Source organism: Glycine max, chromosome 11, assembly GCF_000004515.6.
Source record: "Glycine max cultivar Williams 82 chromosome 11, Glycine_max_v4.0, whole genome shotgun sequence".
NCBI lineage: Eukaryota > Viridiplantae > Streptophyta > Magnoliopsida > Fabales > Fabaceae > Glycine > Glycine max.
The window spans coordinates 33610706-33682794 of record NC_038247.2 but is presented as its reverse complement, the minus strand read 5'-3'; the positions used below and the strand labels follow the sequence as shown (position 1 = coordinate 33682794).

The window sequence follows — 72089 nt, the reverse complement described above, 5'->3', positions numbered from 1 at the left end:
GATGTAACATGGATTCACCACTGTTCAAAATATATACTATTCTGCATGTGGTGTGCTAAGTGTAAGAAGGGTGTGATATACTATCATTCATTCTACCTTGTTTCAAAATCAATGTAAGGGTGTAATCCTAACTGTACCTTGTTTCAAGAAGGGTGTGATATCAATGGTCTGGTTATCAGCAAAAAATGCTGTCTCTGAGTATCTCATAAAGCATCCTGCATCAAATGCTCTGCCATCTGTGTTGGGTAAACAAATATGTATGTTGTTGTATCCAACTGTGAGGCAATCCAAACAAGCACTCTCTGTGGCAGTTTCAGCACATTGTGCAATGGCATAGATTGCACCACCACCAGCCAATTGTGTCTTGGTAGCTGCAAAGAAACCAGTAATTTTTGGTGTTGCAATTTGCAGTTCCATTAGCACTTGCTGTGCAGTTGTATTAAAAGATGTGGTGGCTCCTACTGCTGTCTGATTTCCACAAATCATACTGTTGCCAGCCAGTGTGGTCTGGTCAAAGAAGCCATTGCTCTCATACCTATACAACACACATTTGAATGAATCAAATAAACTTGTGATGAAAACATAAGGAAAAACTAAACCACATTCTCAAACATCTATAAAAACATCTTATTGGTTATTTTTGGTCCAAGGTCAGAAATCACAGATTTTCCCCAATCCATGCAATGTCGGGCATGCCTGGTCCAAGGGAAATTTACACATGGAAGAAATAAAAAATAAATCGTTCTTTCATATGTAAGCTTAACTGACTTAGTATGTGCAAACATAAACAAGTGATAAATTATTAGGTGATTTGAGATCTTTACGATAATTTTTATATGACAAGTGTTATTAATTTTTTTTCGTAAATTAAAAAATTTGAATATATATGCCATATAGAGATTAGTCAAGACTATATAATCTAAAACTACTTAATAATTTTTTTTTTGCGAAGGATAAAACGTAATTGATCAAGATATAGAGCTTGTATAAACCCCAGACTCTTTCCAAAATGGAACCGATATTAGAGATTTTTGCAAGAGTTGATTAGCAATGTACCTTACATGAGTTGTTCAGATTTTAAACTACATCTTAAGAATGCATCTATCTAGGGAATCGCATAATCAAATTTTCTGTCAAATAGAAGAAGTCGTATACACTCTGTATGACTTGTAAAGTTAATTGTGGTATACATTATTACATTGTACTAGTTCAATACGTGTACATCACTCTGTATTGCTCAACTCACTAATAATATCTTAGTTAATACAGTGTACTTGTATTATATGTTGTTTTATTTCCAGAATTTAGTTTCAGAATGGATCACCCTTTTCATTAAATAAGATAAAAAGAAATCTCGCTAAGGTCAACTTAAAGATCGTGGCATCTAGATAATAGTATTAAAAGCCTAACGATTCAGAGAAGAACTGCTAATTTGCTGGGACAAGTTTTTATATATATCTAGAAACAAATTAACCGTGTAATTATATACAACAATAAATATGCCAAAGCATGTCTTTCATTAACTCCAGCCGATAGCTATATTTTTTTTAAGTGATTGATTATATAAATGATTTATTATTTCAAAAGGAATTATTAGAGTTAGTAAGGTGTACTTTAACTTTTGAGGTATCAATTAATTAATGAATTGTTGTATAAATTTTCGTATGAACGTTATTCTTAATGTGTTTATCTTCATTTTTTAAACTGTATATATCAACTTGTAACGAAATTTCTTATTAATAATTTTGTAGATTCACACTTCGTGGTGGAAAAAGAAAAACGAGAAAATAAAGAGGAAAGTCTATGATATTTTCTTTTTACTTGTTTAGATAATTAGATGACTTAAAAGTAAAAAAAATACATGAAAAAGTCAATTAATATATACAAAAAAGAAAAGCAATTTATACAACTAGTTTGCATAATTTTTTTGTATAATAAAGAGAGAAATAGGAAAGTTAGGGGAAAATATAAGATAAAATAAATAAAGTAATAAATAGAAATAATATTATATAAATAATATAACTCAAATAATATTAACCTTTTCTTTCTTCTTTTCAAATTAGCTAGACAAGGTAATGGCTTAAAGGAAAAATAGTATTGTCCTCATCATTACTTTATTCCCCTCACTCAAAACACACCTGTAAAATTATAAAAAAAGAATGTTTTATTTTACTTATGAAATTGTTGGAAACTGATCGATAATACTGAAATTTGAAAATATATTTAATTATACACCAGCATATTTACGTATATGTATATATAATCTATATAGATTATATTTACTTATAAGTTACGTTATTTTTTAATAGTGTTACAGAAAGTGTTTAGATTAAGACCCTATACATCCCATGCCGTATGTTTTTATTATATACTACAGTACAGTAGAATAATTAATACTTTCTCAATTTGCATACTCATCTAGAAACAAGAAAGGAATTTATCAATTAATAAACAACTGAGCCGATCATGGCGGCGTAAAATAAAATAAAATAAAAATAACTTGAAAGAGACAATGGGCAATGCAATTAAGTATATAACATTGATGCAACACCGTGGCCACCTCAAGAAAGTCCAACCATTGTGGCTCCGTTTGGACTCGACAACCACTTAATTATTCTTCTCTCTATCTCATTTCCAAAAATATCTACAGAATTTGGCATTTTCTTTGCAACTTAATTTGCATTATATAATAGTAGTACTATTTATACATATAAAACAATTTTATATACAATAACATTTTCATATATGTAACACGGTTTATAATGTCAGATAAATTAATTATTAGGTATAAGAAATAATAGATATAGATAATTTGAACAAATAGTAATAGTTGGTGAAGGTGTACCTAAGGAAGCAGCCATCATAGATGACCCGGGCACCGTTGGCTCCGGCTGAGCAATTGCGGATTTGGGCGGTGGCAACCACGAAGCAGGCGGCGCAGTCGGCGGTGGAGAGGTAGTTCCTACACTGAAACATGGCATAGACAGGGTCTGCTCCTCTAGCTTCTTGAGCCGTGGCAAAGTGCTTGCTTTGGTTGCTAACCTGTGCTCTAAGGTCATCCAAAGTTGCGTTTAGGTTTTGGTTGAAGTTGGACAAGTCGGTTGCGTTGTATTGGCTACACCCCTTGTTGATTAAATGGGTTTGAGGGTCTCCTAGTGCACCCAAAAGGCTCCACCATGACCACAACAACATCAAGAAAGTTATGACTAAGAGGAGATTGTGTTGCACTTGCACCACCATGTTGTCAAGGGAGGAAAATGAAGACAATAAGAAAATATTGGTGGTCTTAATTACCTATATGTATATGTATTATGTGGATTATAATGAGAAATGGTGTTTGAATTTTGATATGTAGGCCTCTAAGAAAAAGGGTCTATAAGTGTATATCAAAAAATGAAAAAAGAAAAATGGGTCTCCACGTGTTGATGGTGTCCGTGGGGGACCAAGAAAGCGTAGGCATCGTTGTCAACAATTCGTCTTTTGGTACACAGATTAAAGAGAAATGATCATGATGCGAATTAATAATAGTTGTGTGAAAGGCCATTTACAAGTGTTGCGTCTTCGAATTTCCAATTATACATTCCTGATGGCTGGAACTAATTATGTTTTAATAAAACAGTAAATTACACGAATTATATATTTCTTTTTTTAGTTGAAAGTTTAGGTTAGTTAGATATAAAAACTCATCAACATCAGAATAAATCTTACAGAAATCCTTACAAAAAAATACTTATAGATTATTTATTTATCAATAATATCTTTATATCGACAGTTGAAATTCAACACATATTCGATATAAGTTTTTCTTTCCTAACTGTATCAATCTTGATTAATTGATTACGAATATATATAGAGAGAGAGATTGAAGTCATAATATAAAAATAATAAAGTAGAATAATTATGTAGCCTGCCGTATACATAGTATGATTATCTCTGTGCTTTTAACTTGTAAGGTGTTTATCAGTCATCGAAGGTTGACGCAAGGAAGTGTATTTATGGAGAAGTCAATGTGGACCCCATCATATATATTCATCTTTAAACGTAAATCTTTGTTGAGAAATTGAAATCTCGAGTACGTTAATAAGATTAAAATGTAATGAACTTGGTAATGGAAGGGCTGAGTCAGCAAAAGAGAGTGAGAAATTAGTTACAAATGGTCCAAGAATTGCGGGTGTGAGAAATGACAACAGAGTGCGCTTGACCCAACAACAGGCTAAAAAATCTTAGTGTGAAAAGTTGGTTATTAAAAGAAAAGAATAATCATTATGAGAGGATTGTGAGTAAATTGTGATTTTCTCTCTCTTCCTCATAATATTTCCTCAGTTCCATCTTTATTTATTTGTCTTTTTGTTATTGTTCATATTGAAATTGTACTAGTCCTTTCAACTACAATGTTGAAAGTGAAATTTGCATTTGCCATAACAATAACACAATAAAATTTTAATTCTTTTTTTCTTTGTTGCATTACATACCTTACATTTGGTGCTTTCATCTTCATGGCAGAGAATACACGCCTGAAAGACCTGCAAACTGAGGTCAAGAAAAATGCCGACATTATTGAGAAAAAAATATGTTGATCTCCAAGAAAAGATGGATCATATGCAATTGGCAAATGAGTCCAAGTTCAATCACATCACAGATGTATTGAGATGTGTGTATCGAGTTGTGAGCTATGAACTGTGCAATCACATAATTGTAAGACCCTTTAAGGGAGATGAGTTTTTGCACGACGAGTATTGTGATAGGATCCACTGAGGGGATCCGACGAGTTTAATCACAAGCGCAACGAGATAAAACTATTTTGAGAACAATTGAGGAGTCGTGTGTTTTGTACAGTTAATAGATAGAGTCTGTGTGCTAAAATGTTTTTTGGGTTGGACCTGAATCAAGAGGAAGAGGCCCTGACGATCCTTCGAAGTGTAGGCCTTGGGGGTATGGTTGGAGCATTCTCGCAAAATAACGTGACCCTTACTGGTCTCCCTATGATTTTACCTAGTGAGAGTGACCTGACTTACTAGTATATGGTTTGTCTTGTCATGTACTCCTAGGCGTCCGATGAGGTTTTTCACTGACATAGTACCACATTGCATATAAGATTGAGTCTTAGTCTATTTGTTGCATAACGTTTGTGTATTGATTGATTTAGTGATATTGTGTTTTGATCATTGAGTACGTGAATGTTGTGAAAATGAATGAGACGTGTGGTGTTGTGATGTGATATTGCGTGACAAAATGGTGAAATAACGTGAGCTATCCTTAATTCTGATTTTTTATTCCTTTTATTATTAGTACATATATGTGAGGGGTAGATGGCGTCATATAAGGGGTTGTGTTATTGGTGTGACGAAAAATTTTCTTTCTCTCACAAATGTCCTAACAAGCACCTCATGATGTTGCAACTTACCTATGATAGTGATATTGCCGAAGACACTAAACCACCTGACATAGACATTGCTCCTACTGAAATGCCACATGGGGCACAACACCTATCTCTTAATGCTATGAAGGAATTCTAGGGTGTTGGCACTCTCCGGTTTACTGGTCATATTGGAAACATTTCAGTGCAAAGTTCCTACAACCCAGAATTGCAAAGTTCCTCAAGTTACCAATTGAACACGAGCCTCATTTTAGTGTCTAGGTTGGAAATGGCCAGATCATGGAAACTGAAGGATGGGTTAGGCAGTTGACAATGGATATTCAGGGACAAAAATTGTCGATTCCTATATATTTGCTACCTGTTTCGAGAGCTTACCTTATTTTGGGATCACCTTGGTTAGCCACTCTCGGTCCCCATATTGTTGATTATGTAGCCTTGACACTCAAATTTTTCCACCATAGGAAATTTCTTACATTACAAGGAGAGGGTTCTAGTACTCCTACTCAAGCTCGCCTTCACCGACTCCAACGATTACATGCTACTAGTGCCATTTTTTCCAATTTTGTTGTTCACCTGATGCAACATGATGGTCCTGATGACAATCTCATCGAGTTTCCAGTGGATATTGCTCCTGAGATAGCGACCTTGCTACATACTTATAGTGTGGTTTTTCAATCGCCTACGAGTTTACCTCTGCTAGGGATCAAAACCATGTCATTCCCCTCCACCCCAATGCAAAGCCTATTAAAGTCAAGCCATATCGATACCCACATAGTCAAAATGAGCACATTGAAAAAATGGTACATGAGATGTTATACCAAGGCATCATTCAGCCTAGTACTAGCCCTTTTTCATCACCTATTATCTTAAGTTAAGAAGAAGGATGGTAAGTTGAGGTTGTGTACTGATTATTGAGCTTTAAATGCTATCACTATCAAGGATAGCTTTCCTATGCCCATAGTTGATGAATTATTGGATGAACTTTTTGGTGCTAAATATTTTCCTAAGTTGGATCTTCAATCGGGCTATCATCAAATTTTGGTCCAGCAAAATGATCGATATAAGCCTGTTTTTAGGACTCATCATGGCCATTATGAGTGTCTTGTTATGCCATTTGGACTCACAAATGCACTAGCTACTTTTCAATGTTTAATGAACACTATTTTTCAAAAGGAGTTAAGAAATTTTTGCTTGTTTTTTTCGATGATATACTAGTTTAAAGCCCTTCGTAGTCTACTTATTTGTGTCATTTAGAGTCTGTCTTCCATACACTACAACAACATGTCTTATTTGCTCACCTTTCTAAGTGTTCATTTGGATTGCTTGAGGTGAAATACCTTGGTCATAAAGTCTCCAGAGCTGGAGTAACAATGGATGTTGGGAAGGTGCAAGTGGTGTTAGATTGGCCAAAGCCTGCCAATGTCAAATAGTTAAAGGGTTTCCTTGGGTTGACTGGTTACTACCAATGATTTATTAAATCTTATGCTACATTAGCGGGGCCACTAATGCCATTGAGCAGGCCTTCATCAAACTAAAACATGCCATTACATCAGCCCCTGTATTGGCACGACCTGACTTTACTCAACCTTTTGTGTTAGAAACATATGCATTTGGAATTGAAGTAGAGGTTGTGTTGAGTCATAATGGCCACCCAATTGCATACTTCTCTAAGAAATTGCTCCCTAGAATGCAAAAACAATTTGCTTACATCAAGGAATTATTCGTTGTAACAGCAGCATTGGCTAAATTCGGGCATTATTTGTTGGGCTAGAAATTTGTCATCAAAACAAGTCAGAAAAGTTTGAAAAGTCTTTTGGATCAATCACTACAAACTCCTGAACAACAAGCATGTTTCCATAAATTCAATGGTTATGATTTTTGAATTGAATACAAGCCAGGTAAGGATAATGTCGCGGCTGATGCTCTTTCCCGAGTGTTTGTAGAAGCAAGCTTCATGATGATGAATCAAGTTGATTCAAGTAGTTTTGATGATAACAAAGATGATGACAAAAAAGCCCAAGAGAATGATTTCAAGAACAAGATTCAAGAATCAAGAGAAGTTTGATTTCAAGATTCAAGAGAAGATGAATTCAAGGTTCAAGAAAAGAAATCAAGAATACTTCACAAGGGAAGTATTGAAAAGATTTTTCAAAAAACAAACATAGCACAGTTTTGTTTTTCAAAAGAGTTTTCTCAAAATTTTCTAAGTTACCAGAGTTTTTACTCTCTGGTAATCGATTACCAGTTTCCTGTAATTGATTACTAGTGGCAAAGTTTGATTTCAAAAGCTTTTAACTGAATTTGCAACGTTTCAATTGATTTCAAAATGGTGTAATCAATTACAAGATATTGGTAATCGATTACCAGTGTATCTGAACATTGAAATTCAAAATCAATTGTGAAGAGTCACATCCTTTCACAAAAAGCTTTGTGTAATCGATTACATGGTTTTGGTAATCGATTACCAGTGACAAGTTTTGAATAAAAATCAAAAGATGTAACTCTTCCAATGGTTTTTCAAGTTTTTCTCAAGGTCATAACTCTTCCAATGGTTTTCTTGACCAAACATGAAGAGTATATAAAAGCAAGACCTTGATTTGCATTTTTCATATCTGATTACAACTTTGACAACCTTTACAAACAAATTTTCCACATATTCTTTTACAACCTTTGAATCTCTTTGAACATCTTCTTGAACTTCTTCTTCTTCTTCCTTTGCAAAAAGCTTTCTAAACTTTTCTGGTTTTCCAAACCTTGAAAACAGAAGTGTGCTATATTTTTTCTGGTTTTCCAAACCTTGAAAATAGAAGTGTGTTATATCTTTTATTCTCTTCTCCCTTTGCCAAAAAGAATTCGCCAAGGACTAACCGCCTTAATTTTTTTTGTGTCTCTCTTCTCCCTTTTCCAAAAGAACAAATGACTAACCGCCTGAATTCTTTTGTGTCTCCCTTCTCCCTTTTCAAAGAATACAAAACGACACAGTCTGAGAATTCTTTTGATTCTTCCCTTTCCCTTAAACAAAAGATTTCAAAAGACTAACCGCCAGAGATATCTTTTGTTTCCCCTTCACAAAGTTTCAAAGGACTAACCGCCTGAGAACTTTGTCTTAACACATTGGAGGGTACATCCTTTGTGGTACAAGTAGAGGGTACATCTACTTGGGTTGTTATAACTGAGAACAAGAGAGGGTACATCTCTTGTGGATCAGTTCAAGTGGTGGGTACATCCACTTGGTTGTTTCAAAGAGAATAAGGGAGGGTACATCCCTTGTGGATCTTTGCTTGTAAAGGATTTTACAAGGTTAAAATGAAATCTCAAGGACCGCAGGTCGCTTGGGGACTGGATGTAGGCACGGGTTGTTGCCGAACCAGTATAAAACTCTTGTGTTTGTCTTCTTCTTCCCTACACTCTTTATTTTCCATTGTGTACTTTAATTATCGCTTTTACTTTTGGTTAAGTTTCTTTTTATGTTCTTTACTTTCTTAACTTTGTAGTAAAAGCCTAATTGAATTCAGTAATATTAAGAAGGATAGATTTTAATTAGTAAAGGTTCAGTAATAATTAATTCAACCCCACCTTCTTAATTATTCCGAGGCTACTTGATCCAACAAGTGGTATCAGAGCAGGTATCTTGTAGAAAGTTTAACCACTTCAAGATTCATGGCCTCTTCAAATTCTCTATTTCCTGAAGGAAATTTCATCCATAGACCACCTATCTTCAATGGTGAGGGTTACCACTATTGGAAAATCCGTATGCAGATTTTCATTGAAGCCATAGATTTAAACATTTGGAAAGCAATAGAAATAGGACCTTACATACCCACTGTAGTAGATGCAAGTACTAGCACCACAACACAAAAACCTAGAGACAAGTGGACAGAAGAAGATAGAAGGAGAATCCAGTATGATCTTAAAGCCAAAAATATTATTACTTCAGCCCTAGGAATAGATGAATATTTTAGAGTGTCAAACTGCACAAATGCCAAGGAGATGTGGGATACTCTCCAACTTACACATGAAGGAACCACTGATGTGAAAAGATCTAGAGTCAATACCCTTACACATGAATATGAATTGTTTAGGATGAACCCTAATGAAAACATCCATAGCATGCAGAAAAGATTCACACATATAGTTAATCATCCTGCCTCTTTAGGAAAAATCTTCCCTAATGAAGATCTAATTAATAAAGTTTTAAGATGCCTAAGTAGGGAATGGCAGCCCAAGGTAACTGCTATTTCTGAAAGTAAAGATCTCTCATCTATGTCTCTTGCTACTTTGTTTGGAAAACTGCAGGAACATGAAATGAAACTCCAACGTCTTAATCAAAATGACGAAACCGACAAAAAGAAAAGAAGCATAGCACTTAAAGCCTCTTCATCAATGCTAGAAGAAAATGAAGAAGATGAATCGGGAGATGAAGAAGACTTCTCACTTTTTGTGAAGAAGTTTCAAAAATTTGTTAAGAAGAGAAGAATCGAGAGGCGTCAAAACTTCAACAGTGGAAGAAAATCTCAAGAAGACTTTCAAATTCTTAGATGCTACAAATGCAATCAACTTGATCACATCAAAGCAAATTGTCCTTCAAATGAGGAATGGCCTGAGAAAAGTGATAAGAAAATGTATGAAGAAAGAAAGACCAAGAAGGCCTACATTGCATAGGATGACAATGACTCATCCGATGGTTTAGAAAAGGAGATCAACCTTCTGACCAAGGACTATGAGAGTGATTAGAACATCTCTCAAGAAAATTAAGCAAAAAGTAAAAGTATGACTTCCATCTTTGAAGATCTAGATACCTTTAATCATGAAAAAGGTAACATCAAAACCATTCTCTTTTAAAATTTATTTTGGTTGAAATTTTCCTTTCAATTAATTTGATTATGATGACTAACAAATTTTTTATTTGTTTGTCTTGATTGATTGAAATTGTGAGTATGTGTTTATATGTTATTGATTGAGTTATTTTTCTTTCTCAAAGCATGAAGTCTCCTTTTAAATATTTTGATTATGTCTATGATTATTATTCTTCAATACTTGTGTTGATTATTTTTAATATAATTAAATGTCTACATGATTTTTTTTATGATTATGCATGATTTTGAATTTGATATGTGAATTACTTGATACTTGATTAAAGTTCTTTCATAGAGTATTTTCAAAATTTAATGTTATATATTCTATTAATATATATATATATATATATATATATATATATATATATTGATATCCATTCAAATCCTTTTTCCCTTAAAAGTCATTCAGCATTTAGTTTTGGCTAAAATGCTCTCTGGTAATCGATTACAACAATAGTGTAATCGATTACAAGTAGTTAAGAAGGATGTAATCAATTACCAAATACGGTAATCGATTACAACGCGTCCCTGCTCCTATATATTCAGATTTCAAAATCTGAAAACTGCAACCCATTCTCTCGCGAAACCCTCATTCCCAATTCTTCTTTCTGCCATATCTCACTCAACTCTTGTCCAAATCACTCCCCACAAAGCCCAAACTTCATCTTTTTCATTCACTTTCATTTGAACCGATTGAAATTTCAAATAACTCCCTCAAATGGTGGAACCATCAAAGAAGCGCAAGGGATCCTCAAGCCGAAGCCAACGACATTCTGAGACTCAGGAAACACAGATTCCCTCCTTCATTTCCTCTTCCTCATTGTTCTCAACGGAAGAACAACGGATACGGTACACAAATTTGTTCTTTTCTTGTTCCATTATCGATCCAAAATTCATTGACATGGATTTCTTTTCCAATGAGAGTTTTGAATGCATTCAGGCATTTGACAACTCCAATCTCATTCCTTTCATGTCTTTAAAATTACATGTTTACACTGAATTAGTTAAAGCCTTCTATTCTAACCTAGAAATTCAAGAAGGCACTTTGATTTCTGAAGTTTATGGGATAAAAATGGTCATTGACCAATCCCTATTCTATGACTTGACCCAATTATCTAGTGAAGGTGTACCAATTGAAGGTACACTGAATGATGATGGGAAATTTGATTTCTCTGTGCATGATGCCCGCTGGTTGGTTTGCACCAACCAAGCGGATATGACCGGAAGGCTTCTTGTCGGTTCATTGGCTTTTGAAATTCGCATCCTTCATTATCTCATTGTGCGTATCTTGATTCCAAGATCTTCAAACCTTGCACAGGTTTCTGAAGAAGATCTTATTGTCATGTGGGCTTTTCATAAAGGCCGACAAATTGATTGGGCACACTTAGTCCGATATCGCATGCATAAGGCATTGCGATTAAATGCTTCATTGCCATATCCACACCTAGTCACTCTCTTCCTTCAACACTTTAACATCCCTCTTGATTCTGGACCTTATGTGCCAATCAAGAGATCCTTCTTAATCGGTGTCGTTGTGATTGCATCCTTTGGTTACCGTAAAGAGCATGATGGCTCTTGGGTGAAAAAGGGTGCTCAACCCATTGATGAAGAAGGACATGTACCAGTTGGAGAAGATTCCTCTCTTCTTCAAAGGATTTTTGACAAGTTCGATAGTCTTCAAACCTTTGTTGGTGAAAGGTTTGATGCTCTGGAGTTACAAGTGGACATGCGATTCGATGAGATGGATACAAGAATCACCAAGGTTGAAGGAGATGTCTCTCATATCCGCACATGCTTTGATCTACCACCACCACCACCATCGTCTTAGATTTGTTTTATTATTAATATTTGTAGTACTTTGATTTCTAGTCGTGTATTTGGCTATATTATTATGACATTTGAACATTTAGTATTTCTTTTATTTGCATAGTATGACTGAACAATTATGAATTATGTTATATGACTATGTGGTTTTCATATTTGGTCTATTCATGTTTCTTGCTTCATGATTATTTTAAATTTTTCAATGAATGTCTTATGAGTGATTAATCATTTATGTATGTTTTTATGTCTTACGCACTTTGGCTTTTTGTTGATGCCAATGGGTGAGAGAAAATAGGGATTAAATCAAGAATTCACATAATTAAATAACTTAATTTCAAGAGAAGGTTAAACTAAAAAACAAAGGGGGAGAATATGAAGAATCAAGTGAGTGATCGACTAGGAAAAAGAATGTGTATGTGTTTCTTGATTTCAGGGTTGTCATCATCAAAAAGGGGGAGATTGTAGAAGCAAGCTTCATGATGATGAATCAAGTTGATTCAAGTAATTTTGATGATAACAAAGATGATGACAAAAAAGCCCAAGAGAATGATTTCAAGAACAAGATTCAAGAATCAAGAGAAGTTTGATTTCAAGATTCAAGAGAAGATGAATTCAAGGTTCAAGAAAAGAAATCAAGAAGACTTCACAAGGGAAGTATTGAAAATATTTTTCAAAAAACAAACATAGCACAGTTTTGTTTTTCAAAAGAGTTTTCTCAAAATCTTCTAAGTTACCTGAGTTTTTACTCTCTGGTAATCGATTACCAGTTTCCTGTAATCGATTACCAATGGCAAAGTTTGATTTCAAAAGCTTTTAACTGAATTTGCAATGTTCCAATTGATTTCAAAATGGTGTAATCAATTACAAGATATTGGTAATCGATTATCAGTGTATCTGAACGTTGAAATTCAAAATCAATTGTGAAGAGCCACATCCTTTCACAAAAAACTTTGTGTAATCGTTTACATGGTTTTGGTAATCGATTACCAATGACAAGTTTTGAATAAAAATCAAAAGATGTAACTCTTCCAATGGTTTTTCAGGTTTTTCTCAAGGTCATAACTCTTCCAATGGTTTTCTTGACCAAACATGAAGAGTCTATAAAAGCAAGACCTTGATTTGCATTTTTAATATCTGATTACAACTTTGACAACCTTTACAAACAACTTTTCCACATATTCTTTTACAACCTTGGAATCTCTTTGAACATCTTCTTGAACTTCTTCTTTTTCTTCCTTTGCAAAAAGCTTCTAAAGTTTTCTGGTTTTCCAAACCTTGAAAACAAAAGTGTGCTATATCTTTTATTCTCTTCTCCCTTTGTCAAATAGAATTCGCCAAGGACTAACCGCCTGAATTCTTTTTGTGTCTCTCTTCTCCCTTTTCCAAAAGAATAAAAGACTAACTTCCTGAATTCTTTTGTGTCTCCCTTCTCCCTTTTCAAAGAATTCAAAATGACACAGTCTGAGAATTCTTTTGATTCTTCCCTTTCCCTTAAACAAAAGATTTCAAAGGACTAACCGCCAGAGATATCTATTGTTTCCCCTTCACAAAGTTTCAAAGGACTAGCCGCCTGAGAACTTTGTCTTAACACATTGGAGGGTACATCCTTTGTGGTACAAGTAGAGGGTACATCTACTTGGGTTGTTGTAACTGAGAACAAGAGAGGGTACATCTCTTGTGGATCAGTTCAAGTGGATGGTAAATCCACTTGGTTGTTACCAAGAGAACAAGGGAGGGTACATCCCTTGTGGATCTTTGCTTGTAAAGGATTTTACAAGGTTGAAAAGAAATCTCAAGGACCGCAGGTCTCTTGGGGACTAGATGTAGGCACGGGTTGTTGCCGAACCAGTATAAAACTCTTGTGTTTGTCTTCTTCTTCCCTACACTCTTTATTTTCCACTATGCACTTTAATTATCGCTTTTACTTTTGGTTAAGTATCTTTTTTTGTTCTTTACTTTCTTAACTTTGTAGTAAAAGCCTAATTGAATTCAGTAATATTAAGAAGGATAGATTTTAGTTAGTAAAGGTTCAATAATAATTAATTCAACTCTCATTCTTAATTATTCCGAGGCCACTTGATCCAATAGTGTTCTTTATGGCTTGGTCAGAACCACCATTTCAATTGATTGATAAATTGAATAGAGAAGTGCTTCATGATGAACAGACACAAGTCATCATGAACGATTGCCAAAATGCTCAACCACTGAACTATCCATATAATGTCAAAGATGGGTTATTATATTGGAAGGGGAGATTCGTGTTACCTTCCAAAAGCCCTCTTATCCAAAACATGTTAAGCAAGCTGCATAGCTCTCGTATTGGGGGGTTTGCTGGAACAATGGCTAGAATTTCGGCCCAATTTTATTGGCCTAAACTCAAACAAGATGTAAAGGAGTTTATCTGAACTTGCACCGTTTGTCAACAAGCCAAGTCTGAGCATGTCTTACCTGCTGGTTATTTGCAACCATTACCCATTCCTAACCATGCATGGGAGGATATCACCATGGATTTTATGACTAGATTGCCTAACTCTAGTGGATTTACTGTTATTATGGTCGTGATTGATAGATTGAAAAAGTATAGTCTTTTTGTTGCAATGAAGTTTGATTACACCAACAATATTGTGGCTAAAGCTTTTATGTGCCATATAGTTAAGTTACACGGTGTTCCCAAGTCCATCGTCTCAGATAGAGATAAGGTGTTCACTAGTAATTTTTGGCAACACCTATTCAAAATACAAGAGACTACCTTAAATGGATGGACAATCGGAGGCCGGAGGCTCTTAATAAGTGCTTGGAAATGTATTTGTGGTGTTTTACTTTTAATAATACAAAGGCCTGGGCTAAGTTGTTGGTATGGGCAGAACTCTGGTACAATACCTTTTCCATAGTAGTTTAGGAATAACACCTTTTCAGGCTTTGTATGGAAGGGAACCTCCAGCTTTACTTAGATACAATGGCAGCTCTCAAGATCCACCAGCAGTGTGAGATGTGTTACATAACAGACAAATGCTATTGAACAGGTTGAAAGGGAATTTGATCAATGCACAAACCGCTATGAAAATTCAGGCGGATAAGAAGAGGCTTGATAGAAATTTCCAAGTGGGAGATGAAGTGCTAGTAAAACTCCAACCATATAGACAACATTCTGCAGCCCTAAGGAAGAACCAGAAACTATCCATACGTTATTTTGATCCATTCACGGTGCTTGAGAAAATTGGCAAAGTAGCTTATAAATTGCAATTGCCTGACACCACAAAGATTCACCCTGTTTTCCATGCTTCTCAACTCAAACAATTCCAAAGAGCTTCCACAGAGCCTTATGTGTCACTACCACTTAGCACATTTGAATTGGGACCCTTATTAGGCCCTATGGACATTCTCGAAACTTGGATCATTGTTAAAGGATCCACTTTAATTCCTCAAGTACTAATTCAATGGCAAGGTTGTAGCACGATAGAGGCAACTTGGGAGGATGTTACAAAAATTCAAGCCAGTTACCCCATAATTCAACCTTGAGGACAAGGTTCCTTTTAAAGGGGGAGGCAATGTAATGAACCTGTCAGGTAATGGAAAGGCTAAGTCAGCAAAAGAGAGAGAAAAGGAGAAGTTAGTTACAAATGGTCCAAGAAATGTGGGTGGGAGGAAAGACAGCAGAGTGCGCTTGGCCAATAGGCTAAGGGATAAAAGGGAAGGATAATCATTGTGAGAGGGATTATGAGTAAATTGTAATTTTCTCTCTCTTCCTCTAAATATTCCCTATGTTTCATCCATATTTGTCTTTCTGTTATTGTTCATATTGGAATTGTACTAGTCATCTCAACTACACTGGTTGAGAGTGGAATTTTAATTTGCCACAGCAATAACGCAATACAATTTTAATTTCTTTTTCCTTTGCCACATTACATACCTTACATAAAACTAGTAAAATTTAAAATGGAAAGTTTGGAACTCAAGATAAAGAAATTGATTATAGTGCCAGATCAAATTGAAACTGAAGAATTTTTTTAATTTTTTATAGTTGAAACTGAAGAATATGTACACAAAAAAGTCCCGAGGATTTAATTATCTCATATAGAATACTACTATAAGCTTGTTCGATACTTCATATTAAGGAGGGATGGAGAAGACAGCCGAAAATGTGTGTTTTTATATTGTTATTGGCTTGGTCAATATTAATTGGGTCTTCTGCAGGATAAAAGTTAATAATTAATAAATATATGATTTTTGTAATGCCAATTAAATTAAATTGTGTGGTGATTATTTTTGTGATAAGTTTTTATTAAAGTGGTGCATTGAATTGGGCCCGGAAGTAATGACCTCACTCAATGGACTACCAGCTCTGAAATATAATATACACTTATCTCTCATAAATACATCCCAAATTTCTTCTCTGAATTTTTGTAGGATGGAGCTGGTCTTCAGTTCAAGTCTGTGACACTACAAGAAAAATAACCTATACCTACGGACAAAAACTGTCACTATAAATAAAGAATTCGTAGGTAAATATATGATAGAATTTGTCTTACAGACGTTTCTTCCGTCAACTTTGAGAGGGCGTATAATGACGGCTAATTGTCTGTCACTATAGGTTTTACCTACTATGTATAGTGTGTAGGTAAAAGTTATTAACTTCTACTTACATCTCCTAACTGTAGGTAAAAGTCTTTAATATGTATCTATCATCTTCAACTACAGGTAAATATGTTTAACATAAACACCTCTAATAAGAAAACAATTCTAGGGTGCCAATTTGAGAGCTTAACTAGAAAGGCTATGACCTGTTTGGTAACTAGGAATGCACCTTGGCATTGCAATCTGCCCTCCTCAACCTTGCCTTGCTATAACATGAGTGTCCAAGTACTATTTTTCCTTAAATTATTACTAGCTGGAAGCTCACCAATCATCTTATACGGACACACTTTGCATAAAATCAATATTAGAGCATCTCAAGTCAGAAGCATATCTTTTATTACATTAGAAAACGCAACTGTACAAGAGAAATAGAGAAAATCCTAGCTAATGAACGCCATAATAAACTCTACTACCAATCACACTCTTCACATAGTTATCATTAAAGGTATTTACATGGCCCTGCATGCAAGACTTACTGTCACAAGCACATAAACACATTACTCCATTAATGCATCACACGGTACTCTATTTGAAAATGGATCTTTTACTCTGTGCCTGCAAGGACTGCTGACCCTTCCACCTGATAGTTCATCGCATCAAATAGATGAAATATATCATAACATATAAGTCTCAAAGTTCATAAATGAAGAGAGCCACACAGACAAAATAAGCAAACTAACCATGAATGCAAAAACAAATATTGAAATAAATAATACTGCTATTATGTGTAGTGGAGCTTTCCAATTTTTGCACCTAACACTCGATTTTGTTGTTAACCAAGGCCAAAAAGACCACCTAAACGAGACTTGTCAACCACTTGAGAGCCTAACCGAACTTGCTTAGATTATAATTTTGCTCTTAGAGAGGAACCTTACCAACTTGATCCTAACAAATGCTACATATCCATCAGTTGTGATTCCCCAATAGAGAGGAACCTTACAAGCTTGATCCTAACAAAAACAAAACAAGCAGAAGGTTGTGAGTAAAAATGACTAAAGATCATGTGGTGGATCGTCATAACAAATTTGATGGGATAGATAACTTACAGAAGCCACAAAGAGGGTAGAAGTGGACTTGTCAAAAACTGTTTGGTAATATATCGCCTACCATCATTGAATACAAACCAACAATAGCAGGGGAAGATATAATTTACTTTACTTGTTTGGTGAACAATATATAAAATTTGGTCAAGTGAGACAACAATATAAAAACTAAGTACCAACTAATACAATATCTATGCCTTTTTATATAGCTTTGCATTAAAAAAGTAATAGAAAATAATATGTATATATATTGGGAGTATATTTTATTATTATTATTAAATCATAAATTATGATAAATATTAATTTTTTAATTTTAATAATAAATATTTTTAATAGGAAATAATAAATATTTTAAAAGCTATATAAAAAGGGATTTTTAATTAATTGACAACTTAAAAAGAAGTTGTCAATTAATTAAAGAAATTCAAATACTTCAAGGATTGCAGACAATGTGGAATTTTGACACACACACACACACACACACACCCACACACCCACACACCCACACACCCACACCCCCACCCCCACCCCCACACACACGTATGATTATGAATTATCTATTCTACACCCATCCAAACATAGGAAAGACGACACTACTTCCCCCACTGCCTACTATAAGTTAACTATTTCAGAGTTTCTAATAATTTATAAATGTGGTACTAAATTTTGTAGGAAGAGATTCTATTCTGGATCGAATCTCAATTAAGTTGTTTTAACTATATTTTATTTTTCTTTTCTTTTCGTTTAAAATTTCCACCGAAAAAATACTTTTTCTTTCTACAAAATATAATTTAGTTTGGAATAACAAAGGAGCACATGATGTACTTGAGTATTCTTTACCTACCAAATGAATGATTTATATGCCCAACTCACAATTCCATATAACTAGATATCTCAATTATCATTGATAAGAAAAAGATATGTTCATTGATTCAATTACTAGGCATTTGATTAGAGGTTGAGTATACTTATGAAACCTAGTTTTGGAATTTAAATCTAGGAGTGAATAATTTTATATCATAGTAATGATTTTCAAAAAAAAAAATCTCAAGGATTGAGACTTCATCCTTACAGAATTCAATGGTTGCAAAGTCATTTGAGCATAGATTTCAATTATTGGGCATTTGATTAGAGGTTGAGTATGCTTATGAAACCTAGTTTTGGAATTTAAATCTAGGAGTGAATAATTTTATATCATAGTAATGATTTTCAAAAAAAAAAATCCCAAGGATTGAGACTTTATCCTTACAGAATTCAATGGTTGCAAAGTCATTTGAGCATAGATTTCATCTGTCTCCTTGTATGCCTATCATAACATACAAGAAAAAGGTAAAAAAAAAAATTGGAGTTATAATGGATTTGAAGATGCAATAAGCTCTTGAGGACAAATGCAACAAGTGGTCAAGTCAAGTCAACCAGCACCCAACACTCACATGAAGTGTGACATTTTGAACTTGACATTGGAATCTTTGATGTTGTTGTTCTTCTAGTAGAATTTGTCACCTGTTCATATTCAAATAAAAGGGAACAATATGCTTCAGCAAACCAAAACAAACAAAGTCATCACCTCAGAATCTTGGCTAAATATTGAAAAGAAACTAATGAGTTAGAGATTAAAAGAAGCAATGTTAGAAAAGTTATTACTTTGAAAAGAGAACAAGAGATTACATGCTCACTATGTCCCTGAGAGAAGTAAAATACAAGGCTCCCAACCTGGGTAATGACACAAGAGGCCCTGCACAAGCATGCCATAATTCTGAATTCAAAGTCTTTCTGACCCCTGAAAAATTTTTAGTAGCATCACACAAGCATATCATTAAAATGCAACCAAAAGGGTAAAAAATGATTGTCCAAAACAAAAAAAGAAAAGGAAAACAAAACAATAGACCAGAATGCTACTGCATTTTTTGAGTTTGAGTACTACACTTGTGCTTTTTTTAATCTTCTTTTCTACCTTGAAAAGAAACCAACCTTTCAGTGAAACCACTCATCACACTGACGTTGTCACTGTTCCCTTCTTCCTTTCTTGCTTTCTTTTCCGTTTCTCAAGCACAAGCACCAATGCCAAAAACCAAAACCTCCTTGTCCCTTCTCTCTCTTTCTCTTTGCTTCAAAGAGCAAGAAGTCGTGTGCATGCTACCAAGTCCTACCCTTTCCAGCTTTAAGCTATTTATATCATTTAAATAATTAAGACCAAAACAAAGAAACTAGAAGTATACTTGTATTAAATGAAAAAAATGAAATTAAATAAAAAATGCAAAAGTTGAAGAGATAAGAAACCAAATATAAGGGATGACTAAGTACCATCAAAGTATTTTGAAAGAATATTAAGGAATACCAATAAATGAATATGAAAAAAATGAATATAATAACATGATCAAATTTGGAGGTAGTTATATAAGGAATACCAATAAATGAATATGAAAAAAATGAAATTAAATAACAAATGTAAAAGTTGAAGAGATAAGAAACCAGATATAAGGGATGACTAAGTACCATCACAGTATTTTGAAAGAATATTAAGGAGAAGAGCACCCTGTCCAGCCTATAGGATACAAAGAATCAAGGATAAAATTAGGTAAATGACCAGTCAGAGTAGAAACGTGTCAATTTAACATTAATAAATTATAAGGACACATCCAAATATTAACACATGCCTTGGACTCTGTGATTTCTCCATAGCTTGCATGTTCTTTCGCAAGAGTCACTAGTGAAGCGCTTATACGTGCTCTCAGCCCTGGTAACACAGCCTTGATATGTTATGCAAGAATCTGTCAAGATATACAAGCAAATAAACATATGACATGCCTAACAAGTCGGTCAACCAATTTGCAAGCAAGCTATGATGACCTGGTAGGATGACATCATTACCTCTTGACTACGATTCACAACACCAACATAACCAAGTCGGAGGGGAATAACTTTTCCTAGCAATAGATTCCATGCATCAGTACCTCTATCCATGATATCCAACTACAATGCAACCAACACAACACACCCCACACTTTTTAGTAAACAGAAACACCACAGCAAACTTCACAAAAACGTTTACACATTAAAAACAGTACAACACTATAAGCCTATACCTTCGTGATGACACCAATTTTTTTGTTCCCTGCAACACAAAAGAAAGAAAAATTAGAAAATCCAATCACCACCACCAATCAGATAGACACAAAATGATAATCACTTCAAACACATTGGAACATACATCCTTTGTGGTACAAGTAGAGCGTACATCTACTTGGGTTGTAATACTGAGAACAAGAAAGGGTACATCCTTTGTGGCTCTTTGCTTGTAAAGGATTTTACAAGGTTAAAGGAAATTCAAAAACCGGTGGTTGCTTGGGGACTGGATGTAGGCAGGGTTGTTGCTGAACCAGTATAAAAACTTGTGTTTGTTTCCTTCTTCCCTACATTCTTTAATTTCCGCTATGCACTTTTTCTTTACGCTTTACTTTTGTCTAAGTTATTGTTTCGATTCCTTACTTTCTCATAACTTAGTAGTAAAGCCAAATTGAATCTAGTAACATTAAGAAGGATAAGTTTTTTAATTAGTCAAGACTCATTCATAATTAATTCAACCTCACCTTCTTAATTATTCTGAGGCCACTTGATCCAACAGGAGGTCGATGGCAAAGTGGCTCCCTACACAGCTGAAGATGTCCTGGAGCCGGTTCACCAACAAGATCACCGACGAGCCGAGAGGAGCGACGCCGCTCGCCACCGCCATCGAAGCTAGAGCTAGGGTTTCTTCTGAGATTCGAACAGAGAGTGACGATTTAAACTAACTGCGTTTGTGAAAGAAAGGGAAGTGTGGTTTATTATAAATTTAGGAAAACACAAAAGAAAATGTTTATTATAAATTTTTTCCTTAAATGGATTATGTTAAAGAACATACATAAATGAAGTGTGGTTCTATTAGTCTTTCTTCAGTATATTAATAATTATTTTAATATGTTAAAATAATTATTTTAATATGAAAAATAATGAAAATATTGTATGTTATTGAGTTTCTGATTAACTTTCTTAAAATAATTATTTTAATATATATATATTTTTTTATTGTATTTTACTTACACTATTATTTGTAGGTAGAAACTTTTTAAATTTTATCTATATCAATGGACTGTAGGTACAAGTTTAATAGGATTTTACCAACACTAAATAATCATAGATATAATTTTTTGAAATTTTACTAACACTAAGCATTTTTAAATAGAAATTATTTTGAATTTTACCTACACCAAATAATAGTAAGTACAAATTTTTGAATTTTACTTATGACCAACAATTATAGGCATAAGTATTTTTTGACTTTTACCTACACTAATTTATGTGTGTAGGCAAAAGCGTCCGTAGGCACATTGGGAAGTATCTTTGTGCTGAGTCTTGGAGGAGGAACAATCCTAGTTGCAAATTGCACAGTTGCTTCGGGTTGGGAAACATTTAGGGTGAGCTATAGCTTTATATCTTATGAATTCTATTATCTATTCATTAATTAATTACAATTTACAACTGAATTGCGTTAGAAAGTGATTGCAACTTGCATGTTATTTTTTTTGTTATCGTAATGTTAATTACCTGTTATTATATTGTGTATAGTTGTGGAGGATAAACGAGGATAGTTTTAGATTGAGGGTGTTTAACAAACAGTTTGTTGGGTTAGATGGGATTAACGTTGTTGCTGTTTCCAATATTTGCACTTATTCTGAGACATTTCATATAGTTAAGGAAGGTGACAATTCAAGTCGAATTCGAATCAAAGCTTCTAATGGATACTTCTTGCAGGTGAGCCTCTGCGTTTTTACCTATTCTAATATTCTTTCAACAAAAAAATGGAGACATTAAAATACTTCTACTGCCACACACGTTTTTATCTATTTTAATATATATTTTAGGCTTATCTGTGTACAGAGACAATAACAAAGTTAATTTGAATTAAGTAGTTGGGAAAACTATTCAAATCCTCTACTATTAGGCTGAACCTTAGTGAGTTTAGATATTTAATAAGGTTTGATGACATTATCATAATCTTGAAAAAATTAAATAGATAAAAGCAAAAAATTGGCAATGCACTTCAAGAAAATCAAACCCATACTTGCTAATTAATTCTGCAAGTCTTAGTTTGGAGTTTGGACCATCCATGTGAACCGGGAAAATAATGATGAAATTGACATACGACAACATTTTTTATGGCAACCCTACTGCCTATATTATTTTGATGGCAACAAGTTTGGAGTTTGGTACCACACATAATCTAATTTATTTATTAAGATTACTTTACTATATTTTGAAAATATTTCTTGTATTGACAAGTAAAGTTTCATGCAGATTTTATTAGATAATTCGAGCTTGTTCTCTACTCCAGGAGCCAGCATGAAACTTGATCATCTATTAGTAAAAAAAAAATGTTTTAAAAAATGTCAAATAGTAAATATATCAATATATTATATACCGTGACTTATTTATTAATGAAAAATAATTTAATTCTTTAAAAATGGACTTCAATTATATATACTCATAAATAGACTTGGTTTAGAAGCAAATCATTTAACATTATAATAAAAACTAACAAGCCTTGAAATAGAAAAGATGTATGCAGGAGACGGGAGTTAGGGCATGTAGATATAGGCATTTGATATGATATATATATTGGAAAGGGATATAAGAGAGAAATAAAAGTGTTAAAAAACTCTCTTTTCTAAGAATCAAGAGTCTTCATTTTTTTTTTAATAAGCGAAATAATAAATTTTAAGAGTACAGGAGGTACTCTAATTAATATTCTTATACACAATATACACAAGTGTCAGCTAATTAATCAGATTTTGGCCTGCACTTATAAAGAGTGGCCGATTCATGATTGTGAATTGGTGATGTTACCATCATAACTTGGGGAGCTTTTGTGGGTCCCTAACCGTTTGTGACTTGGAATTCCCCTTGCAACCTTGCAGCTATTGTCATCACAAAAATGGTTGGGTCATCATCTTCCCATTCACTCACCTCTAAAACATCAGCAGTCACCAGCTCCTGGGTCTTAGCCTGCAACTCCATTCCACAATTTGCATCATTTACCCTTATACTACAATCCACATATGTGGCAGAATAATAATAATAATATAATAATAAAAATGCTTAATTTACACCACAATCACAATGTTTTCTCAAAAGCTATATTAACACTTTTTTTTTCACCGGTATGTTTAATTAAACTAACTTATAATTCAGTAGCTAAAAGCTTATAAATCAACTTAAGTTTATAAGTTATTATAAGCTAGGAGTTGAGAACTTAAAAAATTATAAATTAACCGATTGAAGGTTAATTGAACTAGTTTGTAAACTGGTCAAAATAATTTATATAAGCTACGTACTAGAGTGACTTATCAGCCACATTTTTGTATCATATTGATGTCTTTTATTAATTAAAATCCATATGATTCTCAATAATTAAATTGGGAATTAGACCTATCAAATAAGAAATTGAAACCACATGTTTAATTAAATTCACGTAATAAGAGAGAATATATTGAAAAGAGAGAGCAAGAGAGTATTTTGATATACCATCATTTCTCATGCAGGAACAAAATTTTAAAGGTGCAGGAAGTTTTACTCCCGTGCATGACACTCTTCTCCTCCAGAGTCAAGACTAATAACAATCTTGGATTCCAGATTACTTTAAAAAAATATATTATATATAATAAATTAATTTCTTTAATTTTTTCTTTTAAAAACAAAGTGAAACTTTTCCGGTATGAAACTGTTTTGGGGTTTCGTTTCTCTGCAGCGGTGCAGCCCCTGAAGCAACCATAAAACCTTTTATGTAATCAATTGGAAAATATTAATTTTATATTCACAGCTCCTTATCACCATTAGATATAAATCTTACGGTTAATATTCCTGCTGTAGAGGCAGTATGCCAGCAGGGGATCCATGCACTCAATGGACTATTCGATTTTTTTTTCTTTTTTGCTTCGTACTATTCGAGTATATTATTTGGACAATGACCACTTGAAATTATACTGATATTATGACTGAAAATACATGAATATGAAGATTATTATTCTTCTGATGAAAACTGGTGAAGTTCATCCCCAAGATTTATGAATGATCTTCTTAATTTGCCCTTCCAATTATGTTGTGATTATTTTTAATTCAATAATCACGTTTTAGTACTTAGTACTCTTTTTATTTCATTTATATGCATGTTGTTTTTTGTACTCAGTATTCTTTGTTTTTTTTTTCATTTATTTGCATGTCTTTTTTGTGGAAAAGAAGATGCATAGACTTACTTGACACCTTCAGAGAGAAAAAAAAAGTATAAATATAATAGATGATATGATTTGAGAAGGAAAAAAAAATATTTGACTAAATATATATAATTTACGGGTGTAAAAAATCGAAACTCTTTTTTTATTGTCCGGGAGGGGGGATATTCTTTCAAGAGACATTTCTTGGGATTTGGTATTCTTTTTAACTATTACCAATCTGCAACAGCCGCAAAATGGCACAAATTAAGGTGTGAAAGATTGCTAGCACACGCCATTAATAACTTTGGAACACAATTATCAATTTCACAACTTTAAAAGATGAAACGAAATCTTTAAACACATCTATCAGCAGTCTTGAAACTTGACCCAAATCTTCACTTCATATTCCAAAGTCCTAAAGTCAATAGTAGAAATTCATAACTAGCTGTCAATGATGCTAAGTTTCATATAGAGAAAAATCATCCCAAGAAGCCCATTCACATTAAAATAATCTTTCAGTAATGGATAGGCACTAGCACTTACTCCACAGTAACTAAATGATTCTTAGTTCTGCCTATTCATTCTATATGATCCTTCAAATTTGAATCATTTTTAACCATCAACTGGTTACAATCCTATAAATCACAAAGATCAAATGATAATAATCAAACCTTGTCTCACTAACAAGAGTTGGGATACACTGTCAAAATTCGCCATTGTGCTTTATTAAAAACCAAATTTCAGAAGTTCAACCAAAAAAATTTCCTTCACCAAAATCTTTCATTCTTTATACTAGACATACACAAGACCACAAACAAAGAAAATTCCTTTCTACTGTCCCTTTTTATAGACATACATCCAACGTATATTGATAAATCCTCTAACTACAAGTTAAAACAAAGTTTGTAGTGCAGGGTTGTGTAATTTTCATCAATGCTTTATACAAAAGTATTTTGTTTCTTAGCCACCTATTTGATCTCCCATTCTTCATGTACATTATAGGAATTAGATTTTCTTTTGTTAATCCGCACTTAGCTGTTATAGTGTCATTCATCCCTTCCCTTTCCAACCAAATGATGTTATTTAGAGCATCTCCTTTCTTTAGAGATGAAGCAACTAATTGGCTCAATTCTCTACGTTTTGTAGGAGCTGGTATGTTGCCCTGGATGCAGCAGTGACTGGAATCTGGATCCAACTTTACTAGAAAATTATCAGAATTTCAGAATCACAAGTAACAAGCTATGTTGGCAGCTGTTTTGCAGAACCTAGGTAGTGGATATCTCATGAAGCAACAAATGATGAATTTTCAATAGCCTTTCCACTATCTTCAACAATCAGGAAACAACAATTCTCCTTTTAACTTCAGCAGCAGAAGGCAATTAAACAATCGGTGTCTTCTAATATGCTGCAGCCACAAGCCTATGTAATGACAGAGAACCTGTCTCAGCACCTCCTTCAGAAACCACATAACATTCAAGAAGTCCAAGCATAACAGCCACCACATACTCGTCAAGTTACGCTTTTGATTCCAAGTGGTCAGCAGTCGGTTCCATCAGAGACAACACTCCAGTGTTCCTCCACCATCATATTCAAAACCAGATTTCTTGGATTCGAGCATGAAGTTCCCGGCTTCAGTTTTCTCCAGACAAAACATGCTTAGTTCACTTTGTCCTAAAGAAAGTGACAATTTCTTGAATTTATCAAGTGGTCAATGCCTCTGGCAGCACTATGTCACATGCACAATATTCTGAAGAAGATTCTGCAATGGCGCTACCAAAATGTAATAATGTAATTCAGATGTTCAAAATCCTACACTTTTCGGTGTCAATATCGATTCATCTGGCCCTCTACTCCCAACCAATGTCCCTGGTTATACCACCCCATCAGCTGACACTAATTTGTCGACAATGACATTAGGGGAGTCTGGTTTCCAGGATCCTCTATATGGTTGTGTGCAAGATTCATCAGAGTTGTTCCAATGTGCAGGTCATGTTGACCTAAAAAACCAGACTCAAACCTTTGGCAAGGCAGGATTTTTAAGTATTCTGTGGATTTTTCACAGGTTTACAAATCAGGGTAAGTTGAAGCAGATGTTTGAAATTGAGGGAAAGTTTGAAAATCCTCTTAGATCAGGCTGGCAACTTGTATTTGTAGACAGGGAGAATGATGTTCTTCTCCTTCGAGACTATCTGTGGGAGAAAGCACTAGTTTCAATTACTCTAGAGTTTTACTTAATGAACTTGTTTTGTGATTGAAATATTCCATCCTTGATTTTTTTTTTTAATAAAACAAATGCTACTATATCTTATTTCACTTGGTTTTTGTTTGTTGACATTTTCTACATTAGTGTGTGTTTTACATGTTGTAGATCATTCATCAATAATGTTTGGTATATCAAAATACTTTCACCTGAAGTTATTCCGAAAATGGGAGTACAAGAGGTAAAGAATCCCTTGCTCCAAGTCCAGGACAAAGGCTAAATGGCCCTGGTGCCGAATCTCAGGACATTGTTTCTGGACCACCACCGACTCACTTGAGTACTGAGATAATTAAACATGTGTTCTTTCAGGCTCCACAGTCAAGAGAATTTTTCAATTTATAAATATAAATAAGTTAAGAAATGTAACAACAAGTTCTATTGTAATTGTTTGATTCTTTTAATTATCATTAATTATTTCTATTTCACTCCACACTTTTCTGTCTTTAAATCAGTTGTGTAAAGAGACACTCAAGTATTTGGGTTCAAATTCTGTCACCTGGAATGAAAGATTTTGATAGAAGAGATTCCACTTGAGCAAAAAGGAGAGATAAAGCAACATATATATTCTCCCAGGTATCACATCCCACTCTTTATTCTCCTTTATTTGTCATCTCTTCCTTTATTTTTTATCCTCTTATGATTGAAAGTTGAAAATCCTAGATTTCCTTCTTTTTTGACAATCTTTTGCTTTTCCAGCTCAACTTCCAATTCTTCGTTAAAGTTCAGAAATCAATTATTTCCATAATCTATTTGAAGACTATCAACTCCACACTCAGCTCCACTAAGCAGTTGTCAATTACTTCATTTTTTCTTCCACACTAACTTATTGACAAGGACAAGCGAGAAGTCAACGATTATAAATATTTAGTGAACAATACACATGTGAATTAAGAGGAAGTGATTTAATCTCATAGTCGGAGCATGAGCAGATAAAAAATTAAGCTTAGATTTCTCTTTATCAAAATTGATATGCTTACAATCGTTCTCTTTTTAAGCTCCTGATCAATGATGACACAGAATCTGGGCATCATTTTTCTGTCAAATATGATTAAACCTTCAATATTATCTAACTCTTAATGATCAAACTCTTAGTCTATAATTTTATATAACAGGGTTTTTCCTTTGTGCAGCCTACTTTTGAGTGCATATCCTTCACAACTCCACTTCTTGCAACAAGCAAGTTAGTCAGCTGTTCGCATAAACTTATCAAGAACAGTTCAATCTCCCATTATCAAAAGACAAGGGATCATTATATTCTGGATAGAATGTCGTTGACAGCCACAACAATGTTCTTGTAACACTGCCAGACTTGGGGTCCATCTTTATCCCTTGCTGCATAATCTAGCTGCGTATTTTTCACCATACATGAATAATTGTCAATTGATAATCATTTACATAACAACAGCAATGAATATTTAATGACATAGTTCTGTCAAAGTTTCAATACAAAACCAGAAATTCAACTTGAATATCAAGCATCAGTTCAACAAATAGATTCCAAGCATCTGCCATTATTCTATTCATATTCATACAATTGATAAAAGATCATGCACGAAACAGTTTTCCTGATCAATAAGCGCCTGGCTATTGATGGTGGATCATCTCTCTGTAAGTATCCAAGTAAAAATGTAAAATTATCAATTTGAATGTAAAAATTGAAAAACTTCATTCGGGCTAATCCCTCTCTCACCCTCATTTCCCTTTTTTCATATGATTGTTTATACATTGTACTTGCTTTTCATAATAAAAAAATTACCTTCATTTTAATCTTAACTATATAATCATACATAGATGTACATGATTAAACAACAACAACAACAACAACAAAGCATTAACTCACTAGGTGAGGTCAACTACATGGATCATACAACGTCATTCAACACAATTAAAAACCAAAGTTTCATAAACATTATTTAGCCTAGATGCCCATGATTAAAATTGAACAAAATCAATCTTGTCCATCTATGTATGAATGTCAGGTCAAGATAAGTTTGTAAAAGCCACTGTTCATTAAAGTCAAAGCACAGTACATAGTATGATTTAAGGATACACATGTGTGAGCCATAGCCATTTATGGCTACGAAATTGAAAATGCACCTTCCACTTTCCTAATGCATGAGGAGGGGGTATGTTGCAGCACTTACTCTAGTTACATTGTTGAAGAGAGTAGAATAGAGCTTCCTTAATTGTGCCCTCTCAATTCCAGGCTTGCTTTGGATTATGATATAAATATCCTTCTTCAGAATTGCTGAGCTCTGTCTCAATGTCTTTTGTGCTGCTCTCCATGACTCTAACTCTAACAAATCTCTAACATGTAACAAATCTTGTGCATGACCCCTCACTCCACTCAATGCCTCTTCAACTGTCATATCAGGGGCCACAAATTTAAACTCAAATGCATTTGCACTTTGAGTCCTAAAAATTCCATTTCCACCCAAAATCAAGGAAGTTATGGCAGCCAAAACCCCTACCCTTCTACTACGGATTTTCAGTGATAATTCCTTATTATTACTATTATTCTGTAAATGCTGGAAAGAAGGTTTGAGTTTGACACAGCATGTGAATGTTGGAAACAAGTGTGTCAAGTTTGGTTGCAAAATCAATGATCTTAACTCCATTGTACTTGTAACTAACTCCTGACGACATCAAACATATTAATTACTACTTCACATGAATTGTTTTATTCCTAAATTTGAAAAAAAATTAAAAAAAGACAGCTTTAATATGATTGAGCACGATTTTTATGATGAAAACAACGTAGTAACAACGAACAGAAATTGAATCGACCCATAACAAATTGAATGCAAAGTTCGTTCCTTTAAAGAAGGGAAGTTAGGAATCTTGAACAGAAAATTAGATAGCAAAAGAGAGAACGAAAATGAAAGTGATGAAAAAGTAGAAAGTGGAAGCAGGTAAAGAACCTTACCTTATCTCAATCAAAGATGAAGCCAAATAGTATGGACGCCAAATTTGCTTTATAATTATCTTGACAAAATTCACATTGATATTAATAAAAATAATTATATTTAAATTATTGAATTAATTAAGATTAATATTTAAATTAATTTTTATCATCTGGGTGTGCTCAAGATTCCCTACCAATATTTGTCTTGTTTTTGTTTGTACAACTTCATACCAATATTATTGTTATAAAAAAAATTATTGTAGATTTTATATGAAAACGTGGAATAGAATAAGAAAAAATGATTCTTCTATTCTATTGAATAGTTCGGGAGCGTTATTTAACTAATGAAAAAAAATATCATTTTAATATTTCAATTATTTTTATTAGAATTAATTTATTTTAAAAAAATTTATAGCAAAATTTTTAATAAATTGTCCTATTTTAATTTTTTAAATTAATATTTTTCTCATAAAATTTCGGGGAACGGGATTTGCTAAATTATTTTAATCCACTTTCATTCAAAATTTGTTAATCAAATTTTCATATTTTATCTAATTATTTATATTCAATATTTTTAATAAAAAAAATAGTTTACTATAAGTTTTTATTAATAGTTTATATTAGACACATACTTTAGACAATTTATACATGTTTTTTTATTATCTTTTCTTTGAAATGTTTGGTATTAATTAAGTCTTGATGTTTAGCCTCTCCCTTTCAAACATAGTGGAGTGCAGTTTGGTAAGAAAAAATCAAATTGGTGGTTAGGTTATCAAAATGTAAACCAGCCTTCTAAGTTCTAACGACATTAAGAATGATATTCCCATCACAAAATTAACAGAATTATTATTTAAATATATATATATATATATATATATATATATAATATTTTCTTATTCATAAGAATTGAATAAAATATTAACAATTTTATAATATTCAGATATCTTGTTGAACTGAATTAGATCTCTATATAATATGTGTGTAAACAATACCCTAAGTGATTTAATTTGCATTTTTTTTTTCTTTAAATCTTTGACCCATTTTTCATATTTTTAGAGTTAAAGAACTAGCTTAAGCCCACTTGAGTCCAACTGCTACAAGTATCTCATGATTTCGATTATGGAACCAAACTTGCTTGACGTATAAAATAAATTTATTTATTGTACTAAGTTAATCATTTTTTTAGGGGAATACTATGTTAATCATATGTAGTATGTTAAACATTAAACAAAATTACAATAAAATTAGGTCTCATCTTTATCCCAATTCCCAAATATATATAGGAAGTTGGGCATCATTCAATTCCCTGTTTAGTTACACTATCATTTTTACCTTTTTATGCGTGTTGAAGATAAAATAAAACGAAGAAGAAAATTATTAATCATAGCTTCAGGCTTTCTACAATCTTCCACCTCACTTCCTTTTCTTTTTCCTCTAATTTTTTTGCCCGAGTTATGAGAAGTAAGGAATTGAAGGTCATCTGTTGACGTTACGTAATCATTGCCTTTCCTTTTGATTTTCTCTGTTGCCCTTCTTAAAATATTGAACAGTAAAAAGTGTATTAGAAGTTTCATTAAACATGCCTTTAACTCTTATTATCTATGATTAATCCAAAACCCCACTACACAAACACCGTCACTTATTTGGAAGATGTGAATTAATCTGAATGCTTCCTTATTAGTAAGAAAAAACTAGTAATGTCTCCTATCAACAATACCAAGCTTTAACAATGTGAAAAGATTGATAGAAACAAACGGGGGAGATTATAAAAGTACAAAACTAAATTATTCTTGTTAATGTCACAGAAACAACATCAAAACCAAATAGTAATCACACTAATTTCTAAGCCAACAAAATCAACTTAATCATGTCTCACACAGTCACGACAACTTTCTTCCTAGCCATGCTTGGTCTTACAATTCTCACACTTGGAGGGGTGCTAAAAATTGAAATCACAATCGAAATTTACTGTTTACGTGCACACTTAGAAGGGACTTTCAACAAATTTAATGATGTTTTATATTATTTTTGTTAAAAAAAAATTGTATCAAACATTGCACTAATATGCTTCCTTGGCTTAAATGACAGCTGGAAGGGTTTGGCGTGAGTGACCCACAAGACAAAGATGCATGTGAACGCCAATCCTGCATTTGACTTCTTTCCACAACATACCCTCTTTGTTTTCTTCGGTAAGAAAAAAAACTATAATTAACAAGAAAAATGTTATATATGAACCCATTATGTTATTTAATAGCTAGAGTGAGAAAAAAAAATAAAATATATATATATGATAAGATTTATGATATGATAAAAAGAAAAATAAAAAAAAAATGAAAAGTATTAAAATAATAAAATATTTGTATATCATTTCTCTTTTGACATTTTTTTTAAATACTCTCTTTGTTATTCACTAAATTTTATTAAAAATCACAAATTTAAGTGAGTTTTATTTTTTATTTAATGATTTTTCTCGTAATTTAGAGATGAGACTAATCAAAATTAATGATTTTTAATAATTATTCAATTAATCATAAAGTGTTAGAGAAAAATTGCCAGAGAAAATATAGTTCGCATTCATCATAAATAAATTATATACACGTTAATTTTTCTTTGAAAGTTTTTATATTACATTTTTTTTACGAATTGTTTTATAGTACATTTGTCATGCTTGTGAACTTGTGGCGTATATATTCATAAGATAAGATAGTGTAATCATGTTCAACAAATTTTCCAATATTAGTTTAAGACTTTGCAATCAATAATGTTCTACAGTCTACGAATATAGTATAATTATTATTACTATTAAACTCCTAATACCATCATTGTCAAAATTTCAAGATAAATGATCTTTTTAAGGTTGCAAGACAGAATGATACGAATATAGTATATCCTTTTATTCCCTTCGCACTATATATTCATCATTTATAATCTTTAGTTTTTACGTTGAATGATTTAACATATATTTGGCCATACAATTTGCTTTCGAGGAATTTTTGTTTTATTTTTTCATAAAAATATACAGAAAAATATTTTATCGCAATAAGTTAGTTGAAACGTTGTAAAAAAAATTTGTCCCAGTCCCATGAGAAAAAAAAATTAAAAAAAACTATCTCCTTACTTTTCATTTATTTAAAATAAAATAAAATATGGTAATACTTTTATATCCTTGCGTGAAGTGATTTGTTCCCTGAAATCATGCATTCCAAAATGATTGCTTCTTTTTTTTTTAATCAGAAAATATATATATATATATATATATATATATATATATATATATATATATATATATATATATATATATTAAAGAAGGATACAAAGGATACCCCAACCTATATACACAAGAAACAATTGGCTGAAACCAAAGGGATTCAGCTACTTGGTTACTACATATAACACATCACCTATTAATGCAAGGGTAGTTTGTTTTCTTATACATGGATGTGTATCAAAAACAAAATAATGGGCTTTTTTGCGACAATGAAACTTAGGCTATTTGACAAAATCAAATGAAAATATAATTAGAAGTTGAAAGTTAGTAGTTAAAAGTTTTTAAACTAATTTATTAAATCATAAGTGTTTAACAAAATTAAATGTTAAAGTAATAGAAAAATGTAAAATAACATAATGATATATTTAAAAGAGATAACAAGAAAACTAAATAAATATTTTAAGAATTAAAATAGAATAAAATATAAAAAAACTTGAAACTATCATTTTAAAAAATACTATTTAACATTTCAAAAAATATTAAAAATTACTTAAAAAAATTATTTATTAAATAGTGAAATAAATTTTTCAACTAATAAAAAAAATTAAAAACTAGCTCAAATAACTTACCAAATATAATCTTACTTTATTTAATTTAATTGGAACATGTGTGATATTATTCATAAAAATTTGATTGCCTGAGGTTTTCTAAGGTTTTAGTTTTACTATTAGAAACTAGCATAATGAATAGAATCACAACGTCGTGGTAAGATTTGGTGCGCGCCTTAAAAGTAAAATTTTTGTACATGTTGCAATTTAGTTGTTTGGTATTTTTATAAGTTTTTTAATACATATATAATTATAAGAAAATAAATAAATAATTTTTTTTCATAAGTTAATATCGATTTATGTACTTCAAAATTTATATTACCTTTATAGTGGTGGTTAATAGTTGGGAAAGTGTACTATAGGCAATTTGATTGATAAGCTTGGCAATTGCCCCCATGATCTGAACTCTTCGAGCTGCAAACTAAAATCGCATTTTAAGAACGATATAAACAACTACAAGAAAGAATTGGATGCTTATAGAGATCGTCAAGACAAGGAGATAGTGAAGAAATTTAATCAGCTTAAAGATAGACTTACCAATTTGTTGGTGCAAGAGGAAGCTCTCTGTAGACAAATAGCTAAAGTGTCTTCCATGTGAAAAGTTTTTAATAGGAAGCAGAGGAACAAAATTGGTAGATTGATGAATAAAGATGAATTTTGGGTTGAAAACTAGATGGGCATTAAATCTATTGCTAGACATTATTTCACAAAATTGCTCGAGAGCCAAACACCTGACTTTGAAAGGATTATGATTCATTCCAAACAAAGTTATTAGACACTAATAACTTCAGTTTGATTGTCTTATTTAGGATGGTTGAATTCAAGCAAAATCTTTTAGTATGCATTTAGATAAGTTGTCAAGGCTTGATAGGCTAATCCAACATTCTTCCAGCATTTTTGGGATATACGTGGTGTGGAATTTTATCAAGTGTGCTTGTATTGGCTTAAGGAAGGTGTGCTTCCACCAAATGTTAGTGGACAAATATAATAGTTATTCCCAAATGGAAAAATCCCAACTTTATGAATGATTTACTATCTATTATACTGTGTAATATTGTTTATAAATTTCTCTTCACAACTTTGACAAACAAATTTTACAAAGGTTATCTTCAAATGTATTTTTGAAGAACAATCGGTGTTTGTTAAAGGATATTCTATTTTGGATAACATATTGACACTTCAGTCAATTTTTCAAATCCTGCATCAGTTAGAACCTTTTATAGGTAGTCATTTTTGAGACTTCAACAATCAGCCATGTTTGCTTCTAGGAGCAATAATTATCCCCACAAATTAGCATGAAACTTTTCAATGTATTTTGTTCTTACTCACATGTTTCCCAAATAATTTCCTAGAAGGTCACTCATCCCATAATTACTTCAAGCTAAACACGCTTAACTATGTAGTTAATAAGTGATAGGCTACTGAAAAATAAATGTATCTTGTTGATATAGGTAATACCAATCAATTTTTTTAAGTCATCCTCAACTATATAGTCTTATACGTGCATAGTCTTTAGATTTCTCTTTTTCCGGTGTTATTCGTCAAGGTGTTACAACTATGATGAGTAAATGGGAGTTTGATTAGAAGTGGATCAAATGGATGATGCTTTGTGTCAATTATTTTAATCATTGAATATTGGTTAATAAAGAAGTAATAGGGCTTATTACTCCATAGAGAGGTTTGTGCCAAGGAGTTTTACTCTCCCCTATCCTATGTGCAACATGTCTCTCATCTCTGGTAAGGAAATCGGAAGTAAAATGTATATTCATGGAACAAAGGTATGTTATGGTGTTTTTATTATTTCTCACTTTCTTTTTAGAGATGAGTCATTCCTTTGAGTAAGATTATTTTTGAAAAAGGATAAATGTGTGAAAAAAATAATATTACTTATTTTATTTTTATGAATTTAATTTATTACAAATATTTTTTATTGTAATTTAATGTACTTTTATACTAATAAACAACCACAAGCATTGAAGGGATCTAACTCAATTGATTGAGTATGATGTGTGAATTATTGTAAACCTCTTGATATTTGTCTTTGATTCCCATGGATGAAAAAAACAATCACGAGCATGTGGATCAATTGGTGTGAAATTATTTTAGTTTAATCAAAGATATTAAGTTTAAGTTTTGAGTTTGTAATTACATTAAATATTTTTAATTTTTTTTGTCACACATAATAATCTTAATTAACAATTCAATATACTTTTATACTAATAAACAACCACAAACATTGAGGGGGTCTAACTCAATTGATTGAATACGATGTGAATTATTGTAAACCTTTTAATATTTGTCTTTGATTTCCATTGAAGAAAAAAACAACCACGAGCATCTGGATCAATTGATTTGAAATTATTTCGGCTTAATTAAAGATCTTAAATTTAAATCTTGAGTTTTTAATTGGATTAAATATTTAAAGAAATTTTTTTATCACACATAATAATCTTAATTAACTCAAACATAATTGTTCATAATGAAAAATACACATAATTAAAAAAATTACCAATAAACAATTAATACAACGATTCAGCTGCAAGTTACAACTTCATTCAAAAGAAATATTTCAGATTTCACTCTACCCAAATTTTAACTCTCTTATTATAGCACACTTGACTTAAGACATGTTTACAAAAGCTATTTTCCTACAAATAATCGTTTGCTTTTTTTTTTTCTTTCTAAAGTTTCTTAAAACAACAACTATGTTCAAATAAACTAAATTAAAACAATAAAAATATTAACATAATAAGAACAAAATACACACTATTGGAAAAAAAAAGTAAGATAAATCATGTTCATGTATCTGCTCCATTCTCCATGCGTTGAAGCAAATGGGAGAAAAGTGGTTAAGGTATACACTGCTTTTCAACGATGATAATCTCTTTCCTTTTAACTTTTTCTTCTACTTATTAGTTATTACCCTTCACATCCATTTGCTTAGCACGCGCTTACCCTTCTCTTCTCTCAGATATTTTTTTGAAAAAAATATTTAATAATAATAATAATAATTATTATTTTTATGGTACTAATATTTTTTTCTCTCTATACTCCGTACTCCTGACAGCGACCGGTGAAGGATGGTGGCACATGCCTGCTGTCACATCACTCCCAATCAACGGTAGAGATTTTCAGGTACGGAGAATCCAACGGCTAAGATTGCTTCATCAGCCCATAACCCTCTAACATGGATTTTCTCTCTCCTACGCTTTCTCTCTCTACTGCAGCATGTCCAGCTTGGTCGGGACCCCCTTATATATGGCAAAGACCCTTCTTTTATTTTTCTCTCTCGTCACTTTCTCTCTCCTCTCTCATCACACTCACACTCACACCCTCACACACTCTTTCTCTCACTACATTGGTTCAAAGCCAAAATATCCTGACTTGGGTCTCAATCGAAAGTGATAGGCCACAAAAGAGAGCCTTTAGTTTTCAACACCAACAACACTTCAGTTCTCAGCTTTAATGGCGATCTCGGGGAACGTGCCACCGTTGCTAGTGCAGGTTAACTTCAATTGGGTTTGCTTTCTACTTTGAAAATTGCCAAAAAAACAAGGAGCCAAAAAAAAAAAGTAAAAAAAAAAACAAAACTTTGGTTGTTGTTGGAAGTGTGGAGGGTTGTTTTTGTTTCTGGGGTTTTTCTAAGGTGGGAATTTGTTGGGATGATGTTGTGGTTTTTGGATTTGGGTGTTGTTTGATATTGTTAAGGTGGTTGTGTTTTATGTGTGTAGACTATGGAGTGAATGCATTGGCATCATCGTGGTGGAGGGAGGATGTTGGGGGAATGCTTGTGCAATGGATTGAAGCAAATTGAGGGTAGTGGCTGCTTTAAGCTAGGGTTTCATGTGTTTAAGTGATTGGTTGATATAAATACTAGTGTAGTGTGTCTTTGTGTAAAGGGAGAAAAACAAAAGAAGGTAAAGCTTGATGATATGAAGCTTTCAACATCAGGGTTGGGGCAGCAGGGACATGAAGGTATCCATCCATTCATTCTATTCCAATTCTCTCTTTTACCTTTTTTTTATTAAAATTATTACTATTTTTTTTTGTTAAATTGAGCTAATATTCTGTGCTCTTAGTTTGGCTTCTTGTCATACTTGTATATAAATTTAAGGTGTCCCTTTCATACCCCCTTTTGTGTTGCTTGAACATGCTTGTGAGTATTTTAATTTTCCTTTTCTCTTTTTGATAATTTTGATTGATGTTTGAGCAATGATGGTTAGGAGGGGAGAAGAAGTGTCTGAATTCTGAGCTATGGCATGCATGTGCGGGGCCCCTGGTGTCCCTACCAACTGCAGGGACTCGTGTGGTTTACTTCCCTCAGGGTCATAGTGAGCAGGTTTATTTATTTATTTTTAACTACTTACTCTACTCTTGATTGTGTCAATTTGCATAATACAGATGATACTGAATCGTTTCTTGCAAACTTGAGGTTGAAGCCAATTCAATAGATTATCTGTAAATGGAAATTGAGATGGATATGTTGTTGAATGTTTGATTCCAGGTTGCTGCAACAACTAATAGAGAAATTGATGGACATATTCCCAATTATCCTAGCTTGCCACCCCAGTTGATTTGCCAACTTCACAATATTACAATGCATGTGGGTATACTATGTTTTTCCTTTTAGTTATGTATGATGGTTGAGGTATGATTGCCTACTTTTAGAGTAAATTCATTGAAATGGAGTATGCATTAATTTCCAGGCAGATGTTGAAACGGATGAAGTATATGCTCAAATGACATTGCAGCCATTGACTCCGGTATCCTGTTGTTCTTTGATTAGCTCAATGTATGTGTTGTGAACTTGTGAACCTCTCTTTATGATTCTGTAATTGATATTTCTTTTTTATCACTTTGGATGTAGCAAGAGCAGAAGGATACATTTCTTCCTATGGAATTGGGCATTCCTAGTAAGCAGCCATCAAATTATTTTTGCAAGACGTTAACAGCCAGCGACACCAGCACACATGGGGGATTCTCTGTTCCTCGTCGTGCAGCTGAGAAAGTTTTCCCTCCACTGGTAGGTTTCATACTTTGCCTTTTGTTCGGCTCTGGTTGGGTATGATGCATTATCTTATTTCTGCATGCTATACAGGATTTCTCGCAGCAACCGCCGGCACAGGAACTAATTGCTAGGGATCTCCATGATGTTGAATGGAAATTTCGACATATTTTTCGAGGTAGTATTCTAGTTCCTTATTGATTCAAGTCTCATGATCTTGTTAGTTTATTGTGTGGATTAGGGACTTTTGCTAAAGATTTTGAGGCATGGTACTTTAGTAGTTAACACTGTCTAGTATATCTTAATGATTTTTTAAAAAAATCTGAAACGTCCCTATACTTTTTCGGTAATTTTTAAATGAGTTCTTGTAGGTTAAAAACTACAAAATAGGTCCTGTAGTTTTAAAAATGTTTCCATTGTGGTCCATAAATCTAGACTATTGTTAGGTCCCTACAAGGACTCAATTAAAAATGTTTGAAACTTTGATGACTCTATAGTTTTTAAACTGGGGGGGGGGGGGGGGGGACCTATATAAAAACCTTGAAAGAGTACAGGGAAGTGCAGATTACTGTAATCTGTCTTAAATGAATAAGATCTGGGAAGCCTCCTGTTTGTACTTTGTGTCTGATATGTTTTGTTTACTACTTGCTAGATTTTTTCTTCTGTAGTTTTCACAAGTTTCACTGATGTGCATGCAAATCCATCAACTGTATCAATACAACTATTATGAACATATCCCAATCCTCTTAAATATTTGGTTATTGGTAGTTGTACCGTGCAAGAGAAAAATTATTTCCGTTTCCTTGTTTTAAATTAATGTCATGATTTTGCCTGTATATATTTTGGTTTCAGAGTCATTCAGTCTACTGCAACAGAAGCATTAAACTTTAAGTTCACAATTGTTAAATCGGAGATGTGTACTAGTGTCATTATTAATTGTACTACTTGTACATGATCACAAACTTTTAGCTCAATAAAATTTTCTGCACTTGCTGATGTGCTTGTTGCATTCATATTATTTCAGGACAGCCAAAACGACACCTTCTTACTACAGGCTGGAGTATATTTGTTAGTGCCAAGAGACTTGTGGCTGGAGATTCTGTGCTTTTCATATGGTATTTTTGCCTCTTTAAGCAACCTTTTCTTGCCCCCCGAATGCTTTAGATAAATTATTTTTTATGTTTTTCCTATGTATTTTTACTTTTAGGAATGAGAAGAATCAACTTCTTTTGGGAATACGTCGTGCCAATCGACCGCAAACTGTAATGCCGTCATCTGTTCTATCCAGTGATAGCATGCATATTGGACTTCTTGCAGCCGCTGCCCATGCTGCAGCAACCAATAGCTGTTTTACCGTATTTTATAATCCAAGGTTGCGAATGTTGTCTACACACTTCCACTTTTGATACTTCTTTATAAGAAATTATAATGCTTCTTTTAACAGTTAGATCATTGGCAGGGCTAGTCCATCTGAGTTCGTCATACCACTTTCAAAATATATCAAAGCTGTGTACCATACACGTATTTCTGTTGGTATGCGTTTCAGGATGCTTTTTGAGACTGAAGAGTCAAGTGTCCGCAGGTACTTGTACACATTAGTTATTTTTTTTCCTTAAGCAACTATGGTACTTTTACTGTTTAAAATCTAGAGATATTTCTTGCGACCCTTAGATCAGTTAATTGTATTTTTCAGAGATAGACATACTTAATTTAAAATATGTGCCTTTTAAATAAATCAAGATAGTAATAGCTTGTCTTTGCCTGCAATAAAATGTTGCGTGCATGTATATAGTATCTATGCGTGCAAGTTTCTTGGTGAGCTACTGAGTAATTTGAGCCTGGCCTGGTTATAAAAGCCATGTATGCTGTAGCAAATGACATAGTAGTGGGAAATATCATATAGGTCAATTGCATGGTTGGCTAGTTCTAAGTTGGAATGTAAGAGAAAAAACTTTAGCTGCTGCAATCTGAAGAAATTAGATGCCAACTACTAAATTTGGGAGTCTGGAACTGTACTGTTTTGCCTATAAGTTTATTTATTATTATTATTTTTATTTTGGTACATGGGCTTAAAAACTTAGGGTTTATAATCTGAATGCAGTGGAAACCTAGTGGAAAAATATTATTCTCTGGTAATGCTACGCCATCCAATTTTTTCCTTTACTTATCCATGTGTCATCTTTTATTTTTGAAGGTATATGGGTACAATAACTGGCATAAGTGATTTGGATTCTGTTAGGTGGCCGAATTCTCATTGGCGCTCTGTCAAGGTAAGGAAGAATGCATTGCAATGTATTCAAAAGACTATACAACAGTGCATACCACTTCACAATTATACACCTTTTTATATAGACTGCATAAGGATGTAGTTATTTTAGATATCTGACCAGCTTAAATCATAATATATAATCCTGTTTCATATGATTTATTTGGTATTTCTTTTTTCTCATCAAACCATAGGATTTATTGCAGTGTCTGTAATATTGCCTCCATCTTTTCTATATTCTTATTTGCCCTTTTGCCAGCTATTACCTGAAATAACCCTTTGATGGAGCAGAGCTTATCAAATTTAGAATATTCAATTTAATATTTGTGGTTCCTCCTACCCCACACCCCCATTAAAATGAAAAGAAAAAAAACTATACTATCAATCAAGGGCTTTTGCACAGATTTAATAGGTAACTATACCCCACACCCCACACACCCATTTGAAAGCTATGAACAACTTAATTTTTTTTAAAACCCATTTTAGTTTCTTGTTGCTTTTCTGATACACAGGTAACTATAAATGCAAATCTAAGTTGTTTCTCATTTCCTCTTAACATGTTTTATCTTGTTCGACTGATTTTTTGTTCTGATTCCTATTATTACTACTACTACTACTACTATATAAATAAAGTAATTTTAGTCATAACACTACAGTCCTCTGTGATTGTCCTGAAAGAGAAAGACTGATCCATGTCAATAGCATTTTAAAAGTTTCAGGCTTTGATTTCATTACATATTTTAAGAAATTTGCTATTACTTGATCTTTATTCTGTTGTGGATAGGTTGGTTGGGATGAATCAACAGCTGGAGAGAGACAACCACGAGTGTCTCTGTGGGAAATTGAGCCATTAACAACATTCCCGATGTATCCGTCATTATTTCCCCTCAGACTGAAGCGTCCATGGCATCCTGGCACCTCATCTTTGCATGGTATTTTTTTCCCCTCAATGCCGACTTTTTTATTTGTAGATTTTGTTCTAATTACTGACTAGACTGTTAGTAAGGTACAACATATTTTTTATTAATAATAAAAGGATTTTCTTGTTTTTATTTGGATGGGGCCATGAATTGGTGTTTTACATTATGCAACTAGTATTGTTCAAGATTTAGTTAAAAAATGAAATTATTCCCAGTGATGTAAGAAGCAAGTATCCTAAATATTGGCATTTTGGCTCCATGTGCTTATCTAATATGTCTAGTATGCTTATCTGCATGGTGTTATATTCTGTTACATATCCAAGACTTATCCTATCCTTTTTTGGATATTTTCTATTCAAAACTTTATGGATTATTAAATGCTTAAACATACTGTGACAGCCTTAAATATGCTTATTCAAGTTCTTTTTCTCTATGCTTCATAGGGTTGAAGTGAATTTTTTTTTTATAAATATTGAAATTTTAAGTTTATATTTACATTCCTCCCTTCCTCCACCCACTAAAGGGAAAATTTTACATTTTCAATAGTCTCTTGCTTCTGTCCAAACATAATGCGATTTATTTTCTTGGGATAAAATGTTGTATATATGTTAAGAAATGCTCAAATTGTGTTTTCTAACAATTAATTATAAATGGAAATCAAGTTAGGCAAATTAGTTTTTTAGCTTTCATATTTCTTCCACTCTTCATGTACACAACCCGGGGATTATATTTTCTTTTGTTAATCACTTCATCCACATTTTGGGGTTGTAGTGTCTTCCAAGCCTTCTTTTTCCAAGCAAATGACAGTTATTTTTCCAAGCCTTCTTTACTAATAATCTTGTTACAGATGGGAGAGATGAAGCTACTAACGGGTTAATGTGGCTGAGAGGTGGACCTGTAGACCAAGGTCTCAATTCCCTAAATTTTCAAGGAGCTGGCGGTATGTTGCCCTGGATGCAGCAGAGACTGGATCCAACTTTACTAGGAAATGATCAGAATCAACAGTACCAAGCCATGTTGGCAGCTGGTTTACAGAACTTAGGTAGTGGATATCTCATGAAGCAACAATTGATGAATTTTCAGCAGCCTTACCACTATCTTCAACAATCTGGAAACAGTAATTCTCCTTTGCAACTTCAGCAGCAGCAACCAATTCAACAATCCGTGTCTTCTAACATGCTGCAGCCACAAACACATGTACTGACAGAGAACCTATCTCAGCACCTCCTTCAGAAACCACATAACAATCAAGAAGTCCAGGCACAACAGCAGCAACATACTTATCAAGACTCGCTCTCAATTCTGGGTGATCAGCTCCATCAGAGACAACACTCTGGCATTCCTTCATCATCATATTCAAAACCGGATTTCTTGGATTCGAGCATGAAGTTCCCTGCTTCAGTTTCCCCTGGGCAAAACATGCTTAGTTCACTTTGTCCCGAAGGAAGTGGCAGTCTCTTGAATTTATCCAGGAGTGGTCAGTCCTTGCTGACCGAACAGTTACCCCAACAGCAATGGACTCAAAAATATGCACCTGTGCAGGTCAATGCCTATGGAAGCACTGTGTCACATCCACAATATTCCGGAAAAGATTCTGTAATGGTGCTACCACATTGTAACTCAGATGCCCAAAATTCTACTCTTTTTGGTGTCAATATCGATTCATCTGGCCTTCTCCTCCCCACCACCGTCCCTGGTTACACCACCTCGTCCGCTGACACTAATTCATCAACAATGCCATTAGCGGAGTCTGGTTTCCAGGGTTCTCTATATGGTTGCATGCAAGATTCATCGGAGTTGTTGCAAAGTGCAGGGCATACTGACCCAGAAAACCAGACTCAAACCTTTGTCAAGGTATGAATTTCAAGTACTCTGCAGCCTTTTCAGCCTTTATTTATTTAAACTAGTTGTTAATTTTATCATTTCACAGGTTTACAAATCAGGGTCAGTTGGACGCTCACTTGACATATCCCGGTTCAGCAGCTATCATGAACTGCGTGAGGAGTTGGCTCAGATGTTTGGAATTGAGGGGAAGTTAGAAGACCCTCTTAGATCAGGCTGGCAGCTTGTGTTCGTCGACAGGGAGAACGATGTTCTTCTCCTTGGAGATGATCCGTGGGAGTAAGTACTTGTTTCATTGAAATATTCCATCCTTGATTTTTTAATTTTTAATTTTTAATTAAAGAAACATGCTATGATAATTTATTTCACTTGGTTTATGTTTGTTGACATTTTCTTCATTGTTATGTGTTTTACGTCTTGTAGATCATTTGTCAATAATGTTTGGTATATCAAAATACTTTCACCTGAAGACATTCAGAAAATGGGGGATCAAGCGGTAGAATCCCTTGCTCTAGGTTCAGGACAAAGGCTAAACGGCACTGGTGCTGAGTCTCAGGACATTGTTTCTGGACCACCATCAATCGGCTCACTTGAGTACTGAGAAAACTGAAACATGTATTCCTTCAGACCACCATGGTCAAGAGAATTTCTCTACATGTTTTATTACTTAAGTTGGAATATGTTGTGTATGATCTGTTCCCCCTTTCAGCCCTCCTTATTATTACTATCAGCATTGAAGAAAAGTATACATTTATGATTAAAAAAAACCCTTAGGACATGCTTCTGTGCCAATTTGAACTTGGAGCACTGCAAGCTAGAGTTAGTGTTAATGCTATTTTAGCATAATATTTGATCAAACTTTTGCATGAACTAATGTACTCTAGATAGGAAACTAGAGAAGGCTGTTTATGCTTGAGCTGTCTTTGTATTCTACAATGCCATTAGTTCCCAGTTAAGGGGTCGAACTTTTAACTCAAAATGTATGAGTAGTATTTTACTATATTGCCATTGAAACCATCACCTACCATGCACCGTTCTGCTGTTTCTTAAATGCTACAATTTGTTGCTCTACATAAAATTTGTGCAGGATTGAGTAATATTCCTCATTTGCTCTGTATGAAATTTCTATTTTGTTGGTAGCTACCTATTTGAACTTTTTACAAATTAGAGATTTTTATTTAAAAGAGAAAAAAAGGTTATACACTAATACTTTTTTAACAGTTATTTAATTATAATTTATAATTAATCATGTATGATAATTTTGTTAAGTTTTAAAATAATTATTTTCAAGTAATTTAAACAGATGACAATATAAAAATGTGTTTTGCATTGAATTCTTATTTAAGCTTTTTTAAAAGTTACTGACCACGCAATACTTGTTGGTTATGTTTTATTGGCGGATTTGTCTCGAGTAACGAGTATTACTTCAATTACTTTGAAGTTATAATAGCAAAACATCTTTCTGTATTTGGGTTTGGATTATGGCAGATCGCAAATTTTTGGTACGGAAGTTTTTATACAAAAGTTATTACGATTGATGACTGATAAGAAAATTTTTAGGGGTTTTTTTTATAAAAAAAGGTGATGTTAAGAAGGAAACAAATGATGTGCGTTTGACAACGTATTTTAGTAGTTTATAAGATACTTTGATGCAATTATAAGGTTAGTTTGTCTATAATATTAAATTTATTTGGTACACGAGATTTGGTAAGTTAGTTTTTCATAAACTATTTTAAGTATTTTATAAAAATAAGTTAGCTTATAAGTTTTTGTTTTTATTTGTTCGAAATTTTATTTATCTTTTTTTTTTAATTTAAAAAATTCGTGTCTATTTTATGACCCTCACACTTACGACAATCAAACCATTTACTTATTAAAAATACTATTCTTTTATAAAGCAAAACAGAAAAAAAAACTATCCTAAAGATAACAATTGAGAAATTAATATAAGAATATTGCTAACAAATAATCTAAAAATACCAATTGAGGAATTAATAAATAAAATTTGTTAAATTACTATGCTTGTTTCATCTCTAGACATGGCAACTGGACGGAAACGGATATTGCCTCCCCCCGACTCCCCAACATATATCCGTATCCGTTCTCGATATCCGACGGGTTAAAATTTGTTATCACGTTCCTATACCCGTCGGGTATAGGGTATCCCCTTCCCCGTCCTATCCTCGGTTTAAATTTGTAATTTTTTTTGTAAAAAAATTATATTGAAAATTTGATTTTAAAAAAATTGATTGTTACATTTATTTTTAACTACTTATATTTGCACCACATTTGTTTACAAAAATTATCAAAAAAAGAATCTTAAATTATGTAAAAATTATAAAAAAAATAACAAATAATTAATAATTTCATCATCAGGTCGAGTACGAGAATGGGTATGAGATGGATAGTGACATCCCTGTCCCCGATCCCAATTAAAAAAATCAAGTAATCCTAGAACCAAAACCCGTACCCAATCAACTCAGGTCTGTCAAAATCGGGATGAGTTTGGACATATACCCCGGGTTAAAGTTTCATTATCATGTCTACTCATCTCGTAATTGGAAAATTAGTTTTGTAATTCAATTTTTAAGATATTTATTAAAAACAAAAATAAGTATGTTGAATAACAAAATCCGTTGTAGTCTAGGTGGTTAGGATACTCGGCTCTCACCCGAGAGACCCGGGTTCAAGTCCCGGCAACGGAAATTTTTATTTTTTTACCAAAAGAAAACTGCTAAACATTTACTACAAGAAAGTGTATGCTTTTCAAATTGTCATTCGTTATTCGGCCAGTATATATAGGCTATAAATTTACCATTAATTTATCTTTTTTATAACAACTACAAAAAAATTTAATACGAAAGCTCATCTTAGATGTTCACTGAAGTAGAAAGCCACAATTTCCAGAGTGAAAGAGAAAAGAAAGTTCATTAGATGGGTATCTTGCATTCCATGGGAATGGGAATGGTAATTATTTTCTACAGTAACTACCCATCCTCACTTCTTTTTTCACATTTCTTATTTCACTTTTATTTTTTAATGAAATAAATCCTAATGACAACCAACCATGTTTACGGGATTGCTATTTCCAGACATAACATTCCTATGAATATAATTCCCAGGAATACAAATTTCATAACTTGAAACAAAATCCCCTAAGTTCCAGTGTCCATATCACAAGTCACAACCATGATACATAAAAACAGTTTCATACTCCCTTTGTTTTAGAAAAAAGGAATTATTGAATCAGAAAAAATACTTACTTCAAACCCCTTTTAAACTGAATACACCATAAGTCCAACAATTCTGGCATGAACTATGACTTGTATTAGATATATACATGCAGCAATTGACTTCACATTTACAATGCATTGTTTTCATAACAACAGTTTCTCACCAGTCACCGCTTTTCTAACTAATAAAAAGCTTTTAATTCAAAATTTGGCAAAAAAATACCAGATAGCATGTCTACAATCACCTTTCAAACCCAAGACTTCACTGATTTTCACTGATTTCCTATATCATTGAAAAGGGCAACTCAACAAGAATAACACTATACAAGTCTGCAATTTCCTCATAACTTCACTACAGTTTTTTTTGTTTTTTTTCATTACTGGGGAAAACTACACTACAGTTGATTGTGTGTTTGCAACGATTGTACACAGTATGATTGTGTCATATATAACCATAACAGAATGTAAATAGCTTGCATTATTTCCAAGATGCTGATTGTTGACACAAAAACTACTAACCAAAATACAAGCAAGGTAAAATTTCTACCACAATCTGTGTCCCTTCTCCCTAACATTATCATCTTGTAAACTGGTTTGCCAATACTTCCACAACATTAAACAGTACAAAAAATGTTAAAGTCCTACAGGCCACAGCCTAGGACTTTTAACTCGACAAGAACAGCTCAGGGATGAAAACAAGAACAACCCATATAGGAACAGTAACTTATCCACCCTTTTAACTCGACAATATTATACCAGAGAACTAAGACCTCTATCAGAGTTAAACCCCTTTCCCCCCAGACAAGTAACATAATTAAATACATTAAATATACCAACTAACGTGATTTTAGGTAAATGTTCATATTTTTGTCTCATGGTGAAGAATAATTGATTTTGTGTTAACCCAACTTTAGGTAGCTTTTGACTTGAATAAAAACTTCATACTGAGTCTTACTACTAACTTGCTTCTACAATAAATAAAAGCCCAAGAATAATTCGCTAATTCACTTCAAAATCAATTCTAATCAAAAACAATTTTGCAAAATGCAGCGGTAAAGTGAGGGCGAGCCTTGATGCAGCGGTAAAGTTGTGCCTTGGTGACTTGTTGGTCATGGGTTCGAATCCGGAAACAGCCTCTTTGCATATGCAAGGGTAAGGCTGCGTACAATATCCCTCCCCCATACCTTCGCATAGCGAAGAGCCTCTGGGCAATGGGGTACGAAGTTTTATAATATCAATATATCAATCACGATTAATTCCATATCCAAGATTTCGGCATTGAAACAATCAACAAAGAAAATCAACACAATAATAATAAGCGCCAGGGTTTGGCAATTAGAATTAAGATAAACGCAAATACATCAAATTAAGAAAGTAAACATAAACACAAATACAGGGCAAAAGTTTGCACCATTTGACATTTTCACTATTCAATTTCACCTATAATAATAATTATTAACAATCCACATAAGCCACACCGTTACGGAGTCGGAGACATTCTCATACCGAACCCTTGGCTGGAGCCGGAGCTGCGGGGGCGACGGCGGTAGTGGTCTCAATGGCCGGAATCTTGACGTAGCCAAGCTTCTTGGGGCTCTCGATCTCGTCTTCGTCGTCGGAGGAGAAGTCGTCGAAGGAGGAGGCGCGGTGGCGCGTGGAGAAGACGGACCAGACGAGGTACATGGTGGCGGCGGTGAGGGCGCCGCAGCCGACGCCGAAGAGGAGGGCTAGGGCGACGCTGAGGATGTCCTTGGTGCGGTCGCGGAGGGAAGAGAAATCGTAGGCGGAGGCGAACCCTAGAGGGGCGCGTGGGCGCACGCTCTCATGCTGAGGGAGCTGAGTCGCGTGGGGGAAGAAAAGGGCATAGGAGGGGGGTTTGTCGGTGATGTAGAGAGGGGTGAAGGATCGGATCTCGGTGATGGTGGCGAACGTGTTGGAGTTAGGGTTGCGGAAGGAGTAGGAGGAGATTATGAAGCTCCTGCAGGGACGCGCCGTCGCGGGGGTGGCGGAGAGGGCCAGGAGGAGCACGGCGGCGACGATGGCGACGATCGAGAGACGAGCCATAATGAGGGACGACGAGAAATTGAAATTGGAGGAGAAAATTGGAAGAGATATTGTGTGTGTGTTGAAGAAGGGGAAGGGAAAGGGTAAAGATAAGAAATTGATGAAAACGGTGGTGGTGGTAAGTCAAATGGGAGTAATTAGTTAGCAATTAAATTACCCTTCATAATTTGTTTGATTTTTCATCCTTCTTGTTACAAAACCTTTTTTTTTTCTTTATTTGATTTTTTTTTTTCAAAAAAAGAATATTTAATTTTAATAGATAAATAATATATGCATCATAAAAAATTTATGATTCTCATCATGTGAGAAATTCTCTTAAGATCAACCCTTATATAAGATTTAATAGATGAAGAAATATATATCAAACACATGTTAAATAAAATTATATTACTTTAAAATAAATTATTTCATATGTTACGAACAAAAATTTAATCTACTTATTAAAAATCAAATTCATATTTCACAAATAAAAAAAGAAGGGGATAAAATAAGAAATTAAGGAAAAAGTGTGCTGTGGTTAGTTTTCAAAGGTGAACTACAAGTAAGATCCAAGGACACGTCAAGTAGCAATTAATTAGTAATATTTATTTAGCTCGGGTCTTTATAAAATTATTTTTTTAAAATGATTTTGTAAAATGTTTCTTTTTTTTGGTTTTATTATTTTATTTTAATATAAAATTATTTTTTTAAAATGATTTTGTAAAATGTTTCTTTTTTTTTGGTTTTATTATTTTATTTTAATATTTGTAATATATTTATTTTTTCCCCTTTCTATCAAGTTTTTTTAAAAGAGATTAACTCAAAATGAACAAAATATTATAGGAACTAAAATTAAAAAAAAGATAAATTACAAAGATTAAAACAAAATAAAAAAATACAATAATCAAAATCAGAAAAATAGTATATAATAAAGAACAAAAGCATATTTAAAATGTAATTTTTTAATTTTTTTTTCTCATCCTTATTGCAATTCTTTTTTTTTCTTTAAATATCTATTTTTAATAGAGTAAATAATGTATATATAGATATTGTAAAATAATTTTATATTTTACAAATAGTATATGGTAAATGCATTCATTTTTGCATTGATGTTTAATTAATTGATAATGATAAAACTTTTACCATGATAATATATAGAAATTGCTTTATTAATATTAAAATTTTTGGTTCAATATATATTATATTAAAGAATAGTTTAATATTAAATGCTCTTTGACCCTGGTGCGTGAGGATGGATGACAATTTAGTTAAACTAGCTTTTGGATATCATGAAAAGATTTGAAGTCATGATTATTTTTTCTTGTTTCTCACTTTTTTGTTCTTAGTACTAGATCAATATTATATCTTCTTTTATTAGTCTTGTCTAACTAAATCATAAAAATCTAGAAAATTAGTTAATTTGTTAAATAATGTTAAATTTATCTTTATGTATCCATAATGATATATATCTTTATCCTTTTTAAAAATATCTTGATTTTTTTTAACAACACTAATTAGAAATTTTAACTTTTTAGTGAAATCTTGTACTTTTACAAGTTTTGATCATTTGAGTGGATTATGAGATTAGCCATTGACCCACGATTTAGTCTCAATTAAAACAATCTATTTATTATTTTAATTTTTATTAATTATGTATGTTGAGAAACAAAAAAAAATTCTTAAATACTTCTTAATATTTTACCAAACAATTGTTCATAATTAAGGAAATTTTATGAAAAAATTAATATAAAATAAATCTAAATTAACTTTTAGAAAAAGGATCGCAAGGAACCAATATATTAAATTAAAATTTTGATATCCATGTATATCCCATGTGCAGGTTGTTTTACACAACCAATCAACCGGCGTACATGAGTTAAATTAAAGAATTGTAAAGTTATTTTTTTCCTTAAATACCACTCTCGCATAATCACATTTATGTGATTTGTGGAGAAATGCTTATGCTTCATAAATCTAATGTACTGTTTAGTATATAAATAATGAGATATTAAATAATTATATTTTAGTCTAAACATAATAATATTTTATATTTATTAAATGCTCTTATCCTATCTTACATAAATATTTTATATTGATCAAAATGATCATACTTTTATCCTATTATTCATTCTTATTTTTTTATATTATATATGCACATTCTTATTTAATTTCTATATGTTATTTATTGTATCCTTTCATAACTGCTACTACTAAAGTAGCTCTTAATCTATATATTCTATACACATTGAGTTAAATATTTACTAAATATGGAACGGTGGTGGTAAATGTCAAATTGATGAAAGGAGAGGAAGATGTCTAAGCGAAAGAGGCGGTTCATTGGGCTGGAATTCAAGAACCAGTGTTTTTTTTTGTTGAATTGAATTCAAGAACCAGTTAGTTACTCACTCATATATATTATATTCAGTTCATTCCTTTTCTATTCCACCCATTTTCCCATTCTGCATCTCCAGAAAGAAAGCATACGTATAAATATCTAATAACCTAATTAAAAAAAAATAAAGAATAAGTGACCAATTTTTTTTGTCGCTAATAATTGAGTCACAGATTTTAGTGACGAGTTTTTTTTTTTTCAGAATTTTGAACTATTTCATCACTAATTTTTATTTTTTACTTGGTAATCAAGGGAATGGGAGTGTTTTCCAATAAGATTGATAGGAAACAATTGAAGCCCGGTGATCACATTTATTCTTGGAGGCAAGCTTACATCATTGCTCATCACGGTCATCTCTTCTCTCCTCTATTAATCTTATAGTTTCTCTGATGTTACACTACACACTTTATGTTTATATAGGTGCTTATCTTAATGTAAAGTCTGAAACTTAAATACATATCTTAAAGACAAATATTGACTGAGAAAATCTATCTCATTTTATTTGTAAATCTCCCAAATTTTTTTATTTTTACAGATAAAAAATGACATAAATTTGTAGAACTTAGAACCTATATATATTTTGTCAAATTATAAATTATTGCATGTTACTAAAATATTTCATCATTATTCTGCCAACTGCTTTGGTGTAAGATTGCAGGAATATATGTTGGTAAGGGAATGGTGATCCACTTCACTAGAGGATCAAGCCAAGAAACTGAAACAAGAACAATGTTGGGTGGTTTTTATCTAAGTTCACCCCACCATGCTTCTCGTGACACTCCATGCCCAAAATGTGGTTACCAAACAAAGACTGAAGGTGTCACTCAAACCTGCTTGGATTGTTTTCTTTATGGTGGCTATCTATACTTATTTGAGTATGGTGTGTCACCTGCATTTTTTCTAGCCAAAGCTAGAGGAGGCACTTGCACCATTGCATCTTCTGATTCAACCGAAGCCATCCTTCGCCGTGCTTTCTTTCTTCTCAAGAAAGGATTTGGTGGCTACCATTTATTCAAGAACAACTGTGAGGACTTTGCAATGTACTGCAAAACAGGCTTGCTTCTAGTCAGAACAAGCATCATGAGTGTAGGGCAAAGTGGACAAGCAACATCTCTCTTGGCTGCTGCTGGTGCTATAGTTTCTTCATCACTTGTGTTTATGATCACTAGCTTGTGTGGTTTGGCTTTGGTTGGATGTGCCATGTATTGTGTTAGCAGATATGTTTCTGATATTGGAGTACGTTGTGATGTGACCAAAGTTTCAGTGAAGAAGGTACCTATGGTGGTGAAGGAAGATTGGGTAGGAGAAATTATTTCATGATGAGAAAAAATTATTACATCATCCTAGATTATCTTGTCTCAATCGGTATATTATATATTTAAGTTATATCGAACTAAATTAATTGAAAATTAAAAAAGTAATTATAACCTGAAAAGTTAATTAGTAACAAAAAAAAACTTTTAAACCAGTTAATTAAATTATAAGTGTTCAATAAATTAGTTAATAAAGTATAAAATAAAATGACATATTTTTAAAAATAATGAGAAAATTAATAAATATTTTAAAGATAAAAAGAAAATAAAATATAAAAATTAAGTAAAATTAAAAAAAAACACTAAAAACTATTTAAAAGATTATTTATCGAATAATTAATTAAATAAAATTTTTTAATAATAAAAAGACTAAAAAGCTAACTTAAATGAATTGTGAAACATAATCATCATATGCCATCACATTTTTAATTTAGGAGAGCAATTTACAATGTCATCATAGAGAAATTGGTTAATTAGTACCACAAGGTCCCAACTGACCATGTAATAATTAAGTGAGTTAAAGACAACTATGTCTATGGTCTTAAGTTTGGTTTTTGTTCTAATTTTTTTAAGCCTTCTTCGTTAAATACTTAATTATAGGCAAAGTTCCTGTAACATGTAAGATTGTCATTTGCTGGTGCTTGTTCCGTGTGAGTTAACTTATTTATTACTCTTTAGTCGGAATATAGTTTATTTAATGAATGTTTGGAAGAGATTTGAAATTTCATAATCAATTTTGTGATGTAATCTTTAAGCAAACATTTTTTACCACCAAATATATATATATATATATATATATATATATATATATATATATATATATATATATATATATAATAAATTAAACAGGACTCATAAAAAATGTAATAAATAGGTACAAGGGTACTTAGAATCCATATACATTAAGCAAACATACTTTAGTTCCCTGCTTTTGATCTCGTATTTTTTGGGTGTGATTAAGCTAGCCAACTCTTTAGTTGCGTTGTGTAAAATGTGGATTAATTTTCATTTTAATGTAATTAAGGAAAACAATAATGTACCATCTCATAAACGGGTCTTAGTCTGCCTTTCGTATAATAAAAGTAGAGAAGAATAATACTTGAAAAAATATGTTGCTATTAAAACGAAAAGCATCAAAACCTTCTCATATTCGGAGGGGGCAGAGAATGAGACAGATCACGAGGCTAGTTGATTTGGTTTCCCCGCAACCTAGTGTTGCTTCATCAGCTTAGAGAAACAAACAAAATAATTAGTACTATTATTTAATGATTAAAATAACATTTCATTGTTTTAGAGATTAAATTGACAAATACTTGTTATCTTAGAGGTAAAATTTACCAATAAGTGATGGGTCTAATCTAACTGTCTAAATGGGAATGGACTCAGGTTCTTAAGCAAGTAGTAAAAAGTTATTAATTCTACTAATGTGAGAGTGGTAAATATTGAATGTGGTTTTTATTTTAAAACATTAAATATATTTATTTTTATTTAATACTTTATTTATAAAATATTCCTCCGCTTCAGATTATACCACGTTTGAAGTTATTAATTCTACTAATGTGGGAGTACTAAATATATTTGTAAGGGAATTTGTAAAATAAATTAAAAGGTGGTACTGGAAAGCCTCATTGAATACCTCACTACATTTCCTTCAATTAGCAAGTGCTAATTAATACTCCCACTATTTATTTTAGATTAGATAACGTTTTAGAGAAAACAAATTATTTTTAAATGTGTTATTTTATAAATTTATATTGCATTAGATATTTTTTAAGACTATTTTTAATCAATACAAAGCGAAGTACTTCCTATGTTCTCAAATATAAAAAAAAATATGTTAATGTTAGTTAATTATATTTAATTACATTAATCTCAATATTTTTTCTCAATTTATTCTTTATTTTTTCTTCTCAATTTATTCTTTATTAGAACTTGACATCAAGAATAAGAAAGAGTTATTAAAACTAATATCTCAATTAAATGAAGAGTATTTTAGATATAATAATATTAAATAAGATAAAATTAATTAAATTTTTTTTTTATCTTTGAGATCAAAGAAAAATGTATTTTTTATTTTATTTTTATATTTGAGATGAGAGGGAGTAGTGTATTATTGGGAAATTACTTAATATTTTATATGAAATTCAATAAATTAATGATATTCTTTAATATTTGTCACAAAACCGTAACCGTCATATAATTTGAAACGGAAGAAGAATCGCTAGAGTAACCTTAAAAAAACCCATAAGAGTAAATTGTTACACTTTTCAATAAATGAGTTTTCTAATTTCAATTTCTTACTACTAGAAATAACAGTTGCTGAATGAAGGCAATGTAGTGGGGCACAGATTCTCTACAATCAATAAAAATTGGAGAGTCTCCATTAAATTGTTATATTTATTTGTAAAAATAAATTGATTGGAGAGAATATTCCGTGTCCAATGTAGTGAGGTAATTTCAATGAGGCTTTATACTGCCATTATAATATTATTTGGAGTGACATACTGTATTTCAATGCACCTTGAACGTTGAGCATTAAATTGTTCTGAATAACAATGCACCTTGAACATTGAACATTACAATAAATATATATGGAGCGTAGGTGGTAGTAAGTGTCAAATTGAAAAAAGTGGAATGTGTAGAAGCCAAGGAGGCGGTTCATTAAAAGAGTATTCAAGAACATGGTTTAATTCTCATTCATATATTTATATATTCACTTCATTCCTTTCTTATTTCATCCATATTCCCATTTCTTCACCTCTAGAAATTAAGAACACACACAAACAGATACTCCTAAAATTTGATAATCAGAGGGAAATGGGACTGTTTTCTAGTAAGATTGATCGGAAACAACTGAAACCTGGCGATCACATTTACTCCTTGAGGCAAGCTTACATCTATGCCCATCATGGTCATCTCTTTTCTCCATTAGTCTTGTATTTTCTCTAATGTAACACATTTCTAGGTTTATATACATGTACAATATATATATTCATTCATGTTCATGTGTTTAATCAATTATCTTAATTCTTAATTTTAAATCTCATTGACACCCCTTAATACAAATTTAAAAGACAATTAGTCACAGTAAATTGTAAGATTTTTTCATCATCATATTTAAATTTGTAACTTTTTTGGATGTTTTCACCGGTTAACTTATTATCTACTTCTTATCTACTCTTCCTGGCATGTTTGGAAGAGTTTTAAAAAAAAAGCATGATTCAATTTTTAAATGACAAGCTTTTTAATGAAATTTATCATAATATTTTTTCTAGTAAATTTTATAATTAAATTTGTGATGTGAACCTGATTAGGAGCAGATCACTTGATACAGACTACAGAGTTTTGGATGACGCCACTCCCAAAGAGAGAAGATAAGTCAGGGTAGATGCCACAAAGAATTATCTTGATAAGTCTGAGATTGGTTTAACAAGAAACCCAGAGAGAAGCTCTCACCAAATTTTATCAAATGCCAAAAGTTTCTTTATTGAAAACGAAAACTAATACATATAGTGTATCTGAACAAAGATAAAAATAGACATAGGCCTTTAAAACAGTTTGGGCTAAAATTACAACGAAAATAATTAAAAATAAAAAATAGAACATATTTGATATAAACCTTCAAATTAATTTGGACCTTCAGCAAAAAATTAATATTCTTGGTAGTGCCTATGCCTCTAGGCCTTTGTCCTTCTCCACTTGGGCCTTTCGTCCTTCTCCACTTGGGCCTTTCGTCCTTCTCCACTTGGGCCTTTCGTCCTTCTCCACTTGGGCCTTCGTCCTTCTCTACTTGAGCCTTCATCTTTCTCCACTTGGGCCTTCGTCTTTCTCTACTTGGGCCTTGCTAAGTATGCCTGCTACCATTTGTTGGAGGGCATCCACTGACTGTTTGGTCCTACTCCTAGTCATAGGTCCCTGTATTTAGGTAGTTTTAGGATTCTCATCATTCCCTCCTTCTTGGAAAACATTTGCCCTCAAATGTCTAAGATCATCACCAGGTTCAAGTACCACTTCCTTCCTGTTTTTGTTGGCTTGTCTGGCATAGTTTTCATTCTTCTTTGCAATTTGCACCTTCACATGGTCATACTAGCTTTTCACATACTCAACTTTGGCCTGTGCATCCTTATGTTGAGTCCTTATGTTGAGTCTCTTGGGACTTGTTTTTGTAAGCTGACCTGTTAGACAATGAAGCTTCTGGAAGGAGATCAACTTGATGTTTTATGCTTCTTAAAAGTGGTAATCCATGAGGAATCTCCTTGGGAAAAACATCTTCAAATTCCTGTAATAAGGCTTGAACACTAGGAAAAACATAAATAGTTAACTCATTAGAATTATCACTCTCTCTCTCTCATGTGTATCACTTTTTCTCTCAAGTGTATCACTCTTCTTTTTCCTATTCCTTTGTGGTGCCTCACTATTTTCTTTCTCTTGTTCTTTCTTTTCTCTCATTCTGATTTGGTCATCATACACTTCTCTAGGGGAAAAAGGCTTAAAAATAATTTTCTAGTCATGGTGCTAGATAGAAATCTTGTTGGTGAAGCCATCACGCATTGCTTTGGTGTCCTTTTCAATGTTGACCCTCACTAGTGTCATCTCCATCTCCTTATAGTGCTCCTCCACAGTCAAACTTCCCTAGGACAACCTCTGGAGTTTCTACTGTATGGTTCTACTATAGCTGGTTGGAACATACCTCTTTTGCATAACCCTTCTCATCTCAGTCCATGTATTTATCTCCCGCCCTTCTTCTCTCTTCATCTCTCTTTGATTTTTCTTCCACCAAACAAGGACATAGTCTGAGAATGTAGCTGTTGCTAACTTCACCTTCTGCTCTTCAGGATAATCATTGCAGGAGAATGCATGCTGAATCTTCATCTCCCAGTCAAGGTAGGTGTTTGGGTCACTCTTGCCTTTGAAAGGGGGTACATTGAGTTTTACTCCCTCAATTCTGTCCTGCCCCTCTATTCGGTTCGGTCCATTATTGACCCTTCTATTCCCACAGTAAGGTCTCCCAGCATTTGGGTTCATTTGGTGCTCTAGTCCTTCTATTTGTCTATAGAGCACTTCATTATTACGGTTCATCAATTGTTGCATCTATGTTGTCATTACGTTCAATAACAAACGCTGAGATCCGTCCAGCTGATGATAATCACCACCACCATCACCAACTCCTGCCATAATAAATAAAGAAAACAAAAATCTTTTGCCGTAATTTAAAAAAAAAGGTTTCAGGACCTCACCACACTCTACTCACGTGTTTCTCTCTTTGAAGGTAGTTCACTTATGTTTAATGCTCTCAATATAAACTTTTGTGTTATGTTTTTACAATTGCCTTTTACCACTCACTTCCTCTTAAGTTCCTGGATGAATCAAATTAGACACACAAGGTATATAACAGGAAAGACAGTTTAATTATCACAGACTGAGTAACATATTTGATTTGGATAACAGATTAGACTTGATTTGGATAACAGATCAGATTTAATTTGGATAATAAATTATATTTGATTTGGATAACAAATGAGATTTGATTTGATTTGGATAACAAATTAGACTTGATTTGGATTTAGATTTGATTTGGATAAAAAAAATTAGATTTGATTTGATTTGGACAACAGATCTAATTTGGATCACAAATAGAATAAACAAAGAAGCTACTTAATCACAGAAAAGAAGAGAACAAAATTAACGAAGATGACAAGTAAACTTCAAATGGTCATAACTTTTGCTACGGTTGTCCGTTTGAGACCCATTATATATCAAAACGCTCATAATTCAGAGAATAATCTAGATAAGGGGATTTGGTGCATGGTTTTATTGCCAAAAAGTTCCTCTAACTGCCTCATTTCGTGTTCAAAGATCAAACACCCTCTTTCTCTTTTCTTTTTCAAAATTTCGGCAACTTTTTTTTTTGACACAAAGTGTGAAAGACACAAGAAACAAGAACAAGAACTTGACAAGAACAACAACAAGAACGCAAATAACAAAACAAGAATGCAACAAGACGCAAACAATAACGAAACAAGATGTAAACAAGAACGAAACAAGAACGCAAATAACAGAACAAGGACAAATTACAAAGAAAAAGATTTGGATAGGATAGAACCTGTATCAAGAGCCGAAGCTCTGATATCAGATGATGTGAACCTGACTAGAAGCGAATCGCTTGATACAAGCTACAGAGTTTTGGATGACGCCACTTCCAGTGAAGGAAGATAAGTCAGGGTAGACGCCACAAGGAATTACCTTGATAAGTCTGAGATTGGTTCAACAAGGAACCCATAGAGAATCTCTCACCAAATTTTATCAAATTCCAAAAGTTTCTTTATTGAAAACGAAAACTAATACATATAGTGTATTTGAACAAAAAGATAAAAATAGACATGGGTCTTCAAAACAGTTTGGGCCAAAATTACAACAAAAATAATTAGAAATAAAAAAATAGAACATATTTGGCATGAACCTTCAAATTAATCTGGGCCTTCAGCAAAAATTAATATTCTTGGTAGTGCCTATGCCTCTAGGCCTTCGTCCTTCTCCACTTAGGCCTTCATCCTTCTCCACTTGGGCCTTTCGTCCTTCTCCACTTGGGCCTTCGTTTTTCTCCACTTGGGCCTTCATCCTTCTCGACTTAGGCCTTGCTAAGTATGTCTGCTACCATTTGTTGGAGGACATCCATTGATTGTTTGGTCCTACTCTTAGTCATAAGTCTTTGTATTTGGGTAGTTTTAGGATTCTCATCATTCCCTCCTTCTTGAATGACGTTGAGATCATCATGTTCAAATTTGCAACTTTTTGTGAATATTTTGCACCAGTTAACTTGTTATCTACTCTTCTTGGGTTGTTTGGAAGAGTTTTAAAAAAAAGCATAATTTAATTTTTAAATGACAAGATTTTTAATGAAATTTATCATAACATTTTTTTCAGTAAATTTTATAATTAGATATTTATTGAATAAACACTTAAAACTATTTATGTATCAACACTTAAATGAATATGCACAGAATAGATATATTTTAAAAAAACTCCAAATAAAGAATTAAAATTAAGGAAGAACCAAAGTTATCAAGTTCAAATAGGAAGAAATATAAAAATACTTGCATTTGCCTGCTTTGGAAAGGATAGTAGTATTATAGAGTTCTTAATATATGTGCAATTACGTTGGACATTAATACATATGGAGAGTAGGTGGCAGTAAGTGTCAAATTGAAGAAAGTGGAAGGTGTACAAGCCAAGGAGTCGGTTCCTTGGGTTGGAATTCAAGAACCTGGTTCTCAATCATATTTATATTTATATTCATTTCATTCCTTTCTTATTCCATCCATTTTCCCATTTTTCACCTCATGAAATTAAGAACACACAGATATCTAAAATCTGATAATCTAGCTGTTGTTGGCATACTTGGTAATCAATAATCAAAGGAAAATGGGAGTGCTTTCCAATAAGATTGAAATGGAACAATTGAAACCCGGTGATCACATTTACTCTTGGAGGCAAGCTTACATCTTTGCCCATCACGGTCATCTCTTTTCTCCTTGTCCTGTATATAAAAAATTCAAGTGTGCTTGTCTTAATTCTTAATTTTTTAAGTCTCATTTTAAAGACAATGGCAGTAATATGTAGCATTTTTGCATCATCATGTTCAAATTTGCAACTTTGTGGGTGATTTATGCCGTGCATCATTCAGAAAATCTATAATAAATAGATTTGTATTAGCACATAAGGGAAATCAGAATAAGAAAGATATCATTTACAACAATTCTAGAATCAAAAGCATTTTGTCTAGATTAAATGCATTGTAATCTATGTGTTTCTGACCCTCCAATTTTGAATTGGGCTGAGATCCTATTTTGTCATATTATAAACCATGTATGTTACTGAAATCTTAATCTCTTGGTGTAAGATAGCAGGAACATATGTTGGTGAGGGAATGGTGATCCACTTCAGCAGAGGAGAGGGCAAAGAATCTGGAACAGGAACAATCTTGGATCGTCTTCTTATAAGTTCATCACCACTTCATGCCAATTTTGACATTCCATGCCCAAGATGTGGTGATCAAAACTAGAACTGATGGTGTCATCTGTTCCTGCTGAGACTGTTTTCTTTCTGGTGGTGATCTGTACTTATTAGAATATGGTGCCACTGCATCTTCTGATCCAACTGAGTATTTTCTTCACCGCTCTTTGTTTCTTCTTGAGAATGAATTTGGTGGCTGCCATGTGTTCATGAATAACTGTGAGGACTTTGCTATTTACTGCAAGACAAGTTTGCTTGTAGTTACTAACATCTGCGTAGGGCAGAGTGGACAAGCAGCATCTTGCTTGGCTGCTGCTAGTGCTGTAGTTTCTTTGCTACTGAGATTTATGACAGCCAGCTTCGGAGGTTTTGCATTGGTTGGATGTGGCATATTGTGTTAGCAGATATGTTTCTGATATTGGAGTACGTTGTGATGTAGCTAAAGTTCCAGTGGAGAAGATATCTGAGATGGCCAAGGAAGATTGACTAGAGTCTAGATAGAAGGTTATAACCATACTATAGTGTATGATGTTAAGTTTGATTTATGTTCTGAAAAATGCCTTTGTTGACAATATCTAGAGGTTAAGTTTCCCTCTAACATCTTTTTGCATAAGGTTGACATTTGCTTGTGCTTGTTCAGCAAGAGTTAACTTATTTATCTACTCTTGCCAGGATAATTTGTTAATTGGATATTTGGAAAATATTTCATAATGCATGTTTGAATTTTGAGAATGGCCTATATGACTCGCGAATTCTCTTTAAATTACTATAACAAACTTTTTGACAAAAGATATTATTTTGTGACATAAACTCATAATTTCATAATCAACTAAACTGTTTTTCTTGTTTTTTTTTTTTTTATCTCATCTATATTCGATGTGTCATAGTTGTGTTTTGTAAAATATAGTAGATTTGTTTGCATTTTACAATCTCCCAAACAGATCGAAATAAGAGCCATTTAAGTAAAGTAGAGAAATTTAATACCTTAAATAACAGTTTGCTTTTATAATGAAAGAAAAGCATCAAAACCTTCTCACTTCCGGATTGAAATCACCTTGCTCGTGTCAGTTTTTAATTTGAGAAGGGAGCGGGCAGAGAAAGGGACAGAAAATGTGGTCAGTTTATTTGGTTTCCTAGTAACCAAGTGGTGTTGCTTTGTCAGCTTAGATAATAGAAATCTCTTTAAACTAAGAAATTTAACTTGCTTCGTTAACTTGGATAAACAACCAGTGGAAAATTCTTTTTTTTTTTTTTAAAGGAAATGGAAAATTCTGGTAACAGAATTTCAAATATTAATAATGTGTTAGATGATCAGTTTTTATAATGAAAAAACTTACCGAAGTTGTTAATATAGATTGGAGAGAAATGGCTAAAATAAAATTACGCCAGATTTAAGAATTGATCTATTTTTAACTTACGCCAAGTAGATATTGTTGTGATACAAACGAATAAGAACCAAAGAGTTTTAACTAGTATTCACCAAAAAAAAAAAAAAAGTTTTAACCTGCTGCTATAAAGATACCAATTGTCATTACAAAAACTCAAGAATCCAGATTTGCACCACCCAATTGAAGACTGTAAAGCAACATAAAATAAACGAAATATGATCTCCAAATATTTAGTTTGATAACCTGCTATAAATCTAAAGTAATCTTTCACATTCTACTCGGGAAGGAATGAGAAAAAAGTGAAACTCATAGCTCCATGCAACAAATGCCATCCCCAAAAGATTTTTGCTTTTAGCTGAAAAGGTTCTGATTACAGTTTTCAACATCTTAAAACACAGATATGTCACCTAGTCTAAGATAAGGATAAAGGAACATAGTAAAACCACATTTGAGATCGTGGATGACCATCCAAGTCGCAGCACTTCCATCCCAGGCTAGGGGAAAGGAGATATCAAATGAAAAACAAAGGAGATGCAGAGGCACAAGACAAAAACAAATGCTGTAAACCTTTTATACTTGATTTTGCTATAACTAATTGGAACGAAACATTGTACATATTTTATAGTTTCACATGTTTTGCCTATAAAGTTACACATTTAGATACAAGTACAAAAGGAAATCCTCAAATCATTGCATGGTGTGCTAAGAATACCCCTATGGACAAAGACATCCAACCTGACCAAGCACCCAACTCTTCTAAAAAGGCCAAAATTCTGGTCCACCGGGCTTCTTTACGAACATTTGATTGTAGTCAGGCCTTGATGTCTGCAATTGATGTAAACAGTTACTGTTAGAACTTAGAACTCACTGCCAAAAGCAAAATGAGATCAATGGGGCAGGTAGTAGGGGGTAATGGAGTTTAGATGGAAAAAGATGTCCTGTTGCCAAGCATTTAAGAATCCATTCAGAAGCTAGATTAGTTAAGCGCTTATTCAATAAACTCTCATCAAATGAGAACCTTACATCATAAATTTGACCATAAAACTTGTTGAAATAAGCTAGAAAGATAAATTTTGCGAATAAAACTTGTTTAAACAAGCTAAACACAATTTTACAAGCTCAAATCAATTCTGCAAAATCTCTTCCGAATGGACTGAAACATCAGACACTGAAATCCGACACAATAGCAGGGCATATTAACATTTCATACCGAATCTAGTTTTATAGTTTATATCACATCCAACAAATACAAAGTATAACACATTACATTACATAATACATAGTGTATTCTTAACATCTTATGACTAGAAGGTGTACCCAATGTATCTGAATCAAGGAGGCAACACCAATATGCAGAAGTAATTATCTAATGGTTAAAAACTTAAAATTTACTTAAATAATTCATTCACGACAAAAAATATAATTATAACTATAAATATAATCATTTACAATGAATTCAAGAACAGGGTCCTTATAGTTAACAACATATTGATCACAACCAAGCATTAAAATTGAATTTGAATCTCGACGAGTGCGGATTAAGAAATTGAGATCCCCGGGCATGGGATCAAAATTTGAGCCTAATTTCAATTACACAACCAAAAACGTAAAATCACAGACACGACACCCACATAGAAAATTTGAGGAAATGGGACAAATGGGTAGTGAGAAACACAAAGAGAAGAGTGTTATAATCGGAACTTACGATGTCTTTGAAGAGAAGATAAGCGATGAAGAAGAAAAGAAAGAAAAGGATCTCAAACTCGGCGTGTCTAACGAAGGCGAAAACCGCCACAACCGCCCGAGTCAATAATGACTCGTTCCGAGTCTCGCCTCGCCTCGCCATCGCTGTTTTCTCTCTCTCTCTCTCTCTCTCTCTCTCTCTCACTTCCAAAAACTACAACAATCTCTCTCTCTCTCTCTTCTTCGTCAAAGAAAAGAAGGAATAGAAATGACACAGTGTTTATCTTGAAACTGATCCGGGTCGGGTATGAATACTTCCTGGGCCGGCCCAAAACGTTCGGCCCAAAACGACATTAGCGTTTGAGGTTTTGTTCATCATCAATACTGATACCATGCTTCTCTTCACCGCCATTCACCGTCCATGTGTGTGTAACCTTTGATTATAAAATTTGTAAATAAGTTTATATTCATTCAAGGTTTTGTTTTTCATCAATCATCATAGCGAAAGAAAAGTCTTGTAATTTTCTTTTGGGTTATCATTATAATCGATCTTTCGCTCTCCGGTCAAATTCAGATATATTTCCACGATCCTTTAAGTCGGCGACTTAATCAAATTTAAAATTCTGTCTTTTTTCTCTCTCCAATAACGTATTCTGAAAGTATATCCAAACCTTCTTTCGCAGACTTAGCGTGATCCATCAGGTAAAGTCTTGTAATAATATTGTAAAGTGATGAAATGTATATACATTGGTTAATAAATTCCATATGAATTATTACATTTCAATTCTTCTTGATGTTGTCACTAGTTATATTCTACATATAAGATGAGTTGACGTGCTTATTATTATAACTGCCTCCACTATTATTGCGTTGATTTTTGTTTGAGATGATCTGCAAGTTTTGCAATTAATGGTTGGAATGGAAGGGGTTAGATGAGATCCTCAATCCAATTCGACACACTTTGATCTCAACCAAATCTTAGACACCCCTTATCAATATATATAAATATATATATGCTTTAGAAAAAGGAGATCCTTTTCTCATTATTAGAATGAATGTCTGATGCAATCACATGTAGAATTAGAAAGTTCTTCCACTAAACACATTTAGTTGAATGCAGGATTTAATTTGATTTGCATTGTATTGGAAAGACAAATGGCGATGTTGAGAAGATATGTTACAGCTAGTGCTATTGCATTATTTGCACTTTTGCTGTTGTTGGTTACTTGCAACCTTAACATGGCTTTGGCCTCTTCTGGAGGCGTGATGGGAGGGAATTTCTTCGATTCGGATTCGGAGTCTTCCTCCTCAGAATCATACACTAGGGATTCAGAATCATACAGAATGAAGCATCATCCTCATCGTTATTATGATGCCCCTTCTCCTGACACCGATGCTGCAAAGGGAAGTCACAGTGGACTCGTGCTTTTTCTGATTTTTGCATCGGGTATGTTTTTGGTTGCATTCTATAAAGGCAGCACTGGAAATTCAGTTACTGTGATCAAGCTTCAGGTTGGTAACATTTGTTGCTGTGATCCCTCTTTAACTACTACCAATGACTAATGAGTTTTGTGCTGAGTTTGTATAAATATTTGTTGTCTCACATTTATGATAGCTTGAATAGATGGGATTTAGATTTAGGATTATGCTTGTTTTTGTGCTCTGTTTGTGTAATTACTTATTAGTTTGTTAATTTTGGCATGCACTATAAACATGATATATCCCTGTGAAGTACAAGAGGCAAGAGTACATGCATTGTGAAAGTCATGGGTCTCAGTGGCTTTGTTTGGACTTTTTGTTAATCATATTTTGCTGTTTCTTGTGTAAGGTTGCAATGTTCGGTGGTGGGATGGGGAGCCCAATACTAAGGGATCTAACTAGGATTGCAGAAACTGCAGATACATCCTCTCGAGATGGTTTGACCTATCTATTGGCAGGTAGTTTTTGGAATTGCTTTTTATATTTTTCTAGTCATGATGTTGGTCTAGTGAGATACTATTTTTTATATGGTTTTGTTGAACCTATGTGACAGTAGGTATTTTTGTGTTTTTTTGGTCAATTGTTGTGGATTTGATGGTGGTAGTTTACATTTTCCTTGAGTCTCTTCCTCCTTAGCCATGGTTACTAGTTTTAGCTAATCAACTTAATGAGCTCTAGGGAATAATGCTTCTTGCACATCCCTAAGAAACAAATTACCTCAGTTCAAACTCACTAGGTTTGGCCTACTGGTGTGGGATTTGGCTAATATGTATGATGTTTTAGCTTCGAATCTAATTGTTTCCATTGTACACAAAAAAAATCACCTCGAGATATGGGTATTCATGAAACAAGGTGGAAACCACTGTGATTAATGGTGTGAAACAGGTACAAGGATGGGGGAGGGGTGAGTAACTGCTCTTTGTGTACCCGAAAATTTCTTGTCGGTACTTCTGCAAACATTGGTCTTAATTACAATCTAGTGCGAAAGTTATTTAGTCTCTATTATGTTTTTATTTTTGTTCTATGATTTAGCTAACATTGAACTTTCATTATTTGTATGAGGCTTTGTATTTGATGTACTTGATATTTGACATGTGACAGACACAATACAGAGTTTGGTTCGACATCTTCGTTACTGTATTGCTGGATATACATTTGTAAGTCCATCCTTCTTCTAAGGCCAAATTGCAAATAGCAGTTGTTGGTTATAAGTTAATGTATATGTATCTGAGTTTTATAGTTGTTGGGCTATTAGTAATAGTGTATATATATATATATATCAAATTTTATATGGGTAGCAGGAAATTGTAGCTGTTAAGAGATTATCTTTAATGAGCATTCTTTGGCAGATGAATCTAAAGCGGAGTAAAGAGGATGGGGAGAAATACTATAACCAACTATCAAATGAAGAAAGGGACAAATTTGATGAAGAGACATTAGTTAATTTGAACAACACAGAAAAGAGAAGTAAAAAAACCCAGAGTGATGTGTTTAGCAATGAATATTCAATGGTAAGGTCTGATTATTAAAAAGCTACTCTAAAATGTGCTTCAATTTCTTGGAATCCAGCATGCAAAATGGTTTTTGTGATGTGCCTTGCAAAAAAAGTGTTCTCTACTTCAATTTCAGCTGTTAGGCAAATCATAATTTTGCATCTAATACAGCAATAGAGTTTTAACCAACTAATAGCCTATTGCAGTTTGATCAAAAGGGGATTAAAGAGGGAACAAAAAAAATTGAAGAAGAGAAACTTCTCAACGAGTTTGGTGACGAGTACATAGTGGTATGGTATGCTCTCTCTATGCATATATTATTCCTAATTAAAACTTTGTTTGTGTACCAGCATAAACTTTCATTTTACTGCTAATTCAAGCATTATAAAATTTCAAGTGCTTCAGTGCCACAATATTTTCTTCCTTCTTTGCTCCATTTTGTATCATTTAACAATAGTTTCTTGTCAAAGTTGAACAATCTAAAAGGGAAAAGTTTTGCATCGTTTGTTCTTACACTTGAGATGTACTTTATACCAGATAACAATCTTGGTAGCTGCTAAAGGAGCACATAAGCTTCCTAACATCAATGGAACGGAAGATTTGAAGGAGGCCTTACAAAAGCTTAGAACCGTTCTCTCAAGCAAATTATTAGTAAGAGATCAGACATCAAGTTAATCCATTTTTATATTTGAATTAGTGTCATTAATTTCTTCATCACTACCTCAAATTTCTTACAGGCTGGCAAGGTGTTATGGACCCCACAAAATGAGGATGACACTCTTTCAAAACGAAGACTACTTGAAGACTACCCTCAGTTAGCAAAAGGCATGGCAAACTTTCTAGTTAAGAAACGTGAATGATAGAAATGGGCAATGCTTGGTCACGTTTTGTGTTAAATTATTTCCCCAATAAGTTACATTTATTTCTCAGGTTTTAAAATTAAAAAATTTCTATAAAATTAGTTCAGTTTCAATATGTTCATAGGTGTTTTATATGTTAATGTAATTTTTTGTTACATTTAATTGTAGACTAATTTAAATGTAATGTAAAATATTTTTAAATTTATTATCCAATAATTGATTATTTTGTAAGATAAGTTTGTTGATTTTTATAATAATTATTTTAAAAATTATATAATAAATTTTTTATTTATTGACTGTCATTATTTTTCTCCTTACACTCACCATACATAAAAAAGTGTAACAAATGTACTGGCGGTGTTATCTTTTTCTTCATACTATCATTTAATCATATATAACATTTGTTGGTTTTTATACTAATTGTCGGAAAAATTATATCCAAAATGGCTTTTAATTTGTTGTACTAATGTCTATCAAGCACTTCAAAGATCCAAAGGATCGTTGAACACTCACTCAACAATCCAGATCCTAAAAATTCTTCAACCAAGACATTTTGGTTCAGACTTAAACAAAAACAAAGGAAAAAAAATTTCAGTACCATTTAAACCTGTAGGTTATACCTATTGGGAAGGATTATGTTGATGCTTGGACAAAGGTTTTTTGGCACCAAAACACTCACTTCAAGCACTCGTGGTTAATATATTTCAAAACCAACACAATCTATAATTTCCCAACTGGTTCTTACAATGGTGGGATTTCTTTGACCCTATTCCGTAGATTTTCCCAGAGTAGGTTCAACAAGGATTTGCTCAATTTAAAAAATAATTTAATTATCAGGAATCATGAATTCTGGCAGACTTAAAATATTTCTCCAGTTTTGCTTTGTCATGGATTTTTTCATGGCAATATCGTTACAGTAAGACTGAGAAAACTAATCAATATTCATCACTACAAAGGCATGCATTTGTAAAATGGTGGGCACAATTTGATACATCCAAAGATGATCCAGAACAAGCGAAGCTTTGGTTCCAAATGCATCCAAAATTTCTCAAGGCAGGCAACCTAGAAACTTTTGTATTCCTGAACTAGAAGTCTCATCTTGCTGCATTTTTAGCAGGCTCAAAATCAAAAGAAAGTCTGACTAAAAATCTTAAAGAAGTTCTACAAATGTTGCAACAAAAAGAAGAAGGCTCTTCCGCAAAGAAGGAGGAAACAAGTTCAACTGAAGAGGAAGAAGACCCTTTCTACCAAAATGAAGATGATTGCTTTGGTATTTGTTTAGATAATGATTAAAATTTCAATTGTCGTTCAATATTCGGTCACATAATCGGTTGTAATTTTATTATTGTAATAGTTCCAATCAAAGAAACTTGTACTGTAGCAAACAGTGCTTTTATTGGCTATAAAAGGAGACCTCAGGCGTAATGTGGGGGACCGGACCCTTTTAGGCTAGTCAAGTAGAAGTGTTAGAGAGAGAAGCTCTGCGGAGAAAAAATCTTTGTAAGCTTTTCTTTTGAATTCAATAAACTGAAAGTTTTTCTTTACATCTCTTCTCCCTCCTGACCGATCTTGTGCGGCTCTGTCGCCGCTTCGGTTTCTTCTCTTCTCTCCCCTCACAAATTCTGTTCGGCTCTGTCATCGTTTCTGTTTCTTTTATGCTTCCTGCATTTTAATTTCATTTATAGTTTTCTTCTCTTCTCCCCTCACAGATTCTGTTCGGCTCTGCTGTCGTTTCTGTTTCTTTTATGCTTCCTGCATTTTAATTTCATTTATAGTTTTCTTCTCTTCTCCCCTCACAGATTCTGTTCGGCTCTGCCATCGTTTCTGTTTCTTTTATGCTTCTTGCATTTTAAATTTTATTAGTTTTATTGATAACTGTTTAACGCTGCATGCATTTTTGTATCATTCTTACTTCCTATTCGTCTGTTTGATCCCGTACGTCTAATCTTTGGTATCAGTAACTGTTGTACAATAACTGATTTCGTGGATATGAACTTATGTGCAATAACTGTTTTTATGAATGTACAATACTCTTAATCTTTGTAACTGGTTTTGTCTAGAATTTGGTCGGGGAATTTGCTGGCAAATTCTATTGATCTATCTATCGAGATGATTGTGCCTTGATATATCTTATGACCAAGGAATCTAATCCGAGTTTGAGAAAGATTAATTTTTGATTTGGAGACTGCCAATCCATTTTGTTTGATGATATGGATGAAAGTTTGAAGATGCTTGAAATGTTGGTCAATATTTTGAGAAAAGCTTAAAACATCATCTATATAGACAATGACAAATTTTGAATAAGGATTGAAAATATCGTTCATGATTTTTTGAAATTCTGAAGGGGCGTTCTTTAGATCAAATGACATTATGTTCCACTCATATTGCCCGAAAAGTACTGTGAAGGTAGTTTTGTACCTATCTGATTCTTAGATTTGGATTTGCCAAAATCCAGATTTCATATCAAATTTGGAAAATATTTTTGCAGAATTTAATCTATTGAGTAAATCTTTTTTGTTTGGAATAGGATACCTAATCCACTGTGAGGCTTGATTCAGAGTTTTATAGTTTATGACTGGGCGAGGTGTTCCCCGCTCAAGTTCAGCTTGTTTGTTGACATAAAAAGCAGCACAAGACCATGGGCTTTTGCTTTTCTTGATTAAGCCTTTGTCAAGTAGATCCTTGATCTCCTTTTTACAATACTGAAGGAGTTCTTCATTCATCTGAATCGGTCTGGCCTTTGTGGGAATTTGTTTTTCCCTGAAGTCTTTCTCATAAGGGAGATCAACAATATACTTCTTTCTATTCCAGAATGCATGTGGCAAATCGAAACAGCCCGTTGATTCAATATGACTTAATAAAGATTGAATTTTTTCTTTTATTTGTGGTTTTTCCAGTTGTATTTGAATGTTATTAAATGATACCTCTTCTTTTAAGAAGTTAATTTGGTTAATCTTATTATATTTTTAGAGATTGGTTTAGTAGAAAAATTAAATATAATCTTTCTTCCTAAATGATTTGTAGTTATTCCTTCTTTAGATATCTAGATGGGAAACATGGCTCTAATGAATGGAGTTCCTAGGATTACTTCGTTCTTAAGGTTTTTTACCAGAAGAAAATTTGTATTAATCCTAAGACCTTGGTTTTCAATGATTGCATTAGATAATTTGTAATTGATCTTTAATTTGGATCCACTCGCTGTACTTAATTTCTCTGAAGTTTTCTCAAAGAATTTTCTAAAATGCAATTTGAATCAGCCCCTGTATCAAATAGGGTCATCGTGTCTAAGACGAAATCATTAATAATGATTCTGATGTTTATGTAGAACTTTTGAATTTTAATCTTGTTGATTAATCCCATAAACATTTCTTCTTTTAAGTTTTCAGTTTCATTTTCTGTATCCTTTTCAATGCTCTCGGAATCACTATTTTCTTCGAGATGAGAAAGGATAATCTGATGGATTTTTTGTTGTTGATGAAGTTCTTTGACTTCTCTTTTTAAGTTATTAATCTATGTTTGGAGATCCTGAATTGTGGTTGGCTTAGCTGAAGTATTTTCTAGTCTTTTGAATATGTTACTTACATTGAATTTATTATTGGTAATAAAATCCTTTTGTCTAGGTTTTGTTTCTAAGGTTTTCTTTAATTTTTCCAGAAAAACTTTCTTTTCCCGAGGATCGGGTATAAAGTTGATTGCCTCAAACAAGGGATCTTGTTCTCTTGTTAGAGTATTGATTTGGCTTTCTTCGTCGTCCGTAGACGATGGTTGGTCATCTTGTTGTATTATGTTAAGGTTTTCCTCAGAGAGTATGGAGGATGAAGTTTCTGTTTCTTCCTCCGAAGTTTTTATGAGCAAATTATTAATCTGCTCCTCAATAGCTGGTTCTAGGTTAAGATTTCTTAATTTTTTCTTTAACCGACAATATTTGCTAATGTGGACTTGTTTTCCACAATTGTAACATTTTATTTTGGATTTTAATTGAGGTTTAGGATTTTTCATTTCTTTACTAGTCAAAGGTTTGTGCGAGTATCTCCTTCTTGGAAATCTCTTTTTGTTGATAGCTTTATTATCATGGGTTTCTTTCCTAAAGGTCTATTTTTTCTTCTGTTTTGGACAAGCTGGTAGTCCAAATTGCTCGCAGAAAGATCTTAAGTCTCTCTTTGTTTGGGCTTTTTCTTTTGCCAATTGCCTTTGAA

General features: G+C 33.0%; 6 protein-coding genes, 1 long non-coding RNA gene, 1 other non-coding gene and 2 pseudogenes across 12 annotated transcripts in view; 7 read left to right on the top strand and 3 right to left on the bottom strand.

The window, feature by feature from the left end:
• CRK26 (cysteine-rich receptor-like protein kinase) overlaps window positions 1-3521 on the bottom strand; it is a 6149-nt gene extending 2628 nt beyond the window's left edge. For both annotated transcript variants that reach the window (XM_014764179.3, XM_006591219.4), the window contains exons 1-2: window positions 2846-3521; window positions 138-535 (exon numbers count right to left, since the gene is read on the bottom strand). In XM_014764179.3, the coding sequence (XP_014619665.1) occupies window positions 138-535; window positions 2846-3240 (793 nt within the window). In that variant the 5' untranslated portion in view covers window positions 3241-3521. The remainder of the gene's footprint in view (window positions 1-137; window positions 536-2845) is intronic.
• A 17846-nt stretch (window positions 3522-21367) lies between these two features.
• On the top strand, window positions 21368-27237 carry LOC106795085 (auxin response factor 8-like; annotated as a pseudogene).
• A 975-nt stretch (window positions 27238-28212) lies between these two features.
• LOC100784902 (oxygen-evolving enhancer protein 3-1, chloroplastic-like) lies at window positions 28213-30202 on the bottom strand. 2 transcript variants are annotated; one of them, NM_001252723.2, is given in 2 exon segments: window positions 28213-28587; window positions 29387-29990. In NM_001252723.2, coding segments are annotated over 2 exon segments (570 nt in total). In that variant the 5' UTR covers window positions 29861-29990; the 3' UTR covers window positions 28213-28491.
• A 6980-nt stretch (window positions 30203-37182) lies between these two features.
• On the top strand, window positions 37183-44996 carry LOC100784373 (auxin response factor 8). 2 transcript variants are annotated; one of them, XM_006591218.4, is made up of 15 exons: window positions 37239-37467; window positions 37695-37938; window positions 38187-38302; window positions 38468-38566; window positions 38670-38726; window positions 38831-38986; window positions 39062-39146; window positions 39993-40083; window positions 40176-40340; window positions 40428-40550; window positions 41163-41238; window positions 42019-42166; window positions 43002-44008; window positions 44085-44275; window positions 44420-44996. In XM_006591218.4, the coding sequence occupies exons 2-15, from the start codon at window positions 37896-37898 to the stop codon at window positions 44595-44597; spliced, it is 2535 nt and encodes an 844-aa protein (XP_006591281.1). In that variant the 5' UTR covers window positions 37239-37467; window positions 37695-37895; the 3' UTR covers window positions 44598-44996. The 2 variants fall into 2 exon arrangements, with proteins under 2 accessions (XP_014619664.1, XP_006591281.1); XM_014764178.3 differs by having other exon boundaries at window positions 37183-37938.
• Window positions 44997-46628: 1632 nt separating this feature from the next.
• On the top strand, window positions 46629-46701 carry TRNAE-CUC (transfer RNA glutamic acid (anticodon CUC)). The gene has a single exon. It is a non-coding gene; the product is annotated as a tRNA-Glu (tRNA).
• A 1837-nt stretch (window positions 46702-48538) lies between these two features.
• Window positions 48539-49423, bottom strand: LOC100783844 (uncharacterized). Its single transcript, XM_003538309.5, has one exon. The coding sequence runs from the start codon at window positions 49291-49293 to the stop codon at window positions 48730-48732; it is 564 nt and encodes a 187-aa protein (XP_003538357.1). The 5' UTR covers window positions 49294-49423; the 3' UTR covers window positions 48539-48729.
• A 2036-nt stretch (window positions 49424-51459) lies between these two features.
• Window positions 51460-53010, top strand: LOC100783305 (protein LEAD-SENSITIVE 1). 2 transcript variants are annotated; one of them, XM_014763693.2, is made up of 3 exons: window positions 51460-51665; window positions 51917-52013; window positions 52316-53010. In XM_014763693.2, the coding sequence occupies exon 3, from the start codon at window positions 52343-52345 to the stop codon at window positions 52982-52984; it is 642 nt and encodes a 213-aa protein (XP_014619179.1). In that variant the 5' UTR covers window positions 51460-51665; window positions 51917-52013; window positions 52316-52342; the 3' UTR covers window positions 52985-53010. The 2 variants fall into 2 exon arrangements, with proteins under 2 accessions (XP_014619179.1, XP_003538356.1); XM_003538308.3 differs by having other exon boundaries at window positions 51470-51665; window positions 52323-53010.
• A 7093-nt stretch (window positions 53011-60103) lies between these two features.
• LOC100810551 (protein LEAD-SENSITIVE 1-like) lies at window positions 60104-61722 on the top strand (annotated as a pseudogene).
• A 2530-nt stretch (window positions 61723-64252) lies between these two features.
• On the top strand, window positions 64253-68008 carry LOC100810018 (uncharacterized). The gene is made up of 8 exons (XM_003537336.4): window positions 64253-64763; window positions 65182-65573; window positions 65890-65998; window positions 66642-66697; window positions 66890-67051; window positions 67240-67323; window positions 67571-67684; window positions 67771-68008. The coding sequence occupies exons 2-8, from the start codon at window positions 65217-65219 to the stop codon at window positions 67891-67893; spliced, it is 1005 nt and encodes a 334-aa protein (XP_003537384.1). The 5' UTR covers window positions 64253-64763; window positions 65182-65216; the 3' UTR covers window positions 67894-68008.
• A 358-nt stretch (window positions 68009-68366) lies between these two features.
• Window positions 68367-69437, top strand: LOC121173049 (uncharacterized). The gene is made up of 2 exons (XR_005887179.1): window positions 68367-69163; window positions 69248-69437. It is a non-coding gene; the product is annotated as an uncharacterized lncRNA (long non-coding RNA).
• Window positions 69438-72089: the final 2652 nt, after the last annotated feature.

Excerpts from the sequence above, each read along its gene's own strand:
- LOC100784902 (XM_041006410.1), bottom strand. The coding sequence starts at position 29,860 with ATGGAGTTAAGATCATTGATTTTGCAACCAAACTTGACACACTTGTTT. Across the intron at positions 28,849-29,386 it reads TCTTCAACAATGTAACTAGA|AGAGATGATCCACCATCAAT; the intron begins GTAAGTGCTGCA and ends GGATACTTACAG.
- LOC100784373 (XM_014764178.3), top strand. The coding sequence starts at position 37,896 with ATGAAGCTTTCAACATCAGGGTTGGGGCAGCAGGGACATGAAG. Across the intron at positions 37,939-38,186 it reads GGGGCAGCAGGGACATGAAG|GAGGGGAGAAGAAGTGTCTG; the intron begins GTATCCATCCAT and ends AATGATGGTTAG. Across the intron at positions 44,276-44,419 it reads CTTGGAGATGATCCGTGGGA|ATCATTTGTCAATAATGTTT; the intron begins GTAAGTACTTGT and ends TACGTCTTGTAG.
- LOC100783844 (XM_003538309.5), bottom strand. The coding sequence starts at position 49,293 with ATGGCTCGTCTCTCGATCGTCGCCATCGTCGCCGCCGTGCTCCTCCTG.
- LOC100783305 (XM_003538308.3), top strand. The coding sequence starts at position 51,920 with ATGGGAGTGTTTTCCAATAAGATTGATAGGAAACAATTGAAGCCCGGT. Across the intron at positions 52,014-52,322 it reads TTACATCATTGCTCATCACG|GAATATATGTTGGTAAGGGA; the intron begins GTCATCTCTTCT and ends GTAAGATTGCAG.
- LOC100810018 (XM_003537336.4), top strand. The coding sequence starts at position 65,217 with ATGGCGATGTTGAGAAGATATGTTACAGCTAGTGCTATTGCATTATTT. Across the intron at positions 66,698-66,889 it reads GTATTGCTGGATATACATTT|ATGAATCTAAAGCGGAGTAA; the intron begins GTAAGTCCATCC and ends ATTCTTTGGCAG. Across the intron at positions 67,685-67,770 it reads TTCTCTCAAGCAAATTATTA|GCTGGCAAGGTGTTATGGAC; the intron begins GTAAGAGATCAG and ends AATTTCTTACAG.